The 62,260-nt window shown below is 46.5% G+C and overlaps 2 protein-coding genes across 6 annotated transcripts; both read left to right on the top strand.

Annotated features, from left to right (window-relative positions):
• The first annotated feature begins 1,849 nt into the window (after positions 1–1,849).
• On the top strand, positions 1,850–29,638 carry TNFRSF10D (TNF receptor superfamily member 10d). The gene is made up of 9 exons (XM_024345095.3): positions 1,850–2,271; positions 11,102–11,207; positions 17,542–17,655; positions 19,012–19,123; positions 20,169–20,422; positions 21,000–21,031; positions 21,454–21,639; positions 26,968–27,040; positions 27,225–29,638. Exons 1-9 carry the CDS (start codon positions 2,122–2,124, stop codon positions 27,356–27,358), a joined length of 1,161 nt encoding a protein of 386 aa, XP_024200863.3. The 5' UTR covers positions 1,850–2,121; the 3' UTR covers positions 27,359–29,638.
• A 102-nt stretch (positions 29,639–29,740) lies between these two features.
• Positions 29,741–60,775, top strand: LOC744128 (tumor necrosis factor receptor superfamily member 10D). 5 transcript variants are annotated; one of them, XM_024345094.3, is made up of 6 exons: positions 29,741–34,548; positions 50,697–50,938; positions 51,518–51,549; positions 51,971–52,156; positions 58,342–58,414; positions 58,599–60,775. In XM_024345094.3, exons 2-6 carry the CDS (start codon positions 50,710–50,712, stop codon positions 58,730–58,732), a joined length of 654 nt encoding a protein of 217 aa, XP_024200862.3. In that variant the 5' UTR covers positions 29,741–34,548; positions 50,697–50,709; the 3' UTR covers positions 58,733–60,775. The 5 variants fall into 5 exon arrangements, with proteins under 5 accessions (XP_024200862.3, XP_063673026.1, XP_063673025.1 ...); XM_063816956.1 differs by lacking the exon at positions 58,342–58,414; XM_063816955.1 differs by having other exon boundaries at positions 50,697–51,549.
• Positions 60,776–62,260: the final 1,485 nt, after the last annotated feature.

The following is a 62,260-nucleotide window of genomic DNA, read 5'->3' as shown; positions in this document are numbered from 1 at the left end:
CATGAGTTTTTCAGGTTTCAAGATTATTTTATGTCCTTCAGTCACAGGGGAGACTTCAGTTAGTGTTCCATCTCAAGCTAGTAAGTGCCTCTTAAACGGAAACTTGAGTCTAAAGGCCCAGTTCCTTGGAGGTGCTCACAGCCTTTTGCCATTAGCCCTAGTCAGTGCTCCACACAGGGCACAGAGAATGCGTTGTTACCTGCAGTCTGGTTTCTGGTCTATACTGTGTGGTCCACCCTCCAGGGCCAAGGGAGCTAAGGTGCTCTAATGACTTTCCTGCAGGCCCTGGTGGCTCTGTGTTAATGCTGTCAGTCTTCCTGAAGTCCCTGTCCTTTCACCTCCTGCCTGGATCTGCACCCCGCACACATTCCTGACCCCACACATTTCTCAGTGCCTGGGTCCTGGCACACATTTCTGACCCTAGCTCAGTGTCTGGGGCCTGACACACATTTCTGAGTCTAGCTCAGTGCCTGGAACCTGGCACACATTTCTGACCCTAGCTCAGTGCCTGGAACCTGGCGCACATTTCTGACCCTAGCTCAGTGCCTGGGACCTGGCACACATTTTTTTTTCTTTTTTTTTTTCACAGAGTCTCGCTCTGTCACCCAGACTGGAGTGTAGTGGCACGAATCTCGGCTCACTGCAACCTCCACTTCCTGGGTTCAAGCAATTCTCCTGCCTCAGCTTCCTGAGTAGCTGGGATTACAAGTGCCCGCCACCACGCCCAGCTAATTTTTGTATTTTTAGTAGAGATGGGGTTTAACTATGTTGGCCAGGCTGGTCTCGAACTCCTGACCTCTTGATTCGCCCACCTCAGCCTCTCAAAGTGCTGGGACTACAGGCGTGAGCAACTGCGCCCGGCCCTGGCACACATTTCTGACCCTAGGTCAGTGTCTGGGCCCTGGAAGGTGCTCAGGGTGCTCCATCGCTCGAATCCAAGCCTGTGGAGAGGATGACATTTCATTCCCAGGTTTCTCATGAGCCAAAAAACCTTCATTTCTATAGCGCTATCCTCTTCTATCTACCATGTGAGGGGTCAGGAGCCGACTCACCCCAAGGGTCTAGGAGTCGTGCCGTTGACCTTACTGCTTAGGGTCACAAGCTGGCACCTTTCAAAACCACACATTGGGTCTGTCCTTACAGCGGCAGTGTGTTTAACTGGATGGGGAGGTAAGTAGCCCAAGGTCAGACAGTTGGACCTGGGTAGACACTAGACTTGGGAACAGACTTTGGAAGCCACTCCCCTGATTCCCCTGTCTCCATGGGGCCCCAATACTAGAGCCCTCAAGGTTGGTCAGGGAGTGTTTGTGCCTTGACCATGCAAAGGGTGCCAGGTTGTGGCTAGGGATGCCCCCGGGGTTCCTCTCCCTCCTACCTACTCCTCAGCCTCTGCATGTGCCCGTCATGGCCCCTGTGTCCTTCATTTTGTCCATTCATGCGTTCACTGGACCCCTCCTTGGTGCCAGGCACCCGCTACTGAGGAGTGCCAAGCCCCTGCCAGAGAAGCTTGGAGCTGGGTCACAGCAGCAAGGAGAGTGGAGGCAGTGGCATCAGTGCACTGGTCAGTGAGGCCGCTGTGGGAGGAGGGAGTGGGAGCAGAAGCTAAGAGTAGACTGAAGTCCTTAGGCCAGGAAGTAGTTCAGGGTTTAAGAGGAGGAGAGACAGGCATCCCGGGGAGGGAGCAGGCTCAGGACGGGCCTCCTGTGCTGCCTCTGAACCTCACTACCCAGACTACAGCAGCGCAGTGGGAAGCGCCTCAGCTCCTGCCCCTTCTGCTGGCTATAGCCCGGACAGGAACCGGAATCAAACCACAGGCCCTGGGTCACCGCCGCCGGCAAGAACTGGTTCCTCTCCGTCCATGCACCCACCCCCACAACCTGGGCCCTCCCGGAGGTGCTGGGGGAGGCCCAGCCTGAGTGCCTGGAAGTGACTGCGGGAAGGGAGTACAAGTGACCACGCCTTTTTTCCGGGGTATAAAAGCGCAGGAGCACGTTCTATTCTGGCAGTGTAGCTGCGAGAACCTTTGCACGCGCGCGAACTACGGGGACGATTTCTGATTGATTTTGGCGCTTTCGACCCGAACTTAAGGGGGGCGAAGAGCCTCCACCCTCCTCCCTTCTCATGGGACTTTGGGGACAAAGCGTCCCGACCGCCTCGAGCGCTCGAGCAGAGCGCTATCCAGGAGCCAGGACAGCGTCGGGAACCAGACCATGGCTCCTGGACCCCAAGACCCTTAAGTTCGTCGTCTTCATCGTCGCGGTTCTGCTGCCGGTGAGTCTCCGCCGCGGTCCCTGGCTGGGGAAGAGCGCACCTGGCGCCGGGAGTGGGCAGGGAGAGAGGGGGACACGGTGGGGATGCTTGGCCCGGGTCGCCTGCGGCCGGGCATGTCTGAGCAGGACGAACCCGCCGTCGGAGTCAGGGGAAGAGTGGGGTGCCCGGGCTGGGCAGGAGCGACCGGGCCGCGAGGGAGCAGAGCGCGCGCTCGCTCCCCATGGCTGTCCCGTGCGGCGAGGACCGCACTGAGCTGCCCCAGAGGAAGTTCCAGAATCAGCGGAGGGAGGGAGTCAAGATGGAAACCCCGGAGTGAACCTCAGGAAGCCACAGAGCGGTTGCCTCTTTCTTTCGTTGGTTGGTTCGTTCGTTCGTTAATATCGTTCGTTCGTTAATAACGTTAACCCAGGCCGGTCGCGGTGGCTCATGCATGTAATCCCAGCACGTTAGGAGGCCGAGGCGGGCGGATCACCTGAGGTCAGGAGTTGGAGACCAGCCTAGCCAACATGGTGAAACCCCGTCTCTACTAAAAATACAAAAATTAGCCGGACGTGATGGCGGGAGCCTGTAATCCAGCTACTCGGGAGGCTGAGGCAGAAGGAGAATCACTTGAACCCGGGAGGGGGAGGTTGCAGTGAGCCGAGATCGCGCCATCGCACTCCAGCCTGGTCAACAAGAGCAAGACTCCGTCTCAAAATAAAAAAAAAAGTTAGCCAGGCGTGGCAGCCTGCGCCTGTAGTCCCAGCTACTCAGGAGGCTGAGGCGGGAGAACTGCTTGAACCCGGGAGGCAGAGGTTGCAGTGAGCCGAGATTGCACCACTGCACTCCAGCCTGGGCAACAGAGCGAGACTCTGCCTTAACAAAAACAGACAAACAAACAAAATTAACCCTATGTTTACACTGTTAAATGTGTTTCTTGGAGATCAGTTTAACAAACAGCCGGTTAAAAAGCTTTCCAACGCTGTTTTTTGTAACTTTCATTTTCTATAGAACCCTGAAAGTGGCAGGAAGCGGTTAACCAAGGTGCTTGCAGTCAGTGTCTTCCACTGCCACCCGTGTGTCCCCTCTGTATCCCATAGGCAGGACCGCGGGATGGCCCCTTCCTTCGGCATAAAAGGTGTAAAGTTCTCGTTGTGAGTTGGCTTTGGAAACTGAGATTGGTAGTGGGGTGCACAAGAAGGACATAAAAATAAGATGTGCAGACTGCCAGGACTTTTTCAGAGTGACTAACGTTTCTGCCAACAGTGCTTTCTGAGGTTCCTTACGTAATACCAAAAAACAAAACGGGGAGGATAAAACAAGATTACAGGAACCATGAGAAGTCTCCATGTTTTCTTTCAACGAAGTAATACTAAATTCAGAACAGCAGTGACATTTTCACCTCTCAAAAATTACACAACTGACTTCTACAATAGTTTATAGTGGGTGGACCTACCTGAGGCAGCTAGAAGAATGGCTGTGTCAGGACAGTGGCCCTGAAGAGAGAATGCATGGATGACCTGCGTAGACAAGGCCAGCAACCTGAATTTCACAGTTTTGGGAATGTGAACTCTATGCGTCCCAAAGGAGGCTTTGATCCCTCCATCAGTCTTGCCTTATTAAATGCATTTCAATGCACAATTGCTTTTTAAAATTTTGGAGCTAACACAAATCACATTAGATGTTTTATGGCAGTACATTCAGATTGATTTTCTTTTAAACAAGGGTATTGTATTTTACTACATGGGTAAGCCACAGGTTAATTCACTGTTGCCATCTAGAGGCAGCTGGTTATATCCCATCCCGATGAGATATAACCCAAAGTAAATTTGCCTTTGCTAATTCCAACAGCATTGTACTAAATACCCTTGTATGTATCCTGTGTCCACATGTCCATGCGCACCAGCTTATTGGGCAACTCCTTAGAAGTAGAATTTTACTTATACTTCCATGGGATAAATCATTTCAGAAGTTTCTTTAGATGTTTACGAATTTTCTTCCAAAAGACCATTGAACTCAGCTTACACTCACACCTAGTCCACACATGTGCCTGTATCCCTACACCCTTGCTACACTTAGCTTTCATTCGTTGCTAGTCTAGGAAGTAAAATGTGATTCATCACATTGTTATGTACTTTCATTCCTTCATGGTATTAGGAATTTTCAAGGATACAGGAGTTTTGGTAGTGGGAGTAGATGACCGGGGGATCCAGATGAGACAGCAGGGGAGGGTGGCAGGGAAGACTGAATTCCCAGCTGTGAACTTGGAGAACCGTGGTCAGCTGGGGCCAGTCCCTGCCACCCGCCATGCCTGTAAATGGAGATAAGGTCTCCATCTTCAGGCTGTCAGGAGGACATCAGATGAGCCTGGAGCTGAGCTCAGTTCCTGACCGGATTTCCTGGCTCTGTCAGCGTTGGACTGGTCCAATCTGTGTGACAGAGGCTTCCACCCCACCCCTCTCTTTATCAAAGTAGGAATCGAAAAGATCCAACGGCCCAGAATCTCGGACTCTGAGGCTCTCAAGGACTCCTGAGATTGGAGGCTGGGAACAACTGGGCCCTGCTGTGCTTCCCCTCCAGCTCTGTGACACTGCTGTGGCCCCAGCTCCTGCCTGTAAAGTGAAGAAGAGATAAAAATCTTCAGCAGCCCTGTGTAAACCTCAGAGGGCTGTGTTAGCAGGTGTGGGAGGACAGATCACATCCTCAGGGCTGGTGTCAGTCACTCCGGACTGGATCCCCAGGGCACATGTCCTCCACCCAGCAGAGGCTGCACCTGTTCCTACCCGCACCTCTATACCGGGCTCCCTGGCCTTGGGGCAGAAGCTTCTGAAGACTGGGGTGGAGCACCGTGTGGAGGGGCCATCAAGGAACAGAGGAGCCAGAGTCAAGTGAGGACAGTGATGGCACTGCAGGGCCACAGCCTGGTTTACCTGCCACGCTTCCAGTTGTGCTTCTGGTGGGTGCCCGGCCTGGGTTGGAATTTGAAGATGAGCAGGAAAGGTCTCCATCTAGGTGGCTGCAGATGGCTGCTCACCCAGCCCCTACTGAGAGGCCACGGTCCCAGTTCTGGTTCTCTGTCCTGTATCCAGGAGTGGCAGGGTAGCGAGGCTCTAGCTTCCAGGTTGGGGATGGAGACAGTGGGGACAGTGCCATGCCCCGAGCCTGTGCTGTTGGGCAGCTGGTATCCTGCTCCCAGCCAGAGAGTGTACATCTTCGTGTAGTGGATTTTCCTAACAACCGGGGGACACGAGGGCAGGTTGTTTTCCCTGTTTTGCAAGTGGCAAAATGAGACTCAGGAGCAATGTCTCCAGCATTTTTGTCCTCACCTTCTGTATAATAGCAGCCATATTTGGGCCTCTGAAGGGCTAGAGTTCTCTGAGCAGCTGCTTCTCTGTTCTCTGTCCTGCACTTGGCCTCTGGGAGCTTCTATGGGTCCTCAGCAGAGTCCACAGGGCTCTTCGGGGTCCCCTCCCTGTGCCACAGCCTGGAGCCTGTCCTTAGGTGGTAAGCTGAGGCCGCCACTGCGCTCACCTCATGGGCTTGGGGGGAAAGTGAGTCACCCAGGAAATAGACAATGAGCCCTTTATTGTCTTTGGAGTCTGCTGGAGCCAGGGAGGACAGATGAACCCCATGTGAATCCTGCTTCCTGGAGCCCACAGTTTGGTGGGTGAGGTGACACCAGGAATCATATAACTAATAGGAGGTCGCATGAGGGAGGCCTGAGATCTCACCACCCTTGCCTCCCCCTCCTCCAGAGAGGCCGTGTTGGTGCAAGGCTATAGGATGTGGTATTGTTGGCCTGGAGGATGGTGTTTGGTTAGAGTCACCATTGAGAGTTATAGAGGGAAGCGAAGCTCCCCTTGAAGGGCTTTTTTTTTTTTTTTTTTTGGCTGGACCTGAGAATTAAATTGACATAAGACAGGTACACAGGAGAAAAGCACGTACGACTTCTTTTTTCTTGAGATGGAGTATTGTTCTGTCACCCAGGCTGGAGTGCAGTGGTGCAATCTTGGCTCACTGCAACCTCTGCCTCCCAGATTCAAGCGATTCTTCTGCTTCAGCCTCCTGAGTACCTGGGATTACAGGTGCCCACCCTTGCGCCTGGCTAATTTTTGTATTTTTAGTAGAGACGGGGTTTTGTCATGTTGTCCAGGCTGGTCTCGAAGTCGAGCTCAGGTGATCCGCCCTTCTCGGCCTTCCAAAATGTTGGGATTACAGGTGTGTGCCACCATGCCCAGCCAACACACACATTTATTTAATGCAAGTTTCACCTAGCACAGAGAAGCAGTGAGAGTCAGTTACTTATATATTGAATTAGACCAATATTATTATTGGTCAATAATTATATATTGAATTAGACTTGTGAAGAAGCAAGTAAATATGTGGAGGCTAAAAAGATAAGTGGTTCTGTTCTAACAAGGTCTGCACAGTAATCTCTTGGCCTCGACTTCTCATCCTTAAAAATAAGGAGATTGTCCTATGTTTCCCTGGGGACTTTCATCTCCTGCTTTTAGGAAACACAAAAGAGGTCAAAGCATCTTCTTGCGCCTGCTGTTTTTCAGTAGCCTTTAATTGATAATAGTCAATGGGCCAGGGCGGGTGGGCAGGTGCGATGGCTCACATGTATAGTCCTGCCCAGGTGGGTGCATCCTTAGAGCCCAGGAGTTCAAGACCGGCCTGGGAAACATAGCAAAATGCTGTCTCAAAACCAAAAACCAAAATAAAACCAAAAACCACAGACACACACACACACACACAGAAAATCATGTCGTGTGAAGGAATACAAGCAGAATGCATACCATTTGATTCCTCATCTTATTAAAATACAACTAATCTATTGTGACAAAAAGCAGAAGAGGTGTTGCTGGGGACATAGGAGCAAAGCAGAAGAGAGGATTACATTGAAAAATGAAGAAACACTGCAGGACGGTAGACATGTCATTATCTTATCGTGGCGATAGTTCCACAGTGTATACATACATCTCAACCTACATGCTTCAAAAATGTACGCTTTGTTTCATATCCATTATACCACAATAAATCTATTTTAAAAAAACCTTCAATAGAATATAAGCACTTGAGTGTATACTGTATTCCCTATAGCACTTGCACATAGATCATGGAAATACGTATGCATAAAAAGTCAGTACCCAGTTAAAGTGGAATTCTAAAAGGTAATTAACATTAAAATGTGCAGGGGAAAAAGGAGTAAAAAAATCAGACTAGACAACCATAGTTTAAATGGTAAACTTATAGGTCTATTTTGACTATCAATTATTGCACTAACAGTAAATCCACCGGGCACTACAGTTCAAAGATAAAAAGGGTTTGAAGGGCTGAAAAAACAAGACTCAGCTATATCTTGTCTATACGAGATGGGCCTTAAAAGGAAGACACAGATGCTGTCTGTGGAAAGCAAATAGATGGAAAAAGATACACCACGCAGAGTGTAAGGCCAAGAAAACTGCCGTGGCTATCTCAGTATCAGATGAAGTTGATTTTGTTAGTGGTGGACGAGATCCGAGTTACCCTACGTTGAAGGCGGCGAATCCATATGGGTCCACAGCACCTTCAGCTCTTTACCTCCTGAGAAGAAAGAATTGGACTGAGGGGCATAAGGCAGAAGGAGACAGAGGCAAGTTTCAGAGCAGGAGTGAAAGTTTATTAAAAAGCTTTAGAACAGGAAGGAAAGGAAGGAACAGAAAGAAAAGAAGGAAAGTACAACTTGAAAGATGGCCGAGCAGGTGACTTGAGAAACAGTGCGCAGCCGGACTGCCTGAGTTGGGGTTTTATAGGTTGGTTTTATAGGTTGATCCTGGAAGCATGCTTCCAGGATCTTGCCTTACTTCTCCCCACTCCTGAAATCTTATTGGGAAGCTGCTGATCAGTTTCAGGTGTTTTCTATGTATTAGGAGACTACCTTTTTCTGGCATTGGCTGTAACCAGTTCTTACTTTAGAGAGACAGTTATCAACCACCTGATGGTCGCCCAACACTGCTGATGTCAGAAGCGGGGAGCCCTCTCCTACCCTGCTCATACCTGACTAGCTGCCTACTGTAACAATTTTAGGACATAGAATATTATGGGAGCTCAAAAGGGACCCTTGTAGTTAAAAAGGTTAATTCTTCAAGGAGTATAATAATAATCACAAATTGTATATGCCTAGTAATACAGCTTCAAAACACATGATGCAAAAAGAGAATGAAAAGGAGATTAAATCAGCTGTTTCTCTGTAATTGACAGAACGGTCAGATGAAAACCCCGGTAAAGTGGCAAGCGATCTGCACACTATCAACCACCTTGACTTAACTGACATTTAAAGAGCAGGAGTGGAGCATCCACTGAACACTCATTCCTTTCTATGCTCATGATACTTTCACCAAGATAGACTGGCTTCTGGGATATAAAACACACGATATGACCTCTAAACTTAATGAAACGAGACTGGAAATCAGTAATAGTATCCATAGGGAATGCTAAAATTTGGTTATTGAACAACACACTTCTAAAAAATCTGTGGTTCAGAGAAGAAATCAAAAGGGAAGGTAAAATGTTTCAAAATAAATAATAATAATATAACATCAAAACCGGTGGGAAATGGCTAGCAGTGCTCGGGGTGAAATAATACAGCTTTCAATGTGTCTATTAAAAAAACTGGGGAGATGGGGAGTTACTCCTGAAGGGTATGCAGTTCCTTTCTGGAGTGATAAAAACATTCTAAGATTGATTATAGTGATGATTGCATAGCTATGAGTATATTAAAAAACTACTGAAATGTAGACTAAATGGGTGAATTTTATGAATAATCATAATTACTAATTATGTGATTTGTGTCTCGTTAAAGCTGTCAAAACAAGAAAAATATGTGAAATTTATGGCCTGAAGATCTACATTAATCAATCATAAAATATAAGCATAAATTTAAACCAAAGTAACAAGGAGGAACATAAATCAAGGAAATAGAATAGAAACCACAAAAAGAACTGACAAAACGGACTGTGTGTGGTGACTTACGCCTGTAATCCTAGTACTTTGGGAGGCCCAGGCAGGCAGAACGCTTGAGCTCAGGAATTAGACCAGCCTGGGCAATGTGATGAAACCCCAGCTGTACAAAATACACAAATATTAGCTAGGCATTGGGGCACACTCCTGTCTGTGGTCCCGGCCACTTAGGGACTGAGGTTGGAGGACCACTTGAGCCCGGGAGGCAGAGGTTGTAGTGAGCAGAGATTACGCCACTGCACTCCAACCTGGATGACAGAGGGAGATCCCATCTCCAAAAAAGAAAAAAAAAAAAAGAGAAAATGAATAGTTGCTCTTGAAAAGGAGTAAGGGTGTGAGAGCCGAGAAAGGTGACAGAGACATCGCCTGAACCTAGAGGGACCCCAGCTCGAGAAGGAAGGATTTGGGAAATGTGCGTTAGCTTCACTGTCACCAACTACTAGGCAGGCTTTCATGTGGAAGAAAGCTACATTTTGTCTTGCTGAGAGCCAGGCAGTTGAACAGAGCCCAACATAAGTAGTTTTTATTGTAACCATTTTGTTTTTTCTCAGGAGCAAGATTATATTAAATTTAATTAAATGTAAATTTACAATTAAATTAATTTTGTACTTTTACACACTGCCAACTTAAAAGTTACAAAAACTATGCAAAAAAATTTGAAAAATAGCTGTTGGCGTGATGAAAGCTATTATTGAATTTTTCAGTGTGTACTTTCTACAAACAAGGAAATTAACATCAACACGTTACCACTATCTAATAAGCAGACTCTGTTCCGATTCTCCAGTTGTCTTCTCGTCGTCATTTATAACACAGAGATCATGGCCATAATCCCTGAATTGCTGTTTTATCTTTTTCTGTCACTCTTTGATATTTAGTGGGAACAGCTTGTCAAGGTCCTTTGTGAAGCAGAAATTACTTAATGTTTGATGCTATATCCTGACTTTCTTTAAGGTTATATTGTAACCCTCATTTGTAAAAATGTGTATTTTTATGTGTGTGTCTGTGTGTGTGCGAGAGAGAGAGAGAGAGAGAGTATTCACCCACTGGTCAATTAAACACTTGGTCAAACTAAATACATTAGATGCTATTTCTGCTTGAAGGGCTCATATGTGTGTTTTTTTTTTTTTTTTTTGAGACAGAGTCTCGCTCTTTCGCCCAGGCTGGAGTGCAGTGCAAGCTCCGCCTCCTGGGTTCACGCCATTCTCCTGCCTCAGCCTCCCAAGTAGCTGGGGTTACAGGCGCCCGCCACCATGCCCAGCTAATTTTTTGTATTTTTAGTAGACACGGGGTTTCACTGTGTTAACCAGGATGGTCTCAATCTCCTGACCTCATGATCCACCCCCTTCGGCCTCCCAAAGTGCTGTGATTACAGGTGTGAGCCACCGCACCTGGCCTTTTGTGTTCTTATAAAATCTTTTCTTGCCAACTACAGTGGTGTGTTCCTGTTACCCAGCTTGCTTGGGAGACTGAGGCAGGAGGATCACTTGAGGCCAGAAGTTCCAGGCTGTAGTAGACTATGATCACACCTGTGAATAGACACTGCATTCTAGCCTGGGCAACATAGCAAGACTCTATCAAAAAAAAAACAAACTCTTCTGCTCATATTTTCTGGGGTAAATATATTTTATGTTATAATATGAGAAGGATATGGAGGTGTTTTTCTTTATAGAAAATAGCTGCCTAACAGGCCAGGGGACAAACACGGATGCAAAAGAATGAAAGTTTGGAGTGGGAAAAAAGTCCAGGCTCTCATGGGTTTTGTCACTTGGGGTGAAGGGAATGTGAGACGGAGCCTGGGAGAGGTAAGGTCTGGAAGCCACTCACGCCCATCTCTGCCTTGTCCCCACAGGTCCGGGTTGACTCTGCCACCATCCCCGGGCAGGACGAAGTTCCCCAGCAGACAGTGGCCCCACAGCAACAGAGGCGCAGCCTCAAGGAGGAGGAGTGTCCAGCAGGTGCACTCTTATTTTTAAAAATCAGTTTATTTTTAACTGACAGATAAACATTGTATATATTCATGGTGTACACCATGATGTTTGGAAATATGCACGCATTGTGAAATGGCTAAATCAAGCTAATTCACACACTTATCATGTATTTGTTGTAAGAACACTTAAAAGTCTACTCAGCAATTTTCAGCTGTATGGATACAGAGCCCTGGGATAAGCCCTCTTTGCCCTCCTCACCTGGGGGTTCTGTAGCCATCCTCATCTGTGGGTGTTGCATCCGTGGTTGCAACCAACACAGATCAAAAATATGTGGAAAAAATAATGAAAATGATAACATGTCAATAAAAGTAGATAAAAAGCAATGCAGTAAAGCACTTATTTACATAGCATGTCTATTGCATTAGGTATTACAAGTAACCTTGAAATGATTTAAAGCATATGTACCTGGGGTGTATGCAATACTATCCCAATTTGTATCAGGGACTTGAGTAAGTGCAGAGTTTGTTCCATGGAATATATTCCCTGTGAATAGAAGGCAGGACTGTACAACTCATTGTTTTAATAACTGTAGTCACCATGTCACACAATACATCTCTTGAATTTATTTCCCCCTGTCTAACTGAAATTTTGTATCCTTTGACCAGCATCTCTCCAACCCACCGTGCAAATGCAGCGCTGGTAATCACCATTCTACTCTCTACCTCTATGAGATCAACTTTTAAGATTCCACATATGTGAGATCATGAGGTGTTTGTCTCTCTGTGCCTGGCTTATTTCACTTAGCATAATATCTCCAGGTTCATCCATGCTGTCACAAATGACAGAATTTCCTTCTTTGTTGAGGCTGAATAGTATTCCATTGTGTCTATGTACTACATTTTCTTCACCTTTTCATCATCGATGGACACTTAGGTTGATTAATGTCTTGACCATTGTAAATAATGCTCCAATACACATGGGAGGGAAGATAGCTCTTTAACATACTGATGTCATTTCCTTTGGATGTATACACAATACTGGGATTGTTGGATCATATAGTTATTCTATGTTTTGTTTTTTGAGGAACCTCCATACTGTTTTCCACAATGGATGTACTAATTTCCATTCCCACCAACAGTGTACCAGCATTCCTCTTTCTCCTCCTCATCATCAACACTTGTTATCTTTTGTCTTTTTGGTAATAGCCATTTTTACAGGTGTGAAGTGATATTTCATTGTGGTTTTGATTTGCATTTCCCTGATTAGTGATGTTGAGCATTTTTTTCATATACCTGTCGGCCACTTCTATGTCTCCTTTTTAGAATTGTCTCTTCAGGTCCCTTGCCCATGCGTCCGTTTTAATTGGATTATTTGATTGCATGCTATTGAGATGTTTGAGTTCCTGTGTATTTTGGATGTTAACCAAAATCTTGGATCTTTTGGATATTGATCTCTCATCCTGTATGTTGTCTCATCACTCTGTTCATTGTTTCCTTTGTTGTGCAAAACCTTTCTAGTCTGATATAATCTCATCTGTCTATTTTTGCTTTTGTTGCCTGTGCTTCTGGGGTCATAGCCAAGAAATCATTGCCCACACCAACGTCATGAAGATTTTCCCCTATGTTTTCTTGTAGTAGTTTTACAATTTCAGGGCTTATGTTTAATCTTTAGTCCATGTTGAGTTGATTTTTACATATGATGTGAGATAAGGGTCTTATTTCATTCTTCTGCAGGTCAATATCTACTTTCCTCTACACCATTTATTGAAGAGGCTGTCCTTTCCCCATCTTGTGTTCTTGGGATCTGTCACAATCAGTCGGCTGTAAATGCATTGATTTATATCTGGGTTCACTATTTCATTCCATCAGTTTATCTTCATTTTTGCCATTACTATTCAGTTTTGATTACTATACCTTTGTAATGTATTTAAGAATCAGGTAGTATGATGCCTCCATCATTGTTCTTTTTGTTTGTTTTGCTTAAGATCACTTTGGCTATTTGAGGTCTTTTGTGGTTCCATACACATTTTAGATTTATTTTCTCTATTTTGGTAAAAAATGTCATTGGAATTTTAATAGGCATTGCATTGAACCTATAGATCACTTTGGGTCATATGGACAATTAAGCAATATTGAGTTTTCTAATCCGTGAACATGTACTGTCTTTCCATTTATTTTTGTTACTTTCCGTTTCTTTCATCAATATTTTACAGTTTTCACATCTTTCACCTCTGTTCCAAATTTATTTAAAAGAGTTGCTGCCTTGACATCCATTTTTAGGCCCAATGTAAGTTGTTTAAAACCCAATCATACTACAGCATCTTTTGCCCAATTAATAATTCCTTTCCCTGTTCAATTGTTTTTGATCTAGCACATTTGTTCATCATCTCCCTGACCCCAAACCCAACACATCCCACAGGAGCTGACTACAATAAAACCTAATGGTTCACACCAGAGCAGTGTGAACCTTCTTTGCAGGTGTTGTCTTCCACAATCCCTGTGGGAAAGCCTAGGGTATAATGCCCATGGATCTTTATAAAGGTGTAGTCCCACGGGTCCTCTCTCTCTGTCTCTTGCTCCCCACACACCGGTTAGTGTCCTCGGACTGGATAGCTCCCCACTTCCCATAAGTGCTGCAAAGTGTGCTATCCTCTTCTCTCTGGAGTCTGTAAGTAATACACCACTTCTGTGTTTCCTGTGTTTTGTTGTGTTGCTTCCTCTGTGTTTTCCCTAATTGACACATCTGAACCTAACATCTTTCTCCATCTTGGCTCTCTTAAAGAGTGGCTGTCTCCTAAAGAGTAGAGATAACTTAAAACTGGACATAGGTCAGACAAGAGCCACCAGGTCTACTGCTAGTAAAAGTAATTGTCTTGTGGAAGGGACACGTACAAGATGAACACCTAATTAGGCATTAGACAGTCCACCGGGACAAATAAGTTTCCTGTGAACATCCATGATGAAATCTCCTGGATCCCCCCCAGGGCAAGGCTAGAATTTATAGCCACTCTACAGAGAGAAACCTCAAGACCAAATTAGAAAAAAATACAGCTACCACCTTGGTTGAATTTATTCCTAAGCATTTTTTTTGTAGCTATTATAAATGGGATTTTTCAGATAGTTTCTTGTCAGTGTATAAAAACACTACTGAATTTGTAAGTTAGGTTCATGTCTAACTTTATTTTACACTGATAACAATTTATCTTTGATCTCATAAAAAACTTGACACCTTTTCTTCTCCTGCCTTATTTTATGTTTTGTCATTATTTACATCTTTTTATGTTGTGTATTCCTTAACAAATCGTATTAAGTATCATTTAAAAAAATACGTTGGGCTTTTAACTTTTATAGTAATGATGTAAGTAATTTGTACACTATTATGATTGTATTAGAATATTCTGAACTTGACCATGTATTTAACCACCTAGTTTTATATTTTCACATGGTTTTGTGTATCTAGTTAGTGTTCTGTTCTTTCAGATGGAATAACTCTCTTTAGCATTTCTTGTAAGGCAATACATGGTAAAGGTGAACTCCCCCCGTTTTTTTTTTTTTTTCTTTGTCTGATAAAGTCTTTACTGCTCTGCATTTCTAAAGGACAGGCTTGCCAGGTGTAGTATTCTTGGTTGGCAAGGAATTTTTCCTTTCTGTACTTTGTAAGATTCCACTCTCTCCTGGCCTGTAGGTCTTCTGCTGAGAAGCCTTTGGTAGTTTTATAGGGGTTCCTTTGTACATTGCTTGTCTCTTGCTGGTTTCAAAATTCTCTTTGCCTTTGATGTTTGGGAATTTGTTTAAGATGTGTCTTGGTGAAGATCTCTTCATATTTATCTGTTAGGGGTTTTTTGGGCTTCAGGAATGTGGATGTCCATTCCCACCTTGTTTTGGGACATTTTCTTTAATTATTTCTTTAATTACACTTTCCGTTCCTTTCACTTTCTCTGATGCTTCTTGAACTACCGTAATGCATATATTGTTTTGCTTCACGGTAACCATTGGTACTGTTGGCTTTCTTCCCTCTTTTTCATTCTTTATTTTTTTTTTCTTCCTGTGACTTGGTAATTTCAAATGATCTGTTTTCAAGCTCACTGATTCTTTCTTCCGATTAATCAACTCTGCTGTTGACATTCTCTGTGGAATTTTCTTAGTTCAGATATTGTGTTGTTGTTAATTTTAGAATTTCTGCTTTGTTCTTTATAATGTTGTCTGTGTATATGAAACTACTCATTTTGTTCATGTATTGTTTTCCTGACATGACTTAGTTGTCTATGCATATTCTCTGGTAGCTGACTGAGATTCTGTAAGATGACTATTTTCAAGTCTTTGTCAGGCTGTTGTAAATGTCTGTTCCTTTCGGGTTGGTTACTTGTGCTTCCTTTTGTTTCTTTGGTGCCGTCACGGTTCCCTGATTGCTCAGGAGCCTGTGGTGATATGTTGGAATGTGCACTTTGAAGAAGCAGGGACTTATTCCAGTATTTACACACTGGCTTTGTCAGGGAACGCCGTTCACCAGTCAGCCTGTTCACAGATTCTGGGCAGGCCATGTGGTGTGGTTCAAGGGTGGTCAGAGCCAGTATCCAGAGAGGTGACCTGAGGCCTGGCTCCATGAGGGCTGAACTGGCACTGGAGTAGGCCTTGTACTTGGGTCTGCAGATGTCAGCCAGGTGCTGTGATGGGTCTCATCCTTGGGTCCACAGGGAAGGGCCTGGAGCCTGAGTTCATGGGGACTGACCTGGCACTAGGACAGATCTGGAAGCTGAATCTATGGAGGTGGGTCAGGATCGTGGGTCTGTAGTGCTAGCCGGAAGGCACAAGCTAAGACTGATATCTTAGCTTATCATGCCTTTATCATGCCCTTATCTCTATGTGCTTCCAGACTTCTGTTTCCTGCACTTTCTGATTCTTTATTCCATAGGGATATGTTGGATGATTTCTGTCAGTCAGGCGCCGTGCTAATGGGATAATTATAAGAGGCCCTGCCCTCATGGAACCTTTTCTCTGGGATAGTATTAAGACACACAGATCAAAATAACAGTCAGAAATTCCTGATAGGAACCATGAAGAATAATTAAGTGATGAGTGAGACAGAGACGAGGTTGGTGGGGCCTCTCGGGGATGGTGATTTTGGCCAATCTCCAAAGTTGGACAGGGATAGTTGTGCAGAGAGCCAGAAATGGTGCTCCTGAGCAGCCTCCCTAGGAATGACAGTCCCAGGGTGCAGGCGCTGGGGGATACCGAGCAGAGACGGGGCCACCATAGTGAGTGGACAGCAAACAGGTCAGGTGGACCAGCATGGGCAGATCACATGTAGATGAGGTTGGATTTTATTTTGTTATTTTATTTTATTGTTAAAAAAAAAAAAGTAGACTGGGCGTGGCATGGTGGCTCACGCCTGTAATCCCAGCACTTTGGGAAGCCGAGGAGGGTGGATCACCTGAGGTCAGGAGTTGGAGACCAGCCTGGCCAATATGATGATACACCGTGTCAACTAAGAATACAAAAAATTAGCTGGGTGTGGTGGTGGGTGCCTGTAATCCCAGCTACTCAGGAGGCTGAGGCAGGAGAATTGCTTGAACCTGGGAGGTGGAGGTTGCAGTGAGCCAAGGTCGCGCCATTGCCCTCCAGCCTGGGTGACAAGAGTGAAACTCTGTCTCCAAAAAAAATTTTTAAAAAGATAAAATATTTCTTTTCTTTTTTTTTTCTTTTTTCTTTTTTTTTTTTTTGAGACAGAGTCTTGCTCTGTCGCCCAGGCTGGAGTTCAGTGGCACAGTCTCAGCTCACTGCAAGCTCTGCCTCCCAGGTTCACGCCATTCTCCTGCCTCAGCCTCCCGAGTAGCTGGGATTACAGGTGCCTGCCACCACGCCCGGCTAACTTTTTGTATTTTTAGTAGAGATGGGGTTTCACTGTGTTAGCCAGGTTGTTCTCGATCTCCTGACCTCATGATTTGCCCGCCTTGGCCTCCCTAAGTACTGGGATTACAGGCGTGAGCCACCGTGCCCGGCCAAAAAAAGATAAAATATTTCAAATATTTATATTGATTACATATTGAAATGTAGTGTTTTGGATATTTTTAGGCTAAAAAATAGATAGTTAAAATTAATTTGACCTCATTCTTTTTACTATTTTAATGTGGCTTTCATAGAATTTGAATTTTGCATGTGATTTGTATTATATTTCTGTCAGCAGTGCCAGTCAAAGGTATGTAATAGTGTAATAGATGCAGAATTGATGACAAGACCAAGCCAAGAAGAGTAGATTTCTCTGTCTGGATTCCACTGAGGGCCAAAAGAGAAATTTGCCAGCCATTGTCAGCCTCTGGGAATTCTGTGGTGACTCATTCATTAACTTTTCTCTCCCTTCCCAGGATCTCATAGATCAGAATATACTGGAGCCTGTAACCCGTGCACAGAGGGTGTGGATTACACCATTGCTTCCAACAATTTGCCTTCTTGCCTGCCATGTACAGTTTGTAAATCAGGTACAGAATGCGTGGACCCCTTGCCCAGAGGTGGAGTGCGTAGTGATGAGGTGGGAGCTGTAGCCGATGTGAGTCGGGGAACCAAGTTCTAGCCCAACTTGGTCGTCTTCATCATGCCCTGTTCCATGATTATGACTGGTTGATTAAAAAAAAAATAGAAATCTTTTTTTTCTTTTCTTTTCTTTTTTTTTTTTTTGAAGACAGTTTCACTCTTGTTGCTGAGGCTTGAGGGCAATGGCGTGATCTTGGCTCACTGCAACCTCTGCCTCCCAGGTTTAGTGATTCTTCTACCTCAGCCTCCTAAGTAGCTGGGATCACAGGCATGCACCACCACACCCAGCTAATTTTTTTTTTTTTTTTTTGTGAGACGGAGTCTCGTTCTGTCGTCCAGGCTGGAGTGCAGTGGCGCGATCTCGGCTCACTGCAAGCTCCGCCTCCTGAGTTCATGCCATTCTCCTGCCTCAGCCTCCTGAGTAGCTATGACTACAGGCGCCCGCCACCACGCCCGGCTAATTTTTTTTTGTATTTTTAGTAGAGACGGGGTTTCACCGTGTTAGCCAGGATGGTCTCGATCTCCTGACCTCGTGATCCACCCACCTCGGCCTCCCAAAGTACTGGGCTTACAGGTGTGAGCCACCGTGCCCAGCCAGTTTTTTGTGTTTTTAGTAGAGACAGGGTTTTTCCATGTTGGCCAGGCTGGTCTCGAACTCCCGACCTCAGGTGATCCGCTTGCCTCAGCCTCCCAGAGTGCTGTGAGTACAGGTGTGAGCCACTGCGCCTGGCCAAAATCTTTTCTGTAATGCATGCCACCAGGCTGGGAAATCTTCTAAACTATTGCCTGCAGGGGGGTGGGGGCATCATTACAGCATAGAGGAGGCCTGGCCCAGTAGACAGGGCTGGGTTCCAGCAGTGGCACAGGTCTGCTCCGTGGCCAGGCTCTCTCCTCCCGGGCTCTGTGCTCCTGAAAGGTGCTTGGCCTCACTCAGCCTTCAGGTTCTCAGGCCCCTTCCTCTTCCCCAGCAAGGCCGGGGCTTTTGGGAAGTCCCCCAAGGGCCCCTCTCCTTGCAGAGTCTCTCAGGTGATGCCCTTGCGCCTTCCTTGCTACTGACCATGCCATCTAAACAATGCTTTTCCCCTAACCTGATATAATAAATAATGAATCACGGTCCTTTTGTATTGGTCCTTACATACAGGGTGGGTGTCCTGTATGAGTCCCGAGTGTGCTGGTACAGAAACCGGCCCTCAGAACTCCTTGGTGAACTGAGTTGAGCTGAGTGGGAGGGGATGGGGTGGTGAGGAAGGGTGGACAGACATGTCAGGGAAACACATTCTCAAAACCTTATGCTCTGTTGTCAGGTCAAACAAATAAAAGTTCCTGCACCACGACCAGAGACACCGTGTGTCAGTGTGAAAAAGGACGCTTCCAGGATAAAAACTCCCCTGAGATGTGCCGGACGTGTAGAACAGGGTAAGACAGCAGCCAGGGGCTCCCAACAGCTTTCAGGAACCTGAAAAGACCTGATTCACCTGGTACCTCTATCTCTCCGCTGACCCCATGGATCCTCCAGGCCCATGAGGCCTCCCTGAGCCTGTGGGGTTTCCTGAGCCTGCGTTGGGCCCCTCCTGGTCCATCTGCCTGTCCCCACCCCTACCCCCTGCAGCAGCCCCTTCCCATACCCTCCCCAGCAGGAGTCCCTTTGTCCAGGCTGAATTGTTCACTGGGCACAGGAGGTGACTTTCTAGGTCCCTTGAACCTTTTCAGGGGACCTAGGAAATGTGATTTCCTTTTGAAATCAGAAGAAAACACTTGAATCCAGCCTGGCTTGTATTTGTCCTTACTCTAAGTTGGTTTAAAAAATGTAATTTTCAATATTTTTTATGTGGGCAGGGACCCATAAAGACAAAAGTGTCCGTAGCCCACAAAAGTCATAATAAGGCCATGGGTGGAGCTCCCTTAAGTTCCCACGAGGACCTGAGCCCACCCAACCGGCCTCACCGTTGGCCCCCAATTTCTCACTAAGTCCTTCTTTTTCCTATTTGGGTTTTAGGGGCAAAGAGTAACTTACTCTTCTCTGGCCCTCCAGTGTTTGCTGTGATTGGGAGGAACCAGCGGCAGACAGGGTGGGGCGAGGGCTCACTTGTACTGTGTGTTAACTGGAGGAAGGGGCTCAGCTTGTGGCCACAGGGGCTTGTGATCTTCCCCTGGAGTGTGGCTCCTCCTAACGCAGGCCTCCCCTGCAGCCCAGGGAAGCTCAGTGTGTGCCCAGCACAGAAGGCTCCTGGAACTGCAGCTCTGACCCCAGAGCAGGGAGGCCGATGGGCTGAAGTGTGCATGCTCAGACCCTTCCCCAGCCTCAAGAAGGGAGCACAGGGGGACCCACTGCTGACACGAGGAGCCTGTCCTTCTCCTGACGCCTTCTCAGGGACTTTGGGCAGGGAGGGTGGCTCCTCTTTCATCCCATCTGGCCAGCTTTCCATCAAGAGTCCCTGTCTCCCTCTCTGTGTGTACCTAGGTGTCCCAGAGGGATGGTCAAAGTCAGTAATTGTACGTCCCAGAGTGACATCAAGTGCAAAAATGAATCAGCTGCCAGTTCCACTGGGAAAACCCCAGCAGCGGAGGAGACAGTGACCACCATCCTGGGGATGCTTGCCTCTACCTATCACTACCTTATCATCATAGTGGTTTTAGTCATCATTTTAGCTGTGGTTGTGGTTTGCATTTTATGTCGGAAGAAATTCATTTCTTACCTCAAAGGCATCTGCTCAGGTAGGTGCTGGCTGAGGGTGGGAGCACTGGGCACTTTCTGCCCTGCCCCCTCCCACTCTGTTCCCACAGACAGTAATCCCCATCCCTGCCCCTGGTCCAAGCGTCTCCAGCCTGGCTCGATCTTCCTTCTTGTGATCGCCCCATCCCCACGTCCCGTGTATCCCCCAGGACCCTGGTCTCATCAGTCCCTGTCTCAGGGCTGGGGGACCCCTCATCTCCCAGCCAACTCCAGGAGGGCAGGCCAGTTCCTCCCATCTTCAGGCCCAGCCAGGCAGGGGGCAGTCGGCTCTTCAACTGGGTGACAAGGGTCAGGATGAGAAGTGGTCGTGGGATTTATTCAGCCTTGGTCAGAGCAGAACACAGAGATTTTCCACGTGTTGGTTTTTACTCTAGTTCCCCTTCTCATCCCGCTTCCTCAGGGTGTCCCCGAATTGCAAGGCCCCATTCCTGTCCCCAGCCCCAGGGCTCCTTGTCCAGTGTCCCAGCCCCCAGCCCAGCCCTGCGCCCCACTGTCCTCTGGGAGGGAGGTGCTGCATGGGCCCCTCCCCGCCTGCTCAGGAGACTCCTTCTTTTCCAGGTGGTGGAGGAGGTCCCGAACGTGTGCACAGAGTGAGTTGGTTTCTCCAGAAACTGGGGGCTTCGTGGGTTCAGGAACTGCTTCCCATCCACTGCCGAGCCTGGGTGGGCACAATCCCTTGTCCTCATGGCTGCCCTGACTCTCTGACATGGCCTGGGGGATCTGGGCTGACTGTGGGGGACACACGGCCATTTTGAGCAGCACACAGACCGTCAGGGCGTGCTGCAGCCCTGTCTTTCCTGCAGCCTGGGTGACACCATCACTCCACAGCTGGCCCCGTGGGGATGCGGTGACCACCTGACCCACCTCAGCATGGGGTCCTGGATGTGCTGAGCCTCAGCTGCCTGGGGTGGCCTCATTGGAAGGGGTTGGGGATGGCAGGTCCAGCTGTGTACTGGGGACCCTGAAGCTGAGCCCTGGATGTGGACTTGAGTGGGCTCTTTGTCTTCCCAAGGTCCTTTTCCGGCGGTGTTCATCTCCTTCACGAGTTCCTGGGGCGGAGGACAATGCCCGCAACGAGACCCTGAGTAACAGATACTTGCAGCCTACCCAGGTCTCTGAGCAGGAAATCCCAGGTCAGGAGCTGGCAGAGCCAACAGGTGTGACTGTAGAGTCGCCAGAGGAGCCACAGCGTCTGCTGGTGAGTTGAGGAGGGACTGTGCCCTGCCTGGCCTGCGGCCTGCACAGGACTTTGTAGACAGTGGGACATGGCAGTGCCTCCTCTTTCCTGGCCCAAGGGGACATGGAGCCTTTGGGAGACAGGGGACTGCAGGGGACGGAGCAGCTGCACCGAGGTGGTGACTCTGCCAGTCTGCAGGAAATGTGCTTCTTACTCCCTGTCCTGTCCTTGCCGTGTCCCCAGAGCCTGGAGCTCCACAGGCATAGAGTGGGTGTCACAGGGTTCATTGAGGACTGAATAAGGCTGCACAGTCTCCATCGTGTGCTCCTAACAGAACTCAGGGAGCCCTTGCTTGAAACAGCAGAAGTTTTAAATGTACTTCAAAATTCTTACTACATTGAACATATTTCACAGTAAATCTTTGTCCAGATTTCTGATCAAGTATGTAAGGAGGCTTTTGGGAAGAAGTAGGATTTCTGAGTCAGTGTGTAGAAGTGCTTTTGTATTACACAAACACACACATCCAGTTATTCACATGGATTGACCAGTTTTGATACGACATTCAGTAGGTGTGAAATCTTGGACACATACTTGTCTTTTTTTTAAGCTTCGAAAGTTCTTTCCTTCAAGATAAGATAAGATGATCCTATCTAATTTCTTATGGACTTTTAAAGAACGATTTGGTTTGTAGCATACACCAGTGGAACGTAGGTGCCATTTCTTTTGTGATGCTGTGTGAAGTGAGGAACTCCCTGAATTGTTGTGAGTCACTGTCTCCTTCCTCCACGCCTGTTTAGGAACCGATTCTCCTATTTTTCTCTGCTTTTGGCTCCTCTTTGATCACTTGTCAAATACTTACCTAGACAAGGATCACTTTCCACCCATTTTCTTCCTTTCCTATAACTATACCCCATGTTTTCTTTTTTTAATGAAGAGAAGTATAAAAAGAGATGAAAACAAAAAATATGAACAATTACTCCACGCTGCTGAATTGCATTGCACCTTTGTTTTAATTTGTAGAGATCTGATCTTGCTATGTTGCCCAGGCTGGTCTCAAAACTCCTGGCCTCAAGTCATCCTCTCACCTTGGCCTCCCAAAGTGGTGGGATTACAGGCATAAGCCACTGCACCTGGCCGCGCTGCACATTTTTTGAAAGTGGTAAATGCAGAGCCACACATCTGCCACACTATAGAAAGGTGCTCAGTCATAGTGGTAGTCCCCTAACACTTCCTCCAGCCCCCAGCCCTTCTTCATTCAGGTGAATACAACACATAATTTCTTGTGATTCTTTGTAGAAATCTTTATGCATATGCCATGTATATTCATACAAGCATATGTACATTTTGTTTACATTGCAGGGATTATTTTATATATAATACACTGCCAAGGAAACTTTTTTTTCATTTTTTCTTTTTCCTTTTTCAAATTTATTTTGATTCAGGGGGTACATATGTAAGTTTGTTTGATGCTGAAATTTGAGGTATGAATGATTTTATCCAGGTTGTGGGCACAGTATCCAACAGTTAGTTTTTCACCCCTCCCTCCTCTCGCTCCCTCCCCGCCCTGGTAGTCCCCAGTGTCTATTGTTGCCATCTTTATGGTCGTAAGTACCTGATGTTTAGCTCCTACTTATAAATGAGAACACGCAGTATTTGGTTTTGCGTTCCTACATTAATTCACTTAGGATGATGGCCTCCAGCTTCATCCATGTGGCTGCAAACAATATGATTTCATTCTTTTTTATGGCTGTGTAGTATCCCATGGTGTATATATGCCATATTGTCTTCATCCAGTCCACTGTTGATGGGAACCTAGGTTGATTCCATGTCACTGCTATTATGGATAGTGGTATCTTTTGGTAGAATGATTTGTTTTCTTTTTTTTTGTTTTTTTTTTGAGACGGAGTCTTGCTCTGTTGCCCAAACTGGAGTGCAGTGGTGCGATCTTGGCTCACTGCAACCTCTGCCCCTCCAGGTTTAAGCAATTCTCTGCCTCAGCCTCTGGAGTAGCTGGGATTACAGACGTGTGCCACCATACCCGGCTAATTTTTTGTATTTTCAGTAGAGACGGGGTTTCACCATCTTGGGCAGGCTGGTCTTCAATTCCTGACTTTGTGATCCACCCGCCTAGGCCTCCCAAAGTGCTGGGATTACAGGCGTGAGCCACCGCACCCGGCAGAATTGTTTTCTTTTCTATGTATACCCAGTGGTGGGTTTGCTGTGTTAAATAGGAGTTGTTTTAAAATTCTTTGAGAAATCTCCAAACTCCCTTTCATAGTGGCTGAATTTATATTCCCACCAAAAGTATATAAATGACCTTTTTCTTCATAGTCTCACCAGCATTTACTGTTAGTGGCTTTTTAATAATCGCCATTCTGACTGTATGAGATGGTATCTCATTGTAGTTTTGATTTGCATTTCTCTGATGATTCATGATGATGAGCATTTTTTCATGTTTGTTGGCCACTTGTATGTCTTCTTTTGAGACATGCCTGTTTATGTCTTTTGCCCATTTTTAATGGGGTTGTTTTCTGTGTGTTCCTTTAAGTTGCATATAACTCCTGAATATTAGACCTTTGTCAGATGCATAATTTGCAAATATTTTCTCCCATTCTGTAGGTTGTCTGTTTACTCTGTTCATTCTTTCTTTCTTTTCTTTTCTTTTCTTTTCTTTTTTTTTGAGATGGACTCTCTGTCACCTACGCTGGAGTTCAGTGGCATGATCTCAGCTCACTGCAACCTCCGCCTCCCAGGTTCAAGTGATTCTTCTGCCTCAGCCCCCCTAATAGCTGGGATTGCAGGCACGTGCCACCATGCCCAGCTAATTTTTGTATTTTTAGTAGAGATGGGGTTTTGTCTTGTTGGTCAGGCTGGTCTCGAACTCCTAACCTCAGGTGATCTGCCTGCTTCATCCTCTCAAAGTGCTGGGATTACAGGCATGAGCCCCCGTACCCGGCCTGTTGAGAGTTTCTTCTGCTGTGCAGAAGGTCTTTAGTTCAATTAGATGCTACTTGACAATTTTTGTTTTTATTGCATTGCTTTTGAGGACTTAATCCTAAATTCTTTGCCCTGGCTGATGTCCAGAAGGGTGTTTTCTCGGTTTTCTTCTAGGATTCTTATAGTTCGTGGTCTTACCTTTAAACTTTTAATCCACCTTGAGTTAGTTTGTGTATATGGTGAAAAGTAGGAGTCTACTTTTCATTCTTCTGCATGTGGCTAGCCAAATATCCAAAGCATCTGCTGTTGAATGGGGAGTTGTATTATTCCATTTTCATACTGCTATGCAGAAATACTTGAGACTGGGTAATTTATAAAGAAAAGGAGGTTTAATGGACTCACAGTTCCACATGGCTGGGGAGGCCTCACAATCATGGCCTGAGGTGAAAGATGAGCAAAGGCACATCTTACATGGCGACAGGCAAGAGAGTGTGTGCAGGGGACTGCTCTTTATAAAACCATCAGCTCTTGTGAGTCTTATTCACTATCACAAGAACAGAGCTGGAAAAACTAGTCCACGTGATTCAGTTACTTCCAATAATTTTTTCCAATTCTGTGGAAAATGACATTGGTAATTTGATAGGAATAGTATGAAATCTGTAGATTGATTTCGGCAGTATGCCCATTTTAGGCATATTAATTCTTCCAATCCATGAGCATGGAATGTTTTTCCATTTGTTCACGTTGTCTATGATTTCTTTTAGCAGTGTTTTGTAATTCTCCTAGAGATCTTTCACATCCTTGGGTAGAGGTATTTCTAGGTATTGTGTGTGTGTGTGTGTGTGTCTGTTGTAAATGGGACTGTGTTCTTGATTTGGTCCTCAGCCTGAACATTATTGGTATATAGATATGCTACTGATTTTTTTTTTCTTTTTAAGACAGTCTCGCTCTGTCACCCAGGCTGGAGTGCAGTGGTGCGATCTTGGCTCACTGCAACCTCTGCCTCCCGGGTTCAAGTGATTCTCCTGCCTTAGCCTCCTGAGAGGCTGGGATTACAGGCGGGTGCCACTATGCCTGGCTAATTTTTTTTTTTTTTTGAGATGGAGTCTTGCTCTGTCGCCCAGGCTGGAGCACAGTGGCGCGATCTCAGCTCACTGCAAGCTCTGCCTCCCAGGTTCACGCCATTCTCCTGCCTCAGCCTCCCGAGCAGCTGGGACTACAGGCACATGCTGCCACACCCTGCTAATTTTTTGTATTTTTAGTAGACACAGGGTTTCACTGTGTTACCCAGGATGGTCTCGATCTCCTGACCTTGTGATCCACCCCTCTTGGCCTCCCAAAGTGCTGAGATTACAGATGTGAGCCACCGCGCCCGGCTACGCAAGGCTAATTTTTGTATTCTTTAGTAGAGATGGGATTTCACCATGTTGGTCATGCTGCTCTTGAACTCCTGACATTGTGATCTGCCCGCCTCGGCCTCCCAAAGTGTTGGGATTACAGGTGTGAGCCACCACACCTGGCCTGTATCTGCTATGTTTTTAACATTCCTCCAGACATACCTTTCTATTTCAATATTGTAGTTTCATTCCTAGGGATTTTAAATGACATTGAAAATAGTGATTATTGTGTCCGCCCTCTTCCAAGAGTCTTGCCTCATTTTAATTTTCCATCTTGTTGCCTAGGCCAGACCTTTCAGAACCATGTTCAGCTGTGCTTAGGGAAGGCAGGTGTTTGGGTCCTGATTTGAATTCTGGGGAAGACCTCCAAAGTGTCACCCTTAGCAATGGCATTCATTTTTGGTTTCATATAGAAATTCTCATCATGAAGAATGCAGCTTACTATTCTAAAAGGTTTTGAAAATATCAGAATTGGTGTTTAATTTTACCAAATGTCTTTCCGGCCTCCATATAGACTGATGTTTTATTTAACTACACTATTAATATGGTACAATATTAATGATCAAAGATCATTTACAGTCTTGGAATAAATCATTTTGTTCGGTTTTCCTGGGTGTTCTCATATATAGTCTTCTGCCGAGACTCTGCTGGTAAGAATTCTGGAAGGAAGTGATCATTTCCTTTGAGGGTGGGTGGGAGTTGATGAGATGGGGCAGAAGGGGACTTTCTGGAGTGTGGCAGTTTCTATGTCTTGATCAGGGGATAATTACACAGGCGTATACAGTGGTCAAAGTTGGGCAGAACACTTCCAAAGTGACACTGCATGTCACTTATGTCTCAGTGAGCCACCAGCACACAGAGCCCAAGAGCTATGGAGGACCAGAGGTTTGTCTCCATCTCCATGGAGACCCGAGAGGGGAAGCGCTGCAGGTCTCTTGCTGGCTGGTGGTCGGGGTCAGTACTGGACTGCAGGATTCCTGACTCTGACCAGAGTATTCCCCACTGTGTGTTACAGGAACAGGCAGAAGCTGAAGGGTGTCAGAGGAGGAGGCTGCTGGTTCCAGTGAATGACGCTGACCCCACTGAGAGTAAGTGTTTTGTGCCTTGAGACGCAGCAGGAGGGCAGGGAATAGGGACAATGTCCTAACTGCTGTCCCTATAGCTGAGAGGACTCTTCTGAAGCATTCACTGCTGGAAGCAGGGGGTCCTATGTCGATCCTGTGCTGATTGTCCTTCAAGTATCAAGACCCTAAATCTCTTCTCTCTTCTCAGTCAGCACCTTGCTGGATGCCTCGGCAACACTGGAAGAAGGACATGCAAAGGAAACAATTCAGGACCAACTGGTGGGCTCCGAAAAGCTCTTTTATGAAGAAGATGAGGCAGGCTTTGCTGCGTCCTGCCTGTGAAAGAATCTCTTCAGGAAACCAGAGCTTGCCTCGTTTACCTTTTTTCCTACAAAGGGAAGCAGCCTGGAAGAAATAGTCCAGTACTTGACCCATGCCCCAACAAACTCTACTATCCAATATGGGGCAGCTTACCAAAGGTTCTAGAACTTTGTCAGAGCACTTGGAGTAATTTTTATGAAATACTGCGTATGATAAGCAAACGGGAGAAATTTATATCAGATTCTTGGCGGCATAGTTATACGATTGTGTATTAAGGGTAGTTTTAGGCCACATGCGGTGGCTCATGCCTATAATCCCAGCACTTTGGGAGGCTGAGGCAGGTGGATCGCTTGAGCTCAGGAGTTCAAGACCAGCCTGGTCAACACAGTGAAACTCCATCTCAATTTAAAAAGAAAAAAAGTGGTTTCAGGATGTCATTCTTTTCAGTTCTTCATCATGAGACAAGTCTTTTTTTCTGTTTCTTATATTGCAAGCTCCATCTCTACTGGTGTGTGCATTTAATGACATCTAACTACAGATGCCGCACAGCCACAATGCTTTGCCTTATAGTTTTTTAACTTTAGAACGGGATTATCTGGTTATTACCTGTATTTTCAGTTTAGGATATTTTTGACTTAATGATGAGATTAGCAAGACACAGACCTATGCGAAGTCATGAGCATATGGACTTATGAGGGTTCGACTTAAAGTTTTGAGCTTTACGATAGGATTATTGGGGCTTACCCCCACCTTAATTAGAGAAACATTTATATTGCTTACTACTATATGCTGTACATCTATTTTCCAACTTTCGCATAATGATGTAAGTATGGAAAAACTTTAGGAAATGTACTTACTAGGCTGTTTACATGGGTTGCCTGGATTCAAATCAGCAGTCACAAATGACTAGAAATATATCTAGTGACGGAGGGAGAAATCCTCCCTCTGTGGGAGTCACTGACTGTGTTCCAGTTCTCCCTCCTGCGCCCTGAGACTGCACCAGGGTGTGATGGCTGGTAACTTCTGAAGGGCCAGTCTGTCTTACTTGATAATTTTAGAGTTACATAGCCGTGTTTATTTATAAATAAATATTTATTTATATTTATTTATAAGTAGATGTTTACATATGCCCAGGATTTTGAAGAACATGGTATCTTTGGGAAGCCATGTGTCTGGTCTGTCGTGCTGGGACAGTCATGAAACTGCATCTTCCTACTTGTCCACAGCAGATGAGGACAGTGAGAATTAAGTTAGATCTGAGACTGAGAAGAGCTTCTCTTTCAAACGCCGTTACAGTTGAACGTTAGTGAATCTTGGGCCTCCTTTGGGCTCAGGGCAGAGCGAGTGTTTATCTGCCCCGGCATCTGCCATGGCATCAAGAGGGAAGAGTGGACGGTGCTTGGGAATGGTGTGAAATGGTTGCTGACTCAGGAGTGGATGGGCCCCTCTCGCTTCTGGTGGTCTGTGACCCTGAGTCCCTGGGATGCCTTGTAGGGCAGAGATTCCCGAGCTGCGTTTTAAGGTACAGATTCCCTATTTGAGGAGCTTGGCCCCTCTGTAAGCATCTGACTCATCTCAGAAATACCAATTTTTAAACACTGTGACAACGGGATCTGAAATGGCTGACACATTTGTCCTTGTGTCACATTCCATTATTTTATTTAAAAACCTCAGTAATCATTTTAGCTTCTTTCCAGCAAACTCTTCTCCACAGTAGTCCAGTCGTGGTAGGATAAATTACAGATGTAGTCATTCTAGGGGTTTCAGTCTTTTCCATCTCAAGGCATTGTGTGTTTTGTTCCGGGACTGGTTTGGCTGGGACAAAGTTAGAATTGCCTGAAGATCACACATTCAGAGTGTTGTGTCTGTGTAGTTTTAGGAGGGGATGGCCTTTCCGGTCTTCACACTTCCATCCTCTCCCACTTCCATCTGGCGTCCCACACCTTGTCCCCTGCACTTCTGGACGACACAGGGTGCTGCTGCCTCCTGGTCTTTGCCTTTGCTGGGCCTTCTGTGCAGGACACTCAGCCTCAAAGCTCAGAGGGAGCCAGTCTGGTCCCAGCTCCCTTGTCCCTTCCTTAGAGGCCTTCCTTGAAGATCCATCTGGACTGTCAGCCTTATCAGTGTTTAAGCTTATTCCTTTAAAGTAAGCTTCCTGAGAATGTGAAATTATTGGGATTTTTTGGCATTGGATGATTTGTTTAGGTTTTGCTTTATACCCGGGCCAAATAGTACATAACACCTGGTTATATATGAAATGCTGATATGTTTATGACCGAAATAAATGTGAACCCTCATAAAGAGGTGTGGTGTTCGTTTATTTCCATCCTCCTCTCCTGCTGTGACACAGCTCTGAGTGACAGGAGGCCAGGTCTTCGTTCCTGCTGGGCCTCCTTACTTGTCCCTTCTCTGCCTTCAGGCTTGGCCCGCCTGGCGGTGGGGGTGTGGGGGGAGTTTCCTGCCTATGACTCCCTGGATTTTAAAGGGCCAGGTTCTTGGGCACTGGAATTCGCACCTCCTCCTTGTTTCTCTCCTGTCTGCTCCTCCCTCTGGGGGGAAGGACACCAGCCCTTCCCTGTATCCCCATCAGTGGACCCAGGTTGCTCAGCACTGCAGGCACCTGGGAGACCCATTTTCCGCTCCCCTTGGCCTGGAGGACCCGCTGTCCCTCTCGTCCACAGCTCCCAGGAGGCCCAGGCGTGCCCCCATGCTGTCTGTCTTCCCCAGATGGGAGGTGGAGCTGTTCCGGCCACCCACTGCTTCCCTCCTGCACTGCCCATGGCCTCACTTGGAACCCTGGGCTGGGTGAGCTGCATGGAGGCTGAGCAGCCTGTAGAAGGCAGCACACGCCAGAGCTTCCCAGCCAGCTGCTCTGGAGGCGGTAGAGGGGAGGGAGGCAGCCACCGCCCTGGACACCTGGACCTGGACAACATGGCTTCCCCTAGGGTTGCAGCTGCTTGTCTTGCCACCGCCTGCTCTCTCTCAAGGATTTAACCCCTGATCTCCAGGTCTTGGCGCCACGCAGCCGTGGCAGAGGTTGTCTTTGTTTCAAGTTTGCTCTATCCCAGACCTAAGCAGCGTTTCCCTGGAGCCCACCCCATGGCCAGGCCCTCTCAGCTACAACATCTTTCTCAGGTGAGGCGACTCCTGAGCTCTGAGCCCACAGCCCCACTGCCTCCTGGCTCTGCCCTTCCTCCATGGGACTGTATCTTTTACACCTAAAAAGGATGTGGGCAGTGAAATTTGGGTCAGGGTTAGAAAACAGGGGCAGCCGGGCACGGTGGCTCAAGCCTGTAGTCCGAGCACTTTGGGAGTGCGAGGCGGGCAGATCACGAGGTCAGGAGATCGAGACCATCCTGGCTAACACGGTGAAACCCCATCTCTACTAAAACTACAAAAAACTAGCAGGGCGTGATGGTGGGTGCCTGTAGTCCCAGCTAATCGGGAGGCTGAGGCAGGAGAATGGCGTGAACCCGGGAGGCGGAGCTTGCAGTGAGCCAAGATCTCACCACTGCACCCCAGCCTGGGCAACAGAGCCAGACTCTGTCTCAAAATAAAAAAACAAAACAAAACAAAACAAAAAACATAGAAAGTGGCAATTGTGGCCCAGCTTTTGCCCCATGGGGGGTGGGGGCTACTGTTTCACTCCCCCACATTCCTCCAGCCCCACCCTCCTCCTCTCTGGACCAACCCTGCTTTTCCTCCTGCTCCATTCTCTCTCTTCTTCTTCCCTTTATCCCACTCAGGAGTAAGTAAGTGTCACAGGAGAGAGACAGTTATCTGGGCCTGTGGTGGGAAGATAGTGTGGTGATTCCTCAAGGATCTAGAACTAGAAATACCACTGGACCCGACAATCCCATTACTGGGTATTTACCCAGTGGAATATAAATCAGGCTAGTATAAAGACACATGCACACGTATGTTTATTGTGGCACTATTCACAATAGCAAACACTTGGAACCAACCCAAATGTCCATCAATAATAGACTGGATAAAGAAAATGTGGCACATATACACCATGGAATACTATGCAGCCAATAAAAAGATAAGCTCATGTCCTTTGCAGGGACATGGATGAAGCTGGAAACCATCATTCTCTGCAAACTATCACGAGGACAGAAAACCAAACACCGCGTGTTCTCACTGACAAGTGGGAGTTGAACAATCAGAACACATGGACACAAGGAGGGGAACATCACACATCGGGGCCTGTTGTGAGGTGGGGGGTAGGGGGCAGGATAGCATTAGGAGAAATACCTAATGTAAATGATGAGTTGATGGGTGCAGCAAACCAACATGGCACACGTATACATGTATGTAACAAGCCTGCACCTTGTGCACATGTACCCTAGAACTTAAAGTATAATAATTAAAAAAAATATTTTTCCAAAACAGTTGTAGGTAAAGAAAAGCAGATTTCTGGCCAGGCGTGGTGACTCATGCCTATAATCCCTGCACTTTGGGAGGCCGAGGTTGGTGGATATGCCTGAGGTCAGGAGTTCAAGAAGAGCCTGGCCAACATGGTGAAACCCCGTCTCTACTAAAAAATAGAAAAATTAGCTGAGCTTGTTGGTGCATGCCTGTAATCCCAGCTACTCGGGAGGCTGAGACAGGAGACTTGCTTGAACCCAGGAGGTAGAGGTTGCAGTGAGCCGAGATCGCACCATTGCAGTCCAGCCTGGAAAAAAAGAGTGAAACTACATCTCAAAAAAAAAAAAAAAAGCAGATTTATTAGAGAAAGTAGGAAAATGTGTAGCAAGGAGGCAGTGGGCAACCTGCAGAAGAGGAGCTGACTGCAAAGTAACAAAGGCTTGCTGGAGATTTTATAGCTAGTGTTTATGCCGACTGTTGAAGAGGGCTTTGTGCGGTACAGGTAAGCCAAAGTTGCAGTGAGCCAACTTGCAGGTGTCTGATGATAGCTGAGTGCGGAAAGACTGTGAGTTATTTGCACAGGAGGGCTCTGTGTCCTGGACCATGAAGAAAGGCAGACTTATGTAAACCATGAAAATCAGAGACAGGTTGAGGATGCACACCCATGACATAGCCACAGGAGCTTTTGATGACATGTGCCCAAGGTGGTTAGAGCAGTTTGGTTTTATACAATTTTTTTTTTTTTTGAGACAGAGTCTCACTCTTGTTGCTCCATTCACCTAGGAATGACTGTCCACAAACTAAGTAGCTCTTGGTCGGTCAGTAAAGAGCTGCGTATAGGGCAGTGTCCAAGTGACCATAGAAACCAGCAGCTCCTCACCCAGTTCCAGAGTCAGTCTGAGGGGAACAGAGGCTCCCTGCTCATGAGTGTCTCCTCTTTGCCTTCCTCAGGCACCAGGATCCCATATCAACCATTTCCATTTTGTAATAGAACTCTTCTGGGACTGCCCTCCCCATTAAGAGTTTTTCCAAGATCTCTGAAGACCTCATGAGTTTTTCAGGTTTCAGGATTATTTTATGTCCTTCAGTCACAGGAGGAGCTTCAGTTAGTGTTCCATCGCAAGCTAGTAAGTGCCTCTCAGATGGAAACTTTATAATCTAAAGGCCCAGTTCCCTGGAGGTGCTCACAGCCTTTTGCCATTAGCCCTAGGCAGTGCTCCACACAGGGCACAGAGAATGTGTGTTACCTGCAGTCTGGTTTCTAGTCTACACTGTGTAGTCCACCCTCCAGGGCCAAGGGGCCTGAGGTGCTCTAAAGACTTTCCTGCAGGCCCCGGTGGCTCTGTGTTAATGCTGTCAGTCTTCCTGAAGTCCCTGTCTCCTCATCCCCTGCCTGGATCTGCCCCTAGCACACATTTCTGAACCCAGACACTCCTCAGTGCCATACAGACCTGGCAGACATTTCTGATCCTAACTCAGGGCCTGGGGCCTGGCAGGTGCTCAGGGTGCTCCATCGCTCAAATCCAAGCCTGTGGAGAGGATGACATTTCAATCCCAGGTTTCTGGTGAGCCATAAAACCTTTGTTTCTATAGTGCTATCCCCTTCTATCCACCATGTGAGGGGTCAGGAGCCGACTCACCCAAGGGTCTAGGAGTCGTGCCATTGACCTTACTGCATAGGGTCACAAGCTGGCACCCTTCAATACCACACATTGGGTCTGCCCTCACAGCGGCAGTGTTCTTAACTGTATGGGGAGGTAAGTAGCCCAAGGTCAGACAGTTGGACCTGGGTAGACACTAGACTTGGGGACAGACTTTGGAAGCCACTCCCCTGATTCCCCTGTCTCCATGGGGCCTCAATACTAGAGCCCTCAAGGTTGGTCAGGGAGTGTTTGTGCCTTGACCATGCAAAGGATGCCAGGCTGTGGCTAGGGATGCCCCCGGCATTCCTCTCCCTCCTACCTACTCCTCAGCCTCTGCGTGTGCCCATCATGGCCTCTGTGTCCTTCATTCTGTCCACTCATGTGTTCACTGGGCCCCTCCTTGGTGCCAGGCACCTGCTACTGAGGGGTGCCAAGCCCCTGCCAGAGAAGCTTGGAGCTGGGTCACAGCAGCAAGGGGACTGGAGGCAGTGGCATCAGTGAGGCCGCTGTGGGAGGAGGGAGTGGGAGCAGAAGCTAAGAGTGGACTGAAGTCCTTAGGCCAGGAAGTAGTTCAGGGTTTAAGAAGAGGAGAGACAGGCGTCCCGGGGAGGGAGCAGGCTCAGGACGCGCCTCCCGTGCCGCCTCTGAACCTCACTACCCAGACTACAGCAGCGCAGTGGGAAGCGTCTCAGCTCCTGCCCCTTCTGCTGGCTACAGCCTGGACAGGACCCGGAATCAAACCACAGGCCCTAGGTCACCGCCGCCGGCAAGAACTGGTTCTTCTCCGTCCATGCACCCACCCCCACAACCTGGGCCCTCCCGGAGGTGCTGGGGGAGGCCATGCCACTTTTCTGAGTGCCTGGAAGTGACTGCGGGAAGAGAGTACAAGTGACCACGCCTTTTTTCCGGGGTATAAAAGCGGAGGCGCGCGCTCGGATTCTGGCAGTGTAGCTTGAGAACCTTTCCACGCGCACGAACTTCGGGGACGATTTCTGATTGATTTTGGCCCTTTTGAACCAAGCTTTAGGGGGGCGAAGAGCCTCCCTTCTCATGAGACTTTGGGGACAGAGCGCCCCGACAGCCTCCAGCGTTGGAGCAGGGCGCTATCCAGGAGCCAGGACAGCGTCGGGAACCAGACGAAGACTCCCGGGCCCCAAGACCCTTAAGTTCCTCGTCTTCGTCGCAGTCCTGCCGCGGGTGAGTCTCCCCGCGGTCCCTGGCTGGGGAAGAGCGCACCTGGCGCCGGGAGTGGGCAGGGAGAGAGGGGGACACGGTGGGGATGCTTGGCCCGGGTCGCCAGCGGCCGGGCATGTCTGGGCAGGACGAACCCGCCGTCGGAGTCAGGGGAAGAGTGGGGTGCCCGGGCTGGGCAGGAGCGACCTGGACGCGAGGGAGCAGAGCGCCCGCTACCCCTGGCTGTCCCGTGCGGCGAGGACCGCACTGAGCTGCCCCAGGGGAAGTTCCAGCATCAGCGGAGGGAGGGAGTCAAGATGGAAGCCCGGGAGTGAACCTCAGGAAGCCACAGAGCGGTTTGCCTCTTGCGTTAATTAAAGACATTAACTCAGGCGGGGCGCGGTGGCTCACGCCTGTAATCCCAGCACTTTGGGAGGCCCAGGCGGGCGGATCACCTGAGGTCAGGAGTTGGAGACCAGCCTGGCCAACATCGTGAAACCCCGTCTCTACTAAAAATACAACAATTAGCCGGACGTGGTGGCGGGCGCCTGTAATCCCAGCTACTCGGGAGGCTGAGGCATTAGAATCGCTTGAACCTGGGAGGCGGAGCTTGCAGTGAGCCGAGATCGCGCCATCGCACTCCAGCATGGGGGACAAGAGCGAGACTCCGCCTCAAAAAAAAAAGAAAAAAAAAATAGCCGGGTATAGCGGCGTGCGCCTGTAATCCCAGCTACTTGGGAGGCTGAGGCAGGAGAATCGCTTGAACCAGGGAGGCAGAGGTTGCAGTGAGCCGAGATTACACCACTGCACTCCAGCCTGGGTGACAGAGCAAGACTCTGTCAAAGAAGAACAACAATAACAACAACAACAAAATTAACCCTATGTTCGCATTGTTAAACGTGTTCCTTGGAGCTGGGTTTAATAAACGTGTTCCTTGGAGCTGGGTTTAACAAACAGCCGATGACCGGGTGATCATGATGACACAGCAGGGGAGGGTGGCAGGGAAGACTGAATTCCCAGCTGTGAACTTGGAAAACCATGGTCAGCTGGGGCCAGTCCCTGCCACCCACTATGCCTGTAACTGGAGATAAGGTCTCCATCTTCAGGCTGTCAGGAGGACATCAGATGAGCCTGGAGGTGAGCTCAGTTCCTGACCGGATTTCCTGGCTCTGTCAGTGTTGGGCTGGTCCAATCTCTGTGCCAGGTCCTTCCATGTCATCCCTCTCTCAATCAAAGTAGGAATTGAGAAGTTCCAACGGCTCAGAATCTTGGACTCTGAGGCTCTCAAGGACTCCTGAGATTGGAGGCTGGGAACAGCTGGGCCCTGCTGTGCTTCCCCTCCAGCTCTGTGACACTGGTGTGGCCCCAGCTCCTGCCTGTAAAGTGAAGAAGAGATAAAAATCTTCAGCAGCCCTGTGTAAACCTCAGAGGGCTGTTTTACCAGGTGTGGGAGGACAGATCACATCCTCAGGGCTGGTGTCAGTCACTCCGGACTGGATCCCCAGGCACCTGTCCTCCACCCAGCAGAGGCTGCACCTGTTCCTACCCGCACCTCTATACCGGGCTCCCTGGCCTTGGGGCAGAAGCTTCTGAAGACTGGGGTGGAGCACCGTGTGGAGGGGCCATCAAGGAACAGAGGAGCCAGAGTCAAGTGAGGACAATGATGGCACTGCAGGGCCACAGCCTGGTTTACCTGCCACGCTTCCAGTTGTGCTTCTGGTGGGCGCCCGGCCCGGGTTGCAATTTGAAGAGGGAGCAGGAAAGGTCTCTATCCAGGTGGCTGCAGATGGCTGCTCACCCAGCCCCTACTGAGAGGCCACAGTTTCAGTTCTGGTCCTCTGTCCTGTATCCAGGAGTGTCAGGGTAGTGAGGCTCTAAATTCCTGGTTGGGGATGGGGAGAGTGGGGACAGTGGGGACAGTGCCATGCCCTGAGCCTGTGCTGTTGGGCAGCTGGTGTCCTGCTCCCAGCCAGCAACTATACATCTTCATCTACTGGATTTTCCTAACAACCCGGAGAGATAAAGATAGGTTGTTTTCCCTGTTTTACAAGTGGCAAAATGAGACTCAGGAGCAATGTCTCCAGCATTTTTGTCCTCCAGCATTTTTGTCCTCACCTTCTGTATAATAGCAGCCATATTTGGGCCTCTGAAGGGCTAGAGTTCTCTGAGCAGCTGCTTCTCTGTTCTCTGTCCTGCACTTGGCCTCTGGGAGCTTCTATGGGTCCTCAGCAGAGTCCACAGGGCTCTTTGGGGTCCCCTCCCTGTGCCACAGCCTGGAGCCTGTCCTTAGGTGGTAAGCTGAGTCCGCCACTGCGCTCACCTCATGGGCTTGGGGGGAAAGTGATTCACCCAGGAAATAGACAGTGAGCCCTTTTATTGTCTTTGGAGTCTGCTGGAGCCAGGGTGGACAGACGAACCCCATGTGAATCCTGCTTCCTGGAGCCCACAGTTTGGTGGGTGGGGTGACACCCAGAATCATATAACTAATAGGAGGTCGCATGAGGGAGGCCTGAGATCTCACCACCCTTGCCTCCCCCTCCTCCAGAGAGGCTGTGCTGGTGCAAGGCTATAGGATGTGGTATTGTTGGCCTGGAGGATGGTGCCTGGTTACAGTCACCATTGAGAATCATGGAGGTAAGCTAAGCTCCCCTTCAAGGGCTTTTTATTTTGGCTGAGCCTGAGAATTAAATTGACATAAGACAGGTACACAGGAGAAAAGCACATACTACTTTCTTTTTGAGATGTAGTCTTGCTCTGTTGCCTATGCTGGAGAGTGCAGTGGTGCAATCTCGGCTCACTGCAACCTCCGCCTCCCAGATTCAAGCCATTCTCCTGCTTCAGTCTCCTGAGTAGCTGGGATTACAGGTGCCTGCCCTCGTGCCTGGCTAATTTTTGTATTTTTAGTAGAGATGGGGTTTTGCTGTGTTGGCCAGGCTGTTCTCGAACTTGAGCTCAGGTGATCTGCCCGCCTTGGCCTCTCAAAATGCTGGGATTACAGGCATGAGCCACCACACCCGGCCAACACACACATTTATTTAATGCAATAAACATGCATTTATTGCACAGAAGGAGCAGTGAGAGTCAGTTACTCATATACTGAATTAGACCAAGTAACTTGAGAAGAAGCAAGTAAATATGTGGAGGCTAAAAAGATGAGTGGTTCTGTTCTAACAAGTTCTGCACAGTAATCTCTTGGCCTCGACTTCTCATCCCTAAAAATAAGGAGATTGTCCTATGTTTCCCTGGGGACTTTCATCTCCTGCTTTTAGGAAACACAAAAGAGGTCAAAGCATCTTCTTGCGCCTGCTGTTTTTCAGTAGCCTTTAATTCATAGTAGTCAATGGGCCAGGGTGGGTGGGCAGGTGCAATGGCTCACATCTGTAGTCCTGCCCAGGTGGGTGGATCACTTGAGCCCAGGAGTTCAAGACCAGCCTGGGAAAGATAGCAAAATGCCGTCTCAAAAACAAAAGCCAAAATAAAACAAAAACAAAAAACAAAAAACCACACACACAGAAAATCATGTCGTGTGAAGGAATCCAAGCAGAATGCATACCATTTGATTCTCATCTTATTAAAATGCAACTAATCTATTGTGACAAAAAGCAGAAGAGGTGTTGCTGGGGGACATAGGAGCAAAGCAGAAGAGAGGATTACATTGAAAAATGAAGAAACACTGCAGGACGGTAGACATGTCATTGTCTTATCGTGGTGATAGTTTCACAGTGTATACATACATCTCAATCTACCAAACTACATGCTTCAAAAATGTATGCTTTGTTTCATATTCATTATGCCACAATAAATCCATTTTTTAAAAACCTTCAATAGATTATAAACACTTGAGTGTAAACTGTGTTCCCTATAGCACTTGCACATAGATCATGGAAATATGTATGCATAAAAAGTCTGTATCCAATTAAAACAGAATTCTAAAAGGTAACTAACATTAAAATGTGCAGGGGAAAAAGGAGTAAAAAAATTAGACTAGACAACCACAGTTTAAATGGTAAACTTATAGGTCTATTTTGACTATCAATTATTGCACTAACAGTAAATCCACCGGGCACTAGAGTTCAAAGATAAAAAGGGTTTGAAGGGCTGAAAAACAAGACTCAGGTATATCTTGTCTATATGAGATGGGCCTTAAAAGGAAGACACAGATGCTGTCTGTGGAAAGCAAATAAATGGAAAAAGATACACCACGCAGAGTGTAAGGCCAAGAAAACTGCCATGGCTATCTCAGTATCACATGAAGTTGATTTTGTTAGTGGTGGATGAGATCCGAGTTACCCTACATTGAAGGCGGCGAATCCATATGGGTCCACAGCACCTTCAGCTCTTTGCCTCCTGAGAAGAAAGAATTGGACTGAGGGGCATAAGGCAGAAGGAGGGACAGAGGCAAGTTTCAGAGCAGGAGTGAAAGTTTATTAAAAAGCTTTAGAACAGGAAGGAAAGGAAGGAACAGAAAGAAAAGGAGGAAAGTACAACTTGAAAGATGGCCGAGCAGGTGACTTGAGAAACAGTACTCAGCCGGACCGCCTGAGTTGGGGTTTTATAGGTTGGCATACTTCCAGGATCTTGCCTTACTTCTCCCCACTCCTGAAATCTTATTGGGAAGCTGCTGATCAGTTTCAGGTGTTTTCTATGTATTAGGAGACTGCCTTTTTCTGGCATTGGCTGTAACCAGTTATTACTTTAGAGACACAGTTATCAACCACCTGATGGTCGCCCAACACTGCTGGTGTCAGAAGCGGGGAGCCCTCTCCTACCCTGCTCATACCTGACTAGCTGCCTACTGTAACAATTTTAGGACATAGAATATTATGGGAGCTCAAAAGGGACCCTTGTAGTTAAAAAGGTTAATTCTTCAAGGAATATAATAATAATCACAAATTGTATATGCCTAGTAATACAGCTTCAAAACACATGACGCAAAAATAGAATGAAAAGGAGATTAAATCAGCTGTTTCTCTGTAATTGATAGAACGGTCAGATGAAAACCCCAGTAAAGTGGCAAGCGATCTGCACACTATCAACCACCTTGACTTAACTGACATTTAAAGAGCAGGAGTGGAGCATCCACTGAACACTCATTCCTTTCTATGCTCATGATACTTTCACCAAGATAGACTGGCTTCTGGGCTGTAAAACACACAATATGATCTCTAAACTTAATGAAACGAAACTGGAAGTCAGCAACAGTATCCACAGAGAATTCTAAAATTTGGTTATTGAACAACACACTTCTAAAAAAATTGTGGTTCAGAGAAGAAATCAAAAGGGAAGGTAAAATATTTCCAAATAAATAATAATATAACATCAAAACTGGTGGGAAATGGCTAACGGTGCTCGGGGTGAAATAATACAGCTTTCAATCTTTTTTTTTTTTTTTTTTTTTTTGAGATGGAGTCTTGCTCTGTTGCCCAGGCTGGAGTGCAGTGGTGTGATCTCAGCTCACTGCAAGCTCCACCTCCCCGGTTCACGCCATTCTCCTGCCTCAGCCTCCCGAGTAGCTGGGACTATAGGCACCCGCCACCACGTCTGGCTAATTTTTTTGTATTTTTTAGTAGAGACGGGGTTTCACCGTGCTAGCCAGGATGGTCTCGATCTCCTGAGGTAATGATCCACTCGCCTCGGCCTCCCAAAGTGCTGGGATTACAGGTGTGAGCCACCGAACCCGGCCTCAGCTTTCAATGTTTCTATTAAAGAATTGGGGGTTGGGGAGATGGGGAGTAACTACCAAAGGGTATGCAGTTCCTTTCTGGAGTGATAAAAATATTCTGAGATTGATTATAGTGATGATTGCATAGCTATGAGTATATTAAAAACTACTGAAATGTAGACATTAAATGGGTGAATTATATGAATAATCATAATTACTAATTATGTGAATTGTGCCTCATTAAAGTTGTCAAAAAATGTGAAATTTATGGCCTGAAGATCTACATTAATCAATCATAAAATATAAGCATAAATTAAACCAAACAAAGTAACAAGGAGGAACATAAAGCAAGGAAACAGAATAGAAACCACAAAAAGAACTGACAAAACGGACTGTGTGTGGTGGCTTACTCCTGTAATCTCAGTACTTTGGGAGGCCCAGGCAGGCAGAACACTTGAGCTCAGGAGTTAGACCAGCCTGGGCAACGTGGTGAAACTCCAGCTGTACAAAATACACCAATATTAGCCCAGGCGTTGGGGCACTCTCCTGTCCATGTTCCCTGCCACCTGGGGACTGAGGTCAGAGGACCACTTGAGCCTGGGAGGCAGAGGTTGTAGTGAGCAGAGATTACGCCACTGCACTCCAACCTGGATGACAGAGGGAGACCCTGTCTCAAAAGAAAAAAAAAAAAAAGAAGGAAAGAAACAAAGAAAAAGAATTGACAAAACGAAAAGTTGGTCTTCAAAAGGATTAAGAGTGTCAGAGCAGAGAAAGGAGACAGAGACATCGCCTGAACCTAGAGGGACCCCAGCCTGAGAAGGAAGGATTTGGGAAACGTGCGTTAGCTTCACTGTCACCAACTACTAGGCAGGCTTTGATGTGGAAGAAACCTACATTTTGTCTTGTTTAGATCCAGGCAGTTCAACAGAGCCCAACATAAGTAGCTTTTATTGTAACCATTTTGTTTTTGCTCAGGAGCAAAATTATATTAGATTATATTAAAGTTTACAATTAAATTAATTTTGTACTTTAAAATACTCCCAACTTAAAGAAAAGTTACAAAAACTATACAAAAAAATTTGAAAAATAGCTGTTGGCATGATGAAAGCTATTATTGAATTTTTCAGTGTGTACTTTCTACAAACAAGGAAATTAACATCAACACGTTACCACTATCTAATAAGCAGACTCTATTCCGATTCTCCAGTTGTCTTCTCGTTGTCATTTATAACACAGAGATCATGGCCATAATCCCTGAATTGTTGTTTTATCTTTTTCTGTCATTGTTTGATATTTAGTGGGAACAGCTTATCAAAGTCCTTTGTAAAGCAGAAATTACTTAATGTTTGATGCTATATCCTGACTTCCTTTAAGGTTATATTATAACCCTCATTTGTAAAAATGTGTATGTTTATGTGTATGTCTGTGTGTGTGTGTGAGAGAGAGACAGAGAGACAGAATTCACCCACTAGTCAATTAAACACTTGGTCGAACTAAGTATGTTAGATGCTATTTCTGCTTGAAGGGCTCATATGTATTTTTTGTATTCCTTTTTTTTTTTTTTTTTTTTTTGTGAGACGGAGTTTCGCTCTGTCACCCAGGCTGGAGTGCAGTGGTGTGATCTCCGCTCACTGCAAGCTCTGCCTCCCGGGTTCACACCATTCTCCTGCCTCAGCCTCCCAAGTAGCTGGGACTACAGGCACCCACCACCATGCCTGGCTAATTTTTTTGTATATTTAGTAGAGACGGGGTTTCACCGTGTTAGCCAGGATGGTCTCGATCTCCTGACCTCGTGATCCACCCACCTCAGCCTCTCAAAGTCCTGGGATTATTGGCGTGAGCCACCGCGCCTGGCCTTTTGTATTCTTATAAAATCTTTTCTTGCCAACCACAGTGGTGTGTTCTTGTTATCCAAGTTACTTGGGAGACTGAGGCAGGAGGATCACTTGAGGCCAGAAGTTCCAGGCTGTAGTGGACTATGATCACATCTGTGAATAGACACTGCATTCTAGCCTGGGAAACATAGGAAGACTCTATCAAAAGAATAAAAATAACTCTTCTGCTCACATTTTCTGGGGTAAAGATATTGTATGTTATAATATGAGAAAAGGTTACAGAGGTGTTTTTCTTCATAGAAAATAGCTGCCCTAACAGGCCAAGGGACAAACACAGATGCAAAAGAATGAAAGTTTGGAGAGGGAGAAAAGTCCAAGCTCTGATGGGTTTTGTCACTTGGGGTGAAGGGAATGTGAGACGGAGCTTGGGAGAGGTGAGTTCTGGAAGCCACTCACGCCCCACGGGTCCAAGTTGACTCTGCCACCATCCGCCCGCAGGATGAAGCTCCCCAGCAGACAGCGGCCCCACAGGAAGAGAGGCGCAGCCTCAAGGAGAAGAAGTGTCCAGCATGTGCGCTGTCATTTTTAAAAATCAGTTTATTTTTAATTGACAGATAAACATTGTATATATTTATGGTGTACACCATGATGTTTTGAAATATATACACATTGTGGAATGCCTAAATCAAGCTAATTCACATACTTATCATGTATGTGTGGTAAGAACACTTAAAAATCTACTCAGCAATTTTCAGCTGTACAGATACAGAGCCCTGGGATAAGCCCTCTTTGCCATCCTCATCTGTAGGTTCTGCATTTATGGCTGCAAACAACACAGATCAAGAATATGTGGGAAAAAAATAATGAAAATGATAATACATCAATAAAAGTAGATAAAAAGCAATGCAGTATAGCACTTATGTTCATAACATGTCTATTGTATTAGGTATTACAAGTAACCTAAATATCATTTAAAGCATAATGTGCCTGGGTTATGTGCAATACTATCCCAATTTGTATCAGGGAGTTGAGTATCTGCAGTTTGTTTCAGGGAATATATTCCCTGTGAATAGAAGGAAGGACTGTACAACACATTGTTTTAATAACTGTAGTCAGCATGTCGCACAATACATCTCTTGAATTTATTTCCCTCTGTCTGACTGAAATTTTGTATCCTTTGACTAACATCTCCCCAACTCACCAACAAACTGCAGCCCTGGTAATCACCATTCTACTCTCTACCTCTATGAGATCAACTTTTAAGATTCCACATATGTGAGATCATGAGATGTTTGTCTCTCTGTGCCTGATTTGTTTCGCTTAACATAGTATCTCCAGGTTCATCTATGCTGTCGCAAAGGACAGAATTTCCTTCTTTGTTAAGGCTGAATAGTATTCCATTGTGTCTATGTACTACATTTTCTTCACCTTTTCATCATCGATGGACACTTAGGTTGATTAAATGTCTTGACCATTGTAAATAATGCTCCAATACACATGGGAGGGAAGATACCTCTTTAACATATTGACATCATTTCATTTGGATATATACCCAATAGTGGGATTGCTAGATGATATAGTTGTTCTATGTTTTGTTTTTTGAGGAACCTCCATACTGTTTTCCATAATGGATGTACTAATCTCCATTCCCACCAACAGTGTACCAGTGTTCCTTTTTCTCCCCATCATCATCAACACTTGTTATCTTTTGTCTTTTTGGTAATAGCCATTCTTACAGGTGTGTAGTGATATTTCATTGTGGTTTTGATTTGCATTTCCCTGCTTAGTGATGTTGAGCATTTTTTTCATATATCTGTTGGCCACTTCTCTGTCTCCTTTTGAGAAGTGTCTCTTCAGGTCCCTTGCCCATGCGTCCGTTTTAATTGCATTATTTGATTGCGTGCTATTGAGATGTTTGAGCTCCTGTGTATTTTGGATATTAACCAAAATCTTGGATCTTTTGCATATTGATCTTTCATCCTGTAGGTTGTCTCTTCACTCTGTTCATTGTTTTCTTTGTTGTGCAGAACCTTTTTAGTCTGACGTAATCTCATCTGTCTATTTTTGCTTTTGTTGCCTGTGCTTTTGGGGTCATAGCCAAGAAATCATTGTGCAGATCAACATCATGAAGATTTTCCCTATGTTTTCTTCTAGTACTTTTACAGTATCAGGCATTATGTTTAATCTTTAATCTATTTTGAGTTAACTTTTACATATGATGTGAGATATGGGTGTTATTTCATTCTTCTGCATGTCAATATCTACTTTTCTCAACACCATTTATTGAAGATACTGTCCTTTCCCCATTTCGTGTTCTTGGTATCTCTGTCACAATCAGTTGACTATAAATGCATTGATTTATATCTGGGTTCACTATTTCATTCCATCAGTTTATCTTCATTTATGCCATTACTATTCAGTTTTGATTACTATACCTTTGTAATATATTTAAAAATCAGGTAGTATGATGCCTCCATCTTTGTTCTTTTTGTTTGTTTTGCTTAAGGTCACTTTGGCTATTTGAGGCCTTCTGTGGTTCCATACAAATTTTAGAATTGTTTGCTCTGTTTTGGTGAAAAATGTCATTGGAATTTTAATAGGCATTGCATTGAATCTATAGATCACTTTGGGTAGTATGGATGATTAAACAATATTGAGTTTTCTAATCCATGAACATGTACTGTCTTTCCATTTATTTACATTACTTTCCATGTCTTTCATCAATGTTTTACAGTTTTCAGATCTTTCACCTCTGTCATAAATTTATTTAAAAGAGTTGCTGCCTTGACATCCATTTTTAGGCCCGATGTAAGTTGTTTAAAACCCAATCATACCACAGCATATTTTACCCAATTAATAATTCCTTTCCCTGTTCAATTGTTTTTGATCTAGCACATTTGTTCATCATCTCCCTGACCCAAAACCCAACACATCCCACAGCAGCTGACTACAATAAAACCTAATGATTCACAGCAGAGCAGTGTGAACCTTCTTTGCAGGTGTTGTCTTCCACAATCCCTGTGGGAAAGCCTAGGGTATAATGCCCATGGATCTTTATAAAGGCATAGTCCCATGGGTCCTCTCTCTCTGTCTCTTGCTCCCTACCCACCAGTTATTGTCCTTGGACTGGATGGCTCCCCACTTCCCATAAGTGCTGCAAAGTGTGCTATCCTCTTCTCTCTGGAGTCTGTAAATAATACACCACTTCTGTGTTTCCTGTGTTTTCTTGTGTTGCTTCCTCTGTGTTTTCACTAACTGACACATCTGAACCTAACTTCTTTCCCGATCTCAGCTCTCTTAAAGAGTTGCTATCTCCTAAAGAGTAGAGATAACTTAAAACTAGACATAGGTCAGACAAGAGCCACAGGGGCATCTGCCAGTAAAAGTAATTGTCTTGTGGAAGGGACACCTACAAGATGAATACCTGATTAGGCATTAGACATTCCACCAGGATAAAGAAGTTTCCTGTGAACATCCATGATGAAATCCCCTGGATCCCCATCAGGGTAAAGCTAGAGTTTATAGCCACCCTACAGAGAAAAACCTCAAGACCAAATCAGAAAAAAAATTCAGCTACCACCTTGGTTGAATTTATTCCTAAGCATTATTTTTTGTGGCTATTATAAATGGGTTTTCCAGGTAGTTTCTTGTTAGTACATAAAAACTTGACCATGTACTTACTTTAACCACCTAGTTTTATATTTTCACTTGGTTTCATGTATCTAGTTAGTGTTCTGCTCTTTCAGATTGAATAACTGTTGGGGTGATCAGACCCAACACCAGGCTGTGGGGGCTATGAAGTCAGAAGAGTCAAAGGAATGAGAAAGACAAGTTGAGAGAGAAAGTGGGACCAGGGGGCCAATGCTAGCATGGAGGCTGTGAAGGCCTCAAGCTCTGGGATCCCATGCTATTTATTGGTGATCAAACAAAGAAACAGGTGGTGAGGATGTGGGGGTTGAAAGGAAATGATGTATCAAGTGCAGCTGTGATGGTTTAGCATTTTCTTTGAAACATATGGCTGCTTGAGATAATGGGAGTGCTAGAAGCAAGGAGCGAGCAAGTTCAGACACATTCTGAAGGCCACGAGGGGTTTTAGCACCTGGACCCCAGAAATGTTCCAAGCCCTGCCTCGGCTTCTCTCCCAGCACTCAACTTTTCCTAACAATAACTCTAGCATGTCTTGTAAGGCAGGACATGCTAAAGATGAATGCTCATGGTTTTTTTTTTTTTTTTGCCTGATAAAGTCTTTACTGCTCTTCATTTCTAAGGGACAGGCTTGCCAGGTATAGTATTCTTGGTTGACAATGGTTTTTTTTCCTTTCTATACTTTGTATGATTCCACTCTCTCCTGGCCTGCAGGTTTTCTGCTGAGAAGCCTTCAGTAGTTTTACAGGGGTTCCTTTGTATATTGCTTTTCTCTTGCTTTCAAAATTCTCATTGCCTTTGATTTTTGGGAATTTGTTTATAATGTGTCTTGGTGAAGATCTCTTCATATTTAATCTGTTTGGGATTTTTTCATGAATGTGGATGTCCATTCCCATCCAGATTTGGGACATTTTCTTTATTTCTTTAATTACACTTTCTGTTCCTTTCACTTTCTCTGATGCTCCTTGGACCACCATAATGCATATATTGTTTTGCTTCACGGTAACCATTGGTACTGTCGGCCTTCTTCCCTCTTTTTCATTCTTTATTTTCTTTTTCTTCTTGTGACTTGGTAATTTCAAATGATCTCTTTTCAAGCTCACTGATTCTTCTGATTAATCAACTCTGCTGTTGACATTCTCTGTGGAGTTTTTTAGTACAGATATTGTGTAGTTTAATTTTAGAATTTCTGCTTGGTTCTTTATTATGTTGTTTGTGTATATTAAACTACTCATTTTGTTCATGTATTGTTTTTCTGACATGACTTAGTTGTCTATCCATATTCTCTAGTAGCTGACTGAGCTTCTTTAAGATGACTATTTTCAAGTCTTTGTCAGGCTGTTGTAAATGTCTATTCCTTTCGGATTGGTTACTTGTGCTTCATTTTGTTTCTTTGGTGCCATCACGGTTCCCTGGTTGCTCAGGAGCCTGTGGCAGTGATGTTGGAATGTGCACTTTGAAGAGGCAGGGACTTATTCCAGTATTTACAGACTGGCTTTGTCAGGGAACGCCCTTCACCAGTCAGCCTATACACAGATTCTGGGCAGGCCATGTGGTGTGGTGTGGTTCAAGGGTGGTCAGAGCCAGTATCCAGAGAGGTGACCTGAGGCCTGGCTCCATGGGGGCTGAACTGGCACTGGAGTAGGCCTTGTACTTGGGTCTGCAGATGTCAGCCAGGTGCTGTGATGGGTCTCATCCTTGGGTCCACAGGGAAGGGCCTGGAGCCTGAGTGGCACTGACTGACCTGGCTTTAGGGCACACCTGGAACCTGAATCTGCGGAGGTGGGTCAGGATCCTGGGTCTGTAGTGCTAGCCCGAGGGCACGAGCTAAGACTGATGTCTTAGCTTATCATGCCCTTATCTCTTTGTGCTTCCAGACTCTGTTTAGTGCACTTTGTGTTTCTTTATTCCATAGGGATACGTTGGATGATTTCTGTCAGTCAGGCACCATGCTAATGGGGATAATTATAAGAGGCCCTGCCCTCATGGAACCTTTTCTCTGGGATAGTATTAAGACACACAGATCAAAATAACAGTCAGAAATTTCTGATAGGAACCATGAAGAATAATTAAATGATGGGTGAGACAGAGACGAGGTTGGTGGGGCCACTTGGGGATGGTGATTTTGGCCAGTATCCAAAGTTGGACACGGATATTTGTGCAGAGAGCCAGAAATAGTGCTCCTGAGTAGCCTCCCCAGGAATGACAGCCCCAGGGTGCAGGGGCTGGGGGATACTGACCAAAGACGGGGCCACCGTAGTGAGTGGACAGCAAACAGGTCAGGTGGACCAGCATGGGCAGATCACATGTAGACGAGGTGGGATTTTATTTTGTTATTTTATTTTATTGTTAAAGAAAAAAGTAGACTGGGTGTGGTATGGTGTGGTGGCTCATGCCTGTAATCTCAGCACTTTGGGAGGCCCAGGGGGGTGGGTCACCTGAGGTCAGGAGTTTGAGACCAGCCTGGCCAATATGGTGAAACACCATATCTACTAAAACTATAAAAAATTAGCCAGGCGTGGTGCTGGGTGCCTGTAATCCCAGCTACTTGGGAGGCTGAGGCAGGAGAATCACTTGAACCTGGGAGGCAGAGGTTGCAGTGAGCTGAGATCGTGCCACTGCAGTCCAGCCTGCGCAACATGAGTGAAACTCCATCTCCAAAATCCATCTCCAAACAACAACAACCACAACAACAACAGCACAACAACAGCAAAAACACAAAAGTAAAATATTTCAAAGATTTGTATTGATTACTTATTGAAATGTAGTGTTCTGGATATTTTAGGTTAAAAGTAGATTATTAAAATTAATTTGACCTCATTCTTTTTACTATTTTAATATGGTTCTCATAGAATTTAAATTTCTTGTGTGGTTTGTATTATATTTCTGTCAGCAGTGCCAGTCAAAGGTATGTAATAGATGCAGAATTGATGACAAGAGTCGATTTCTCTGCCTGGATTCCACAGAGGGCCAAAAGAGAAGTTTCCCCACCACTGTCAGCCTCTGGGAATTCTGCAGTGACTCATTCATTGGTTTTTCTTTCCCTTCCCAGGATCTCATAGATCCTGCCTGTAACCCATGCAGAGAGGGTGTGGATTACACCAATGCTTCCAACAATGCACCTTCTTGCTTCCCATGTACAGTTTGTAAATCGGGTACAGAATGTGTGGACCCCTTGTCCAGAGGTGGAGTGCGGAATGAGGTGGGAGTTGTAGCCGATGTGAGTCAGGGAACCAAGCTCCAGCCCAACTTGGTCTTCATCACCCTGTTCCATGATTATGACTTTGGTTGATTAAACAAAAATAGAAATCTTTTCTATAATGCATGCCACCTGGCTGGGAATTCTTCTAAACTATCGGCTGCAAGGAGGTGGGGGCATCATTACAGCACAGAGAAGTCCTGGCCAAGTGGACAGGGCTGAGTTTTAGTGTTGGCACGGGTCTGTTCTGGGGCCAGGCTCTCTCCCCTGGGCTTTGTGCTCCTGGCAGGTGCTCGGGCTTGCTCAGCCTTCAGGTTCTCAGGCCTCTACCTCCTCCCCAGCAGGCTGGTTTTTTGGGAAGTCACCCAAGGGCTCCTCTCCTTGAATAGTCTCTCAAATGATACCCTGTGCCTGTTTTGCTACTAACCATGCCATCTAAATGGTGCTTTTCCCCTAATCTGATGTAATAAATAATGAATCATGGACCTTTTGTATGGGTCCTTATGTACAGGGTGGGTGTCCTGTATGAGCCCTGAGTGTGCTGGTGCAGAAACCGGTCCTCAGAACTCCTTGGCGAACTGAATTGAGCTGAGCTGAGCTGGCGGGGAGGGGGTTGGGGTGGTGAGGAAACGTCAAGGGAAACGTCAGGGAAACACATTCCCAAAACCTTGTGCTCTGTACTCAGAATAAAAGGAGATGAGTCCCTGCACCACGACCGGGAACACAGTGTGTCAGTGCAAACCAGGAAGTTTCTGGAACAATTCCACTGAGATGTGCCGGAAGTGCAGAACAGAGTGAGACAGCAGCCAGGGCTCCCAACAGCTGTCAGGAACCTGAGAAGACCTGAGTCACCTGGTGCCCCTATGTCTCCTCTGACCCCATGGAGCCTCCAGCCCCATGAGGCATCCCTGAGCCTGTAGGGTCTCTTGAGCCTGTGGTGGCCCCTCCTGGTCCATCTGCCTGTCCCCACCCCTACCCCCTGCAGCAGCCCCTACCCACCCCTCCCCAGCACAAGTCCCTTTGTCCAGGCTGAATTGTTCACTGGGCACAGGAGGTGACTTTCTAGGTCCCTTGAACCTTTTCAGGCAACCTAGGAAATGTAATTTCCTTTTGAAATCAGAAGAAAACACTTGAATCCAGTGTGGCTTGTATTTGTCCTTATTCCAAATTGGTTTAAAAAATGTAATTTTTAATATTTTTTATGCAGGCAGGGACCCATAAGGACAAAAGTGCCCATAGCCCACAAAAGTCATAATAAGGCCGTGGGTGGAGCTCCCTTAAGTTCCCATGAGGACCTGAGCCCACCCAGCCGGCCTCACCCCGGCCCCTGATTTCTCACTAAGTCCTTCTTTTTCCTATTTGGGTTTTAGGGGCAAAGAGTAACTTGCTCTTCTCTGGCCCTCCAGTGTTTGCTGCGATTGGGAGGAACCAACAGCAGACAGGGTGGGGCGAGGGCTCACTTGTACTGTGTGTTAACTGGAGGAAGGTGCTCAGCTTGTGGCCACAGGGGCTTGTGATCTTCCCCTGGAGTGTGGCTCCTCCTAACTCAGGCCTCCCCTGCAGCCCAGGGAAGCTCAGTGTGTGCCCAGCACAGAAGGCTCCTGGAGCTACAGCTCTGACCCCAGAGCAGGGAGGCCGAGGGGCTGAAGTGTGCATGCTCAGACCCTTCCCCAGCCTCAACAAGGGAGCATAGGGGGACCCTTTGCTGACATGAGGAGCCTGTCCTTCCCCTGACATCTTTTCAGGGACACTGGGGAGGGAGAGTGGCTCCTGATCCCAGCTGGCCAGCTTTTCATCAAGAGTCCCCCTCTCCCTCCCTGTGTATACCCAGGTGTCCCAGAGGGATGGAGAAGGTCAGTGATTGTACGCCCTTGAGTGACATCAACTGCAAAAATGAATCAGCTGCCAGTTCCACTGGGAAAACCCCAGCAGCGGAGGAGACAGTGACCACCATCCTGGGGATGCTTGCCTCTCCCTTTCTCTACCTTATCATCATAGTGGTTTTAGCTGTGGTTGTGGTTTGCATTTTATGTCGGAAGAAATTCATGTCTTACCTCAAAGGCATCTGCTCAGGTAGGTGCTGGCTGAGGGTGGGAGCGCTGGGCACTTTCTGCCCTGCCCCCTCCCACTCCGTTCCCACAGACAGTAATCCCCATCCCTGCCCCTGGTCCAAGCGTCTCCAGCCTGGCTCGATCTTCCTTCTTGTGATCGCCCCATCCCCACGTCCCGTGTATCCCCAAGGACCCTGGTCCCATCAGTCCCTCTCTCAGGGCTGGGGGACCCCTCATCTCCCGGAGCCAACTCCAGGAGGGCAGGCCAGTTCCTCCCATCTTCAGACCCAGCCAGGCAGGGGGCAGTCGGCTCTTCAACTGGGTGACAAGGGTCAGGATGAGAAGTGGTCGTGGGATTTATTCAGCCTTGGTCAGAGCAGAACACAGAGATTTTCCACGTGTTGGTTTTTACTCCAGTTCCCCTTCTCATCCCCCTTCCTCAGGGTGTCCCCTAATTGTAAGGCCCCATTCCTGTCCCCAGCCCCAGGGCTCCTTGTCCAGTGTCCCAGCCCCCAGCCCAGCCCTGCGCCCCACTGTCCTCTGGGAGGGAGGTGCTGCATGGGCCCCTCCCCGCCTGCTCAGGAGACTCCTTCTTTTCCAGGTGGTGGAGGAGGTCCCGAACGTGTGCACAGAGTGAGTTGGTTTCTCCAGAAACTGGGGCTTCATGGGTTCAGGAACTGCTTCCCATCCACTGCCGAGCCTGGGTGGGCACAATCCCTTGTCCTCATGGCTGCCCTGACTCTCTGACATGGCCTGGGGGATCTGGGCTGACTGTGGGGGACACACGGCCATTTTGAGCAGCACACAGACCGGCGGGCGGTGCTGCAGCCCTGTCCTTCCTGCAGCCTCGGTGACACCATCACTCCACAGCTGGCCCCGTGGGGATGCGGTGACCACCTGACCCACCTCAGCATGGGGTCCTGGATGTGCTGAGCCTCAGCTGCCTGGGGTGACCTCATTGGAAGGGGTTGGGGATGGCAGGTCCAGCTGTGTACTGAGGACCCTGAAGCTGAGCCCTGGATGTGGACTTGAGTGGGCTCTTTGTCTTCCCAAGGTCCTTTTCCGGCAGCGTTCATGTCCTTCACAAGTTCCTGGGGCAGAGGACAAGGCCCACAACGAGACCCTGAGTAACAGATACTTGCAGCCCACCCAGATCTCTGAGCAGGAAATCCAAGGTCAGGAGCTGGCAGAGCCAACAGGTGTGACTGTAGAGTCGCCAGAGGAGCCACAGCGTCTGCTGGTGAGTTGAGGAGGGACTGTGCCATGCCTGGCCTGCGGCCTGCACAGGACTTTGTAGACAGTGGGACATGGCAGTGCCTCCTCTTTCCTGGCCCAAGGGGACATGGAGCCTTTGGGAGACAGGGGACTGCAGGGGACGGAGCAGCTGCACTGAGGTGGTGACTCTGCCAGTCTGCAGGAAATCTGCTTCTTACTCCCTGTCCTGTCCTTGCCGTGTCCCCAGAGCCTGGAGCTCCACAGGCATAGAGTGGGTTTCACAGGGTTCATTGAGGACTGAATAAGGCTGCACAGTCTCCATCGTGTGCTCCTAACAGAAGTCAGGGAGCCCTTGCTTGAAACAGCAGAAGTTTTAAATGTTCTTCAAAATTCTTACTACATTGAACATATTTCACAGTAAATCTTTGTCCAGATTTCTGATCAAGTATGTAAGGAGGCTTTTGGGAAGAAGTAGGATTTCTGAGTCAGTGTGTAGAAGTGCTTTTGTATTACACAAACACACACATCCAGTTATTCACATCGATTCACTAGTTTTGATATGACATTGAGTAGGTGTGAAATCTGGACACACATTTGTTTTTTTTTAAGTTCTTTCCTTCAGGATAAAATAAGATGATCCTATCTAATTTTTTGTGGACTTTTAAAGAACGATTTGGTTTGTAGCATACACCAGTGGAACGTAGGTGCCATTTCTTTTGTGTTGCTGTGTGAAGTGAGAAACTCCCTGAATTGTTGTGAGTCACTGTCTCCTTCCTCCACGCCTGTTTAGGAACCGATTCTCCTATTTTTCTCTGCTTTTGGCTCCTCTTTGATCACTTGTCAAATACTTACCTAGACAAGGATCACTTTCCACCCATTTTCTTCCTTTCCTATAACTATACCCCATTTTTTTTTTAATGAAGGGAAGTATAAAAAGGTAAGGAAATAAACAAAAAATATCAACAATTACTCCACGCTGCTGAATCGCATTGCACCTTTGTTTTGTAATTTGTAGAGATCTGATCTTGCTATGTTGCCCAGGCTGGTCTCAAACTCCTGGCCTCAAGTCATCCTCTCACCTTGGCCTCCCAAAGTGGTGGGATTACAGGCATAAGCCACTGCACCTGGCTGCGCTGCACATTTTTTGAAAGTGGTAAATGCAGAGCCACACATCTGCCACACTATAGAAAGGTGCTCAGTCAGCCGGGCGCCGTGGCTCATGCCTGTAATCCCAGCACTTTGGGAGGCCGAGGAGGGTGGATCACAAGGTCAAGAGATCGAGACCATCCTGGCCAACATGGTGAAACCCCACCTCTACTAAAAATACAAAAAATTAGCCGGGCGTGGTAGCGGGTGCCTGTAGTCCCAGCTACTCGGGAGGCTGAGGCAGGAGAATGGCGTGAACCCGTGAGGCGGAGCCTGCAGTGAGCCGAGATCACGCCACTGCACTCCAGCCTGGGCTACAGAGTCAGACTCCGTCTCAAAACAAAAACAAAAACAAAAACAAAACAAAGGTGCTCAGTCATAGTGGTAGTCCCCTAACACTTCCTCCAGCCCCCAGCCCTTCTTCATTCAGGTGAATACAACAGATAATTTCTTGTGATTCTTTGTAGAAATCTTTATGCATATGCCATGTATATTCATACAAGCATATGTACATTTTGTTTACATTGCAGGGATTATTTTATATATAATACACTGCCAAGGAAACTTTTTTTCATTTTTTCTTTTTCCTTTTTCAAATTTATTTTGATTCAGGGGGTACATATGTAAGTTTGTTTGATGCTGAAATTTGAGGTATGAATGATTTTATCCAGGTTGTGGGCACAGTATCCAACAGTTAGTTTTTCACCCCTCCCTCCTCTCGCTCCCTCCCCGCCCTGGTAGTCCCCAGTGTCTATTGTTGCCATCTTTATGGTCGTAAGTACCTGATGTTTAGCTCCTACTTATAAATGAGAACACGCAGTATTTGGTTTTGCGTTCCTACATTAATTCACTTAGGATGATGGCCTCCAGCTTCATCCATGTGGCTGCAAACAATATGATTTCATTCCTTTTTATGGCTGTGTAGTATGCCGTGGTGTATATATGCCACATTGTCTTCATCCAATCCACTGTTGATGGGAACCTAGGTTGATTCCATGTCACTGCTATTATGGATAGTGGTGTCTTTTGGTAGAATGATTTGTTTCCCCCCTTTTTTTTTTGAGAGGGAGTCTCGCTCTGTCACCCAGGCGGGAGTGCAGTGGCACGATCTCGGCTCACTGCAACCTCCGCCCCTCCAGGTTTAAGCAGTTCTCTGCCTCAGCCTCCAGAGTAGCTGGGATTACAGGCATGTGCCACCACACCTGGCTAATTTTTTGTATTTTTAGTAGAGACGGGGTTTCACCATCATGGGCAGGCTGGTCTTGAATTCCTGACCTCGTGATCCATCCGCCTCGGCCTCCCAAAGTGCTGGGATTACAGGCGTGAGCCACCGCGCCTGGCAGATTTGTTTTCTTTTCTATGTATACCCAGTAGTGGGTTTGCTGTGTTAAATAGGAGTTGTTTTAAAATTCTTTGAGAAATCTCCAAACTCCTTTCCATACTGGCTGAACTAATTTACATTCCCACCAAAAGTATATAAATGATCCTTTTTCTTCATAGTCTCGCCCGCATTTACTGTTAGTGGCTTTTTAATAATCGCCATTCTGACTGTATGAGATGGTATCTCATTGAAGTTTTGATTTGCATTTCTTTGATGATTCATGATGATGAGCATTTTTTCATATGTTTGTTGGCCACTTGTATGTCTTCTTTTGAGACATATGTGTTTATGTCTTTTGCCCATTTTTAATGGGGTTGTTTTCTGTGTGTTCATTTAAGTTGCATATAGCTCCTGAATATTAGACCTTTGTCAGATGCATAATTTGCAAATATTTTCTCCCATTCTGTAGGTTGTCTGTTACTCTGTTGATAACTTTTTTTTTTTTTTGAGATGTACTCTTGCTCTGTCACATAGGCTGGAATTCAGTGGCATGATCTCAGCTCACTGCAATCTCCGCCTCCCGGGTTCAAGTGATTCTCCCTCCTCAGCCCCCCTAGTTGCTGGGATTGAAGGCATGTGCCACCATGCCCAGCTAATTTTTGTATTTTTAGTAGAGATGGGGTTTTGTCTTGTTGGTCAGGCTGGTCTCGAACTCCTAACCTCAGGTGATCTGCCTGCCTTGTCCTCTCAAAGTGCTGGGATTATAAGTGTGAGCCCCCACACCCGGCCTGTGGAGAGTTTCTTCTGCTGTGCAGAAGGTCTTGAGTTCAATTAGATGCCACTTGACAATTTTTGTTTTTATTGCATTGCTTTTGAGGACTTAATCATAAATTATTTGCCATGGCTGATGTCCAGAGGGGTGTTTTCTCGGTTTTCTTCTAGAATTCTTATAGTTCATGGTCTTACCTTTAAACTTTTAATCCACCTTGAGTTAATTTGTGTATTTGGTGAAAAGTAGGGGTCTAGTTTTCATTGTTCTGCATATGGCTAGCCAAATATCCGAAGCATCTGCTGTTGAATGGGGAGTTGTATTATTCCATTTTCATACTGCTATGAAGAAATACTTGAGACTGGGTAATTTATAAAGAAAAAGAGGTTTAATGGACTCACAGTTCCACATGGCTGGGGAGGCCGCACAATCATGGCCTAAGGTGAAAGATGAGCAAAGGCACATCTTACATGGCGACAGGCAAGAGAGCATGTGCAGGGGACTGCTCTTTATAAAACCATCAGCACTTGTGAGTCTTATTCACTATCACAAGAACAGAACTGGAAAAACCAGTCCACGTGATTCAGTTACTTCCAATAATTTTTTCCAATTCTGTGGAAAATGACAGTGGTAATTTGATAGGAGTAGTATTAAATCTGTAGATTGATTTCAGCAGTATGACCATTTTAGCCATATTAATTCTTCCAATCCATGAGCATGGAATGTTTTTCCATTTGTTCATGTTATCTATGATTTCTTTTAGCAGTGTTTTGTAATTCTCTTAGAGATCTTTCACATCCTTGGGTAGAGGTATTTCTAGGTATTTTGTGTGTGTGTGTGTGTGTGTGTGTGTGTCTGTTGTAAATGGGATTGTGTTCTTGATTTGGTCCTCAGCCTGAACATTATTGGTATATAGATATGCTACTGATTTTTTTTCTTTTTGAGACAGAGTCTTGCTCTGTCGCCCAGGCTGGAGTGCAGTGGCGCGATCTCAGCTCACTGCAAGCTCCACCTCCCAGCTTCACGCCATTCTCCTGCCTCAGCCTTCCCAGCAGCTGGGACTACAGGCACACGCTGCCACGCCTGGCTAGTTTTTTGTATTTTTAGTAGAGGTGGGGTTTCTCCGTGTTAGCCAGGATGGTCTCGATCTCCTGACCTTGTGATCCGCCCTCCTTGGCCTCCCAAAGTGCTGAGATTACAGGCGTGAGCCACCGCACCCGGCTACGCCCCGTTAATTTTTGTATTCTTTAGTAGAGACGGGGTTTCACCATGTTGGTCGTGCTGGTCTTGAACTCTTGACATCGTGATCCGCCCGCCTCGGCCTCCCGAAGTGCTGGGATTACAGGTGTGAGCCATGGTGCCCGGTGCTACTGATTTTTATACATTGATTTTGTATCCTGAAATTTTGCTGAAGTTGTTTATTAGTTCCAGGGGCCTTTTGGTGGAGTATTTAGGGTTTCCAAGGTATAGAATCATATCGTCCATGAAGACTTTTCACTTCTTCATTTCATATCTGGATGCCTTTTCTTTCTTTCTCTTGCCTGAGTGCTCTGACTAGGACTTCCAGTACTATGTTGAATGGGAGTGGTGAGCGTGAGCATCCTTGCCTTGTTCCAGTTCTCAAGGGGAATGCTTCCAGCTTTTGCCCATTCAGTATGATGTTGGCTGTGGGTTTGTCATAGATGGCTCTTACCATTTTGAGGCATGTTCCAATGGGAACTTTCTAATGTTTTTTAACATCCAAAAGAGCAAACACCTCTTCCATACTTTTTCAAAATGTATTATTTTACCCAGATTAAATTTAGAATTAAAAGATTTCCTCCATCCTTCCCTCCCGAAAAACCTCAGTGGCCGTTTTATCAATTCGCTTTAAAATTAAAAATTAATCTAGAAATACTGAATATTTTATTAATATTCAGTATTTCCTTATCAAAGGAGATAACATTTGGTGTCAAGTATTTTATTGTAACTGAGTTGTGATTTGTGTTCCTCTTCAAATAAATTACTCCTGTTTCTTATGGCTGTTTAGTATTTTGTATCCATTATGAGTTGGATAACCTTGTAATTCTGTTTGCTAATTTATTGCATTTGCTATGTTTTTAACATTCCTCCAGACATACATTTCTATTTCAATATTGTACTTTCATTCTTAGGGGTTTTAAATGACGTTGAAAATAATGATTATTGTGTCTGCCCTCTTCCAAGAGTCTTGCCTCATTTTAATTTTCCATCTTGTTGCCTAGGCCAGACCTTTCAGAACAATATTCAGCTGTGCTTAGGGAAGGCAGGTGTTTGGGTCCTGATTTGATTTCTGGGGAAGACCTCCAAAGTGTCACCCTTAGCAATGGCATTCACTTTTGGTTTCATGTAGAAATTCTCATCATCAAGAACACAGCTTACTATTCTAAAAGGGTTTGAAAAAAATCAGAATTGCTGTTTAATTTTACCAAATGTCTTTCCAGCCTCCATAGAGACTGCCATTTTATTTAATTACGCTATTGATATGGTAGAGTACTGATGATCAAAGATCATTTACAGTCTTGGGATAAATCATTTTGTTAGGTTTTCCTGGGTGCTCTCATATATAGTCTTCTGCCGAGACTCTGCTGGTAAGAATTCTGGAAGGAAGTGATCATTTCTTGTGAGGGTGGGTGGGAGTTGATTAGATGGGGCAGAAGGGGACTTTCTGGGGTGTGGCAGTTTCTATGTCTTGATCAGGGGATAATTACACAGGCCTATAGTCAAAGTTGGGCAGAACACTTACAAAGTGAGCATTTACTGCATGTCACTTATGTCTCAATGAGCCACCAGCACACAGAGCCCAAGAGCTATGGAGGACCAGAGGTTTGTCTCCATCTCCATGGAGACCCAAGAGGGAAAGCGCTGCAGGTCTCTTGCTGGCTAGTGGTCAGGGTCAGTACTAGACTGCAGGACTCCTGACTCTGACCAGAGCATTCCCCACTGTGTGTTACAGGAACAGGCAGAAGCTGAAGGGTGTCAGAGGAGGAGGCTGCTGGTTCCAGTGAATGACGCTGACTCCGCTGACAGTAAGTGTTTTGTGCCTTGAGACGCAGCAGGAGGACAGGGAATAGGGACGGTGTCCTAACTGCTGTCCCTATAGCTGAGAGGACTCTTCTGAAGCATTCACTGCTGGAAGCAGGGGGTCCCATGTCGATCCTGTGCTGATCATCCTTGGAGCATTCAGACCCTAAATCTCTTCTCTCTTCTCAGTCAGCACCTTGCTGGATGCCTCGGCAACACTGGAAGAAGGACATGCAAAGGAAACAATTCAGGACCAACTGGTGGGCTCCGAAAAGCTCTTTTATGAAGAAGATGAGGCAGGCTTTGCTGCGTCCTGCCTGTGAAAGAATCTCTTCAGGAAACCAGAGCTTCCCTCATTTACCTTTTCTCCTACAAAGGGAAGCAGCCTGGAAGAAACAGTCCAGTACTTGACCCATGCCCCAACAAACTCTACTATCCAATATGGGGCAGCTTACCAATGGTCCTAGAACTTTGTTAACGCACTTGGAGTAATTTTTATGAAATACTGCGTGTGATAAGCAAACGGGAGAAATTTATTTCAGATTCTTGGCGGCATAGTTATACGATTGTGTATTAAGGGTCATTTTAGGCCACATGCGGTGGCTCATGCCTGTAATCCCAGCACTTTGGGAGGCTGAGGCAGGTGGATTGCTTGAGCTCAGGAGTTTGAGACCAGCCTGGTCAACACAGTGAAACTCCATCTCAATTTAAAAAGAAAAAGAGTGGTTTTAGGATGTCATTCTTTGCAGTTCTTCATCATGAGACAAGTCTTTTTTACTTTTTCTTATATTGCAAGCTCCATCTCTACTGGTGTGTGCATTTAATGACATCTAACTACAGATGCCGCACAGCCACAATGCTTTGCCTTATAGTTTTTTAACTTTAGAACGGGATTATCTGGTTATTACCTGTATTTTCAGTTTCGGATATTTTTGACTTATTGATGAGATTAGCAAGACGTAGCCCTATGCTAAGTCATGAGCATATGGACTTATGAGGGTTCGACTTAGAGTTTTGAGCTTTAAGATAGGATTATTGGGGCTTACCCCCACCTTAATTAGAGAAACATTTATATTGCTTACTACTGTAGGCTGTACATCTATTTTCCGATTTTTGTATAATGATGTCAGCATGGAAAAACTTTAGGAAATGCACTTATTAGGCTGTTTACGTGGGTTGCCTGGATACAAATCAGCAGTCAAAAATGACTAAAAATATAACTAGTGACAGAGGGAGAAATCTTCCCTCTGTGGGAGGCACTTACTGCATTCCAGTTCTCCCTCCTGCGCCCTGAGACTGGACCAGGGTTTGATGGCTGGCAGCTTCTCAAGGCGCAGCTTGTCTTACTTGATAATTTTAGAGGTATATAGCCATATTTATTTATAAATAAATATTTATTTATAAATAAATATTTATTTATAAATAAATATTTATTTATAAATAAATATTTATTTATTTATTTATAAGTAGATGTTTACATATGCCCAGGATTTTGAAGAGCCTGGTATCTTTGGGAAGCCATGTGTCTGGTTTGTCGTGCTGGGACAGTCATGGGACTGCCTCTTCCTACTTGTCCACAGCAGATGAGGACAGTGAGAATTAAGTTAGATCTGAGACTGCGAAGAGCTTCTCTTTCAAGCGCCATTACAGTTGAACATTAGTGAATCTTGAGCCTCATTTGGGCTCAGGGCAGAGCAGGTGTTTATCTGCCCCGGCATCTGCCATGGCATCAAGAGGGAAGAGTGAACAGTGCTTGGGAATGGTGTGAAATGGTTGCTGACTCAGGAGTGGATGGGCCCCTCTCGCTTCTGGTGGTCTGTGACCTGAGTCCCTGGGATGCCTTTTAGGGCAGAGATTCCTGAGCTGCATTTTAGGGTACAGATTCCCTGTTTGAGGAGCTTGGCCCCTCTGTAAGCATCTGACTCATCTCAGAGATATCAATTCTTAAACACTATGACAACGGGATCTAAAATGGCTGACACATTTGTCCTTGTGTCACGATCCATTATTTTATTTAAAAACCTCAGTAATCATTTTAGCTTCTTTCCAGCAAACTCTTCTCCACAGTAGTCCAGTCGTGGTAGGATAAATTACGGATATAGTCATTCTAGGGGTTTCAGTCTTTTCCATCTCAAGGCATTGTGTGTTTTGTTCCGGGACTGGTTTGGCTGGGACAAAGTTAGAATTGCCTGAAGTTCGCACATTCAGATTGTTGTGTCCATGGAGTTTTAGGAGGGGATGGCCTTTCCGGTCTTCGCACTTCCATCCTCTCCCACTTCCATCTGGCGTCCCACACCTTGTCCCCTGCACTTCTGGAAGACACAGGGTGCTGCTGCCTCCTGGTCTTTGCCTTTGCTGGGCCTTCTGTGCAGGAGACTTGGCCTCAAAGCTCAGAGAGAGCCAGTCCGGTCCCAGCTCCTTTGTCCCTTCCTCAGAGGCCTTCCTTGAAGATGCATCTAGACTACCAGCCTTATCAGTGTTTAAGCTTATTCCTTTAACATAAGCTTCCTGACAACATGAAATTGTTGGGGTTTTTTGGCATTGGTTGATTTGTTTAGGTTTTGCTTTATACCCGGGCCAAATAGTACATAACACCTGGTTATATATGAAATACTCATATGTTTATGACCAAAATAAATATGAAACCTCATATTAAAAAGGTGTGGTGTTCGTTTATTTCCATCCTCCTCTCCTGCTGTGACACAGCTCTGAGTGACAGGAGGCCAGGGCTTCGTTCCTGCTGGGCCTCCTTACTTGTCCCTTCTCTGCCTTCAGGCTTGGCCCGCCTGGCGGTGGGGGTGTGGGGGGAGTTTCCTGCCTATGACTCCCTGGATTTTAAAGGGCCAGGTTCTTGGCTACTGGAATTCGCACCTCCTCCCTGTTTCTCTCCTGTCTGCTCCTCCCTCTGGGGAGAGGGACAGCAGCCCTTCCCTGTATCCCCATCAGTGGACCCAGGTTGCTCAGCCCTGCAGGCACCTGGGAGAGCCATTTCCCACTCCCCTTGCCCTGGAGGACCTGCTCTCCCTCTGGCCCACAGCTCCCAGGAGGCCCAGGCGTGCTCCCATGCTGTCTGCCTTCCCTAGAGGGGAGGTGGGACTGTGGCTGCTCCATGCTACCTCCTGCTTCCCGCCTGCACTGCCCATGGCCTCACTTGGAACCCTGGGCTGGGTGAGCTGCATGGAGGCTGAGCAGCCTGTAGAGGGCAGTACACGCACCGGCTTCCCAGCCAGCTGCCCTAGAGCACGTGAAGGGGAGGCAGCCACAGCCCTGAAGGGGCCTGGGCTTGGGCAACATGGCTTCCCCCAGAGTTAGAGCTGCTTGTGTTGCCACCGCCTACTGTCTATGAGGATTTAACCCCTGATCTCCAAGTCTTGGCGCCAAGCAGCCATGGCAGAGGTTGTCTTTGTTTCAAGTTTGCTCTATCCCAGACCTAACCAGCGTTTTCCTGGAGCCCACCCCATGGCCAGGCCCTCTCAGCTAGAACATCTTTCTCAGGCGAGGTGACTCCTGAGCTCTGAGCCCAGAGCCCCACTGCCTCCTGGCTCTGCCCTTCCTCCATGGGACTGCATCTTTTACATCTAAGAAGGATGTGGGCAGTGAAATTTGGGTCAGGGTTAGAAAACAGAAAGGGGCAATTGTGGCCCAGCCTTTGCCCCTTGGGGGCTGGGAGCTACCATTTCCATCCTCCACATTCCTCCAGCCCGGCTCTCCTCCTCTCTGGACCAACCCTGCCTTTCCTCCTTCTCCATTCTCCCTCTTCTTCTTCCCTTTATCCCACCCGGCAGTAAATTAGTGTCACAGGGGAGAGACCAGTATCTGGCCCAGTGGCCCAGAGGTAAAAGATTTTACCA

Source organism: Pan troglodytes, chromosome 7, assembly GCF_028858775.2.
Source record: "Pan troglodytes isolate AG18354 chromosome 7, NHGRI_mPanTro3-v2.0_pri, whole genome shotgun sequence".
Lineage (NCBI taxonomy): Eukaryota > Metazoa > Chordata > Mammalia > Primates > Hominidae > Pan > Pan troglodytes.
This window is presented reverse-complemented; position numbering and strand designations above follow the sequence as displayed.

Excerpts from the sequence above, each read along its gene's own strand:
- TNFRSF10D (XM_024345095.3), top strand. The coding sequence starts at position 2,122 with ATGGGACTTTGGGGACAAAGCGTCCCGACCGCCTCGAGCGCTCGAGCA. Across the intron at positions 17,656-19,011 it reads ATGTACAGTTTGTAAATCAG|GTCAAACAAATAAAAGTTCC; the intron begins GTACAGAATGCG and ends CTCTGTTGTCAG. Across the intron at positions 27,041-27,224 it reads TGACGCTGACCCCACTGAGA|TCAGCACCTTGCTGGATGCC; the intron begins GTAAGTGTTTTG and ends CTCTCTTCTCAG.
- LOC744128 (XM_063816953.1), top strand. The coding sequence starts at position 50,710 with ATGGAGAAGGTCAGTGATTGTACGCCCTTGAGTGACATCAACTGCAAA. Across the intron at positions 51,550-51,970 it reads GTCCCGAACGTGTGCACAGA|GTCCTTTTCCGGCAGCGTTC; the intron begins GTGAGTTGGTTT and ends TGTCTTCCCAAG. Across the intron at positions 52,157-58,598 it reads AGGAGCCACAGCGTCTGCTG|TCAGCACCTTGCTGGATGCC; the intron begins GTGAGTTGAGGA and ends CTCTCTTCTCAG.